The sequence below is a fragment of the Natrix helvetica genome (assembly GCF_964273705.1).
Source record: "Natrix helvetica genome assembly, chromosome: 5".
Taxonomy (NCBI): domain Eukaryota; kingdom Metazoa; phylum Chordata; class Lepidosauria; order Squamata; family Natricidae; genus Natrix; species Natrix helvetica.
Genome location: NC_138551.1, coordinates 125,351,618 through 125,423,227, shown reverse-complemented (window position 1 = coordinate 125,423,227; position 71,610 = coordinate 125,351,618). Strand labels below are relative to the sequence as shown.

Sequence of the window (71,610 nt, the reverse complement as noted above, 5' to 3'; positions counted from 1 at the left end):
TCATGGGACTGTGAGAACGTTGCGACGGCCGTAACTATGAGGACCTTTTTCAGTGCCACTTGTAATTGTGAAGGGTCGGCAAACGTCTGGTTTTCCATGGAGGGCTGCCTGCCCTTCGGCCTCCCTCAGCCTTCCTGCCCTTGCTCCAAGGGGTCTCTGCAGGAGAGCCAACCTTGATGTGCCTCCTCCACCAGCAGAGCTGGAGACAGGATCTCTGCTGCTCCTCTTGGCTTTGGGACCCAGGTTGCTCCTGCTGGTGGGTTTCAGTTCCCTGGAGCCCTTTGCCAGCTTTTTGGAAGCCAAGAGGAGCGTTGAGACAGCAGGCAAAGGCTGGGAAAACAGCTCCACCCAGGAGGTTCTCACCCCCATCGACCGAAGGGAGTCCAAGCTCCGTGTTAAGGGAGGGAGGGGTCACTGGGCAAGGTTGGGGGTCTCCATGAGTCCTGGGGACTTCCTTGACTCAAGATCTCCAAGGAAGAGTCAGCCAAGTGTGGGAGCTTCATCTCTGGAAGCTTTCAAGAAGAGACTGGACTGCCATCTGTCAGAAATGATGTAGGATCTCCTGCTGGGGGGGGGAGGGATGATGTACCAGATGACCTACAAGGTCCCTTCCAACTCTGTTTATCTTTTCTAGTTTCTAGAGAGATTAGGAAGGATTTCACACATGGATGTCCGAAACTGTGAATGCAGAAATGCTTCATTCCTTCTTTGAATCAAATTTAGGCAAAGAAAAAAATATATGAAAAGAATGACAAGACAGAGAGAATCCGTATTCAATTCCAAATAGGCACAAAATTCCTAAGGTGGCTGACTAATTCCACCCAGTGAGTTCTCCTTCATGGAGCTACATCTACTGTACATGGGCGAAATATTTAGAGGGGCACCTCAAGTTTCTGCCTTTAGCCCCGGACTCTTCCATATCTTCCCAAATGATCTATGTGAGGGGACAGAAAGGGAATTCATCAGATTTGCAGATGGCACCAAGCTTGTGGGAATTACGAGAATATTAGCTCAATATCCAGAAGACATAAACATTGGACACTATCTAATATGATGCAGTTCACTGGTGAGAAAAGAGGATCTGCACTTAGGAGACCCCAATGCCCAGGTACAGAACAAGAAGTACCTGGCTCAGCAGTGTTGCCTGTGGAAGGATCTCCTAGCAAAGCACTTAAGGTACCGCTTTCTGTCTCTCTGGTCAGACCATCCTTGGAATATTTTGTCCAATTCTGGTCACCCCGGGAAAGAAAAAGTTGTGGAAATTCTGGACAGTGTGGAGAGAATAGGAACAAAGATGATTTAAGGTCTAGAGGCCCAATTGTTTGATGAACGGTTGAGGGAATTCGCTATGTCTAGCCAAGACAAGGTGGGAAGGATTGGGCAGCCATGATAGAATCTTCCAGCACTTTTAGGGGCTCCGACAGAGAAGAGAGGAGTGACTTCGTCTTAAGAGCCCTGGAGGGAAGGAGAAGAGGAAATGGGTGGGAGTTTGTTAAAGAGAGACCCAATCTAGAAGTCAGGAGAAGTTTTCAGACAGAAGGAACAATTAAGCCATGGAATAAGTTGCCTCCCAAAGTAGTGAGTGCTCCATCTCTGGAAGTTTTCAAAGTGGACAAGAGAACCATTTGACTGGGATGGTATAAAGTTCCTGCCTTGAGCAGAGGGTTGGACTAGAAGACCCCTAAAGTCCCTGCCAGCCCTATAAATCTACCACCTATGTTCTACCATCCCTAAGGCTACTTCACCACCCACCACCCACCGGCCACTGACCAGCTCCAGTTGGCCTTGGTGGCCCCTGTCTTCCCCCTCCTGTTGCTTCTCTCTTGCAGCCTCTGGAACAGCAGGAGTTTCTGCCTGCCCCCGAGACCCTCAGCCCAGCCCTGACTTACAGCTCTGCCACCTGCTCCATCAGCCTTGTGACCTCTGGGGGTCTCTGCTGCCTTGAGGCGTCTCCTACAGACCCCTCAGCCCCCAGTTTGGCTTCTGGCTGTTCTCCTCTCTTCTCCCCTCCTGTGGGCTGCCCAGATCCCAGCTGCTCGGCTTGTTTGGCTGCTCGGTTCTGGCTCCCAGATCCGGCTCTGGCCAGACTCTCTGCCCTCCCACAGCAGAGCCCTCACCCTCCTCACTGCTGCCCCTCGGCCTCAGATGGCACTCCGAGACTTGGAGCTGATCCTGGGGATCCACCGCTACTAACATCACCACTGCCACGGCCATCACCTCCACCCTCCTTCTTGGCTTGGAGCCCTGGGATTCCTCAGTGCTCTCAGGCCCTGATGCTCGGTGGCTGGGAGGCTTTCAGCTCAGCTGACAGTCCTGCAGTGACTGGTAAGGTGGGGGTAAGGGAGGGGCTTAAGCTGGTAAGGGTGGGGCTCTCCTGACTCCCCTGGCACACTGGGTGGCAAGTCAAGAGAAGGGAGGGGGAAAATCTCTTTTCTTTCTCAAGTGGGTAAAAGGCAGCCATTCCTCCATTCCAGGTATGGGGAGAGAGAGTGTCAGCAAAGTTGTCCCATGTGCTGGTCACTCAGGAGTACCAACATCATTTCTGGAGAAGGCCAATTGGCTGGTGACCTCCCTGTGGAGATCTTCCCTGCCTTTCTCCAAACACCTTTTCTGCAGGTCTAATTCTTGAATGGCCATTCTGACATGGGTCAATCCTTCTCTGTTGTCCTCCAGAGTTTTCTGCAGGTCTTCCATTCTGGCCTGGTAAACACAGGTCTGCTGCTGCTGCAGATGGTTGAGGTGCTTCTTTTCATTTCCCCTCACATTCTGAAGAATGGTGACTTTCTGCTTCAGTTGGCTGGATTGGCTTTTCTCCACAAAGTGCAACTTTGGTCCATCTCAGCCAGTTCATGCTGCAGACTCTAGAGGTGCTTCTTGAGTTCTTAAGAAGGTTCCAGACCTCTTTGAGGAGCTTCTCAGAGGTTCTAAGGCAGCCTTCTCAAGTTTGAGGAAGGCCGCTTGGCTAGGAACCTCAGACATTTCCTTCCGGAGTTCTTCAGTGTGTTTCACCAAAGATTCTTCCTCTGGCTCTAACTGGTGGGTCATTGTGTTGGCATGGTCCAAGCTTCCTTTGTTGTCCAGCAGAGATTTCTGCAGGTCATCTGTTGTGGTCTGAAGTTGATCCACTGTCTGCTTGAGACAACTGTGCTGCTCTTTCATCTGTTGTTTGTCTTTCATGGATTCCTGGATCTGAAAGTCAAGGGAATCTGGTTAAACTGGAGATCATGGAGGCCATCACTGCTCATTCTGATATTCCCTAAAGGACCCTTTCTTCCCTGCTGCTGACCTGTTTGGAAAATGGAAAGACACAGTCACTTCTTCTCTCAGTTCAGGGGACATTTTTCTAACTGCCTAAAGTCCACAGACGCCTTCAGGTGGCCCAGTTTGTGAAACTCTGACTTAATCCATCACAACTGATCTCCCTTCAAACTATCCTGACTTCCCATTTGATTCTGACTCCAATTCGAGGCTTCTCTTCTCTCAAGAGTCTCCAAAGGAGTCAGAATCTGTGATAGGTCAATTCGGCCACCTCTGGCACTGCTAGGGGGTTTCTCATGAGAGGGAAAGCGGGGGGACCATTCGGATTAGGAAAAAGCCCCCCCGCTCCAAGTACTTACCAGTCTCATCCAAGGCAGGAAATCCTGGTGGATCCCCTTGAGCAAATCCCTCTCTCTCAGCCACAGCCTACGTCACAAGCATGTTGTTGTAAGGATGATGGAGTCTTCAGTATATTCACTGCCTTGAGCTATTTAGAGAAAAAATAAAGGTGGATAAAACTCTGAGTAATAAAAAATATAAATATATGAATAAGTCAACCAGCAGGATGAGTCTGTTTGGGAAATAATTACATCTGGCCAATGGAATCCCTTTTTAGGTTAATTTCCCCAGGTCAGTTTCTACCTTTGGGGTCTCAATGCCTCTCCCACTGGGACATCCTGAAGCCAATTTTTCCCTAGATCACATTGCTGACCCCCAGCTGGCTGCTCCCAGCCCCTTTCCAGAGACAGGAAGCTTTGACATGTTGGATGAGGAGTTTGGTGACCGATACAGAGACTGCAGACACGGCAGGTATCAAACATCTGTCATGTTCATTGAACTCTCCCTTATCTAATCTCTCCCCCTTAGTTCTGCCTTAATGGGAAGGGTCTCTCCCTCCTGAGGAGCCCAGGCGAGGGAGACCCTGCGATGCCCCCAGTGCCAGCCATCCAATCCAGCCACTTTCCAGGGATGTTGAGCAGAGCCTCCATTATGTGGTCCAGGAGGAGCCTCTGATGTCACAAGCCAAGATTTGAATAATAGCCAACTGGCTGCCTTTACGGGGGGGAGGGGGGTCTTATCCACTGATGAGCCAATCCTGAAGGGGCTTCGAGCCCCAAATTCTCTTCAGCCAGAGTGGCTCCCTCTGAAGGGGGAATCCTCGGTCGCCTGGAGAGGTCGGGGAGCCCCAGATTCTGCCCCTTCTCTGGGGGTGGAGTCCAGATTGGGAGTTTTGTCCCTTGGATCTGGAATCTGGTATTAGAGATCCAAAGAATCCAGGTTTTCCTGCACCTGCCCAGATGATGAAAGGGAAATATGCATAGAATATTAGATCTTCTTCTTCTTAAAAAGGCCTTGGGAGAAGGTGCCTGAAGAAACGATGGATCCAATGATGTACAGTCCCTAACCAAGTATCCTACACATCCTCTCATTTAGCAACAGTTCCAAGTTCCATGGTTATTGAATAAAGCGCTTTATGATGGGTCCTCACACTTATGACAACTGCAGCACATAGTCGCCACTTGGGTGCCTGGCAATCAACATGGATTTTTGACAAGGAAAATCAGTGGGCGAAATGGTGTTTGTTTCATCACTGCAGGATTCACTCAACAACCGCAGTGATTCACTTAACAACTGAGGCAATAAACATTTTAAAATTCAGCACAACTCACTTAATGACTGCCTAGCTTAGCAATGGCATTTTTGGTCCCAATTCTGGTCGTAGGTCGAGGACTACCCATAGGATGCAGTAGCAGGATGGTTTGGAGAAGCTTAAGCAGGTCTGGATTTAAGCAGGGATGGGAGACCACCAGGAAATGCCAGGGGTAGATTGAGAAGAAGGCAGTGGCCACCCTATCTTGCTATGAAGAAAATTAGGTGGGGGCCCTCTAATGACTCTGTGCCAATCAGTAAGTGATTCTGAGTTCTAGTCCCGCCTTAGGCATCAAAGGCAGCTGGGGACTTTGAGCCAATCACCAGAAGGCTCTGATTTCAATTCCCAGGGCCCAGCTAGGACTTCAGGGCCAGACTCTATGCTGCCCCCTACAGTCAGTAAGTTTCAGCTGAACCCTGGCAAGAGGGAGGGGCTGTGACTGGGGGAGGGGCTGTGACTGGGGGAGAGGCTCTCTGTGTCCAGGAGTTTATCTCCTTTGCTCTTGGATGGGGCTGCTCTACCCCAGAAGGACCCAGGGGGAAACTTGGGATCCTGCTGGACTCACGGCTCCTGCTGGAAGACAAGGCGGCAGTGGTGACCAGCAGGACCTTTGCCCAAAATCTGCTTTGCTTTAACATTGACAAGAGTTAAGGCAGCAGTCTAGGAAGCAGGAGATCCTGAGTTCGAGTCCTGCCTTAGCCCTGAAAGCCTGTTTGCTGACCTCGGGACAGATGCTCTCTTTCAAACAAGCCCACCTCACAGGGTGATTGTTGTGGGGAAAAGAGGAGGAAGAGGAAGACGAGTTGGACATGTTCACCTCCTTTAGTTAGTTGAAAAAATAATAAAACAGTGGGAAAAAGTCTAACAAAAATAAAAACGGACTTTCCTGCTTCCGTTTGCATGGAATCTGTCCTGGCCGTGTGCAGATCCAGGAATTTCTCTTCTCACCAGGGAGGTAGAGGGTTTTTTTTAAATCATCCCTTCCATTTTCACTTCCTGTGGAGGCCCCAGTGAGGACCCCAGACCCCCTCCCAGCCCTGGGACACAGCCGGTTTCTGGGGTTCTTTGGGAAAGGATCCTTCCCCAAGCAAAGTCTGCCTGAGCCCCATCATCCACGTCCCTCCCTGCCCAGGATCAGCTGAATTCCTCCATTCAGACAATAGGATAAAGGAGGTTAGGACAGAGTCTCTGGGTGAGTCTCCGTTCTTCCACATGGAAAGGTCACACTGATCCTGCCCCCAAAGCCAAATTCCCCCTCGGTTCCTGGACACCTCCAGACGTTGCTCAGCTGAGGTTGCAGCAGGGCCAGAGTGGCTGCGAATTGGGATGGAAGGGACCACAAACCCTCTTCAAGCCTCCCCAGCCACAATGGACTCTCAGACACAGACTGTGGCCTCCCAGAAGCTCCTCAATGGGGCCTTTAAGGGGCATCAGGAAGGGTCATATGGGATCAATCTCACCACAGTCCCCCTATAGGGGTTTCCCATCTGCTGTCCCTGGTGGCAGATCTAAGACTGTGAATCCCACTGCTGACACCAGTTTCTGTGCAATCAAACGCAGGACCCAAAAACCCAATAATCCAAGCTCAGTGGATTTATTTATTCAGTCTCCACTGGAGGAATTTCCCTCCATAAAATAGTGAGAGGAAATCTTACAGACAATAGCATGCACACATATTTATACATTCCTGGAAAGGAGGAGAAGAAAATGACAATCATACAGGTGCATAGTTTATTTAATAGATGTAAGCATGAATATTTATAATTAGTGAGAGTTCAAGTTACCTTCCCACCCTTGTATTGTTGCTACCCTCAAGAAAGAGTTATTGTGTAAATAAAAGCAGTTTGGGCAAAATGTCCTGAGAAATGAGGGCATCAACGTTGCTCCTTACATTCCTTCTATATTTCTATCTTGCCAACATGCCCCCATTTCTCCAAAAAAATTGTCTCCTCACAATCTTCCACGCACCCTTTCTTTATTTGAAGAAAAAGCGTTGGCCCACTCCTGCATGCAGAACAGCTTGGACCATTGTCTATGTTGAGACCAGTGGTTCCCAACGTGGGGCCCATGCTTCACAGGGGGGCAATTTGATTTTTAATGGGGGCAATTTGAACCTTGTTTAAACCAATTTAATGGCCTTTTAGGCTTCCTCCGCGTGAGTAGAGTTCACTCTTTGAGTAAAGTAAGAATTATATGTCACAGGAGGGGGGGGGCACCAGGATTTTAAAGATGCTTAGGTAGGGCATGGACAAAAAAAAAGATTGAGAATTACTGGTTTAGACTGTGGAACATGTTAAAAGTTGAAATTTCTCAGTCTCACATTTACACATTTGTTCTGGCTGTGAGATGCTCCTTTGTGTTCAGGTCTGGCCTCAGAAGGATAATGTAGCACTTGGGGATGAAGATGCAGCCCAGCAGACCAGCACTGGAGGCCAGGATGGAGAAGACCTGAACAGCCACCATGTATTTCCCTTTGGTGCTCAGGTAGGTGGGCACAAAAGTCACCCAGACACTGCAGAAGACCAGCATGCTGAAGGTGATCAGCTTGGCTTCGTTGAAGGCCCCAGGCAGATTCCTGGCCAGGAAAGCCACCGTGAAGCAGATGGCAGCCAGGAAGCCCATGTAGCTGAGGGTGACGTAGAACATGACAACAGCCCCTTCGTTGCATTGCAGGATGATCTCTCCAGGCTGGGAGTGGAGGTCAGAGTCAGGGAAGGGGGGAGAAACTCCCAGCCAGATGGAGCAGATGATAATTTGGACAGCAGAAGAAGAAAGGATGATGGAGTTGGCCAAGCTCTTCCCCAACCATCTCTTCACCCGGTTTCCTGGTTTTGTGGCCAGGAAAGCCAGCACCACCGTGATGGTTTTGGCCAAGAGAGAAGAAATGGCAACTGAGAAGATGATGCTGAAAACCGTTTGTCGGAGAAGGCAGGTGGTTTTCCTTGGTTGACCAATGAAGAGAGAAGGAGACAAGAAGCAAAGCAGGAGGGAGACCAGGAGGATGTAGGAGAGATCCCGGTTGTTGGCTTTGACAATGGGAGTTTCTCGGTATTTAGTGAAGATGATTAAAACAAGTCCTGTACTTAGGAACAAGAGTAGGGCAAAAGAGACCAGGATGATGCCCAGATGTTCTTCATAAGACAGGAAGGTTACAACTTTGGGGATACATTGGACTCTGTCCTCATTTGGATATTTATCATCTGGACAATTGGTGCATTTTTCTGCATCTGAGAAACCAAAAATTAATTTTCTTTAAAATTCTGTCCCTTTATTTTTTGTTAAAACTAGCATAAGAAGGATGTAATCTTTTTAAAAAGTAGCTAGGTATATGAAGTTGAGGAAAGTCCCAGGGTGTTAATTATTTCTGGTGTAATGTGTAATGTAACTCATAGGAAGCTACATTATTAAAGGTTAATAATGAATCATATAATCTTTTTAGGCAAACATGTTGTGTCCTGCCACATGGCAGTTAATATACTGGACTCAGAGGAAATCTACAGTATCTTGTAACATCTGGAAGTAAGCTGGAATTCAGGAGAAATTTCCTAACAGTGAGAACAAATAACCAGTGGAACAGCTGGCCTCCAGAAGCTGTGGGTGCCTCCAGAGCCTGGGGAGTGGTTGCATGCGCATGCAAGGGGGTCACCTGCAGATGCGCAGGGATGGGAAATTGAGTGGGCACGCGGGTCCATGCAATAGTGCACATGCGTGCAATTCTGGCATGCCGTTAAAAAAAGGTTCGCCATCACTGTCCTAGGGTGTGAATTATTTCTGGTGTAATGTGTAATGTAATTCATAGGAAGCTACATTATTACAGATTAATAATGAATCATATAATCTTTTCATACAAATATTTAGAGTCCTGCCACATGGCAATTAATATACTGGACTTAGAGGATACCTACAGTATCTTTTAACATCTGGAAGCTATATGGAATTCAGGAGAAATTTCCTAACAGTGACAACAATTAACCAGTGGAACAGCTGGCCTCCAGAAGTTGTGGGTGCTTCAACATTGGATGTTTTTAAGAAGAGACTGGACAGTCACTTGTCTGAAATGGTGTCAGGTCTCCTGCTTGAGCAGGGGGTAGCACTAGAAGACCTCCAAGGTCCTTTCCAGCTCTACTCTGATTGATTGATTGATTGATTGATCTACATGACTGGCAGAATATTTGTGTAATGAGTTCCCCCCATAACTATCCACAGCACCACATTATGGACCAGTGACACCTTCTCAGTGATCCTCAAGGGGAGAATCCAATATACACTGAATTGCAAGGTCTTTCAGAAGGTGGACCTAAAACAATTCATCAAGTTTCAAAGAATTCAGATCTTCCTAGAAAGGTGAACTTAGCAGCACGTATCCAGACTAAAAAGCAGGGTGTAGGAATGGAGGAAAGGTTACGTACAGACATGCGCAGCACACTGCCATGATATCAGTAGCTGGTTACCTCAGATTCCTATGAGCTCACCTAATTAGCAGTGCCAGACATCATCTAGATATGTAAGACTCTATCCGGGCTGGGATGTTCTTAGAGATTGACAAGGAGAATGCACCAATAAGATGCTGAGGCTATATGCTCTTTGCTTTGCTTGTGAAAACTGTATAAAAAGAATAAACTCTGTAAGAGGCAGACAGAGAACTTGGAATGAACCCTGTGATGTCTGGACTCTGAATCCATCAGCAGGGGAGATGTTTCCTCTGTTGTTAGTAAAGCTTGCTCAGTCTGACACCCCCTCCTCCCATCTCCTCCGAGCCCCTCCTTCAAAGACTTTTTGATTTACTTCCTTTTAGATAAGAAATTGTGCAGGTTAAAAATAATAAAAAAATCCAGGTGAGCTTCAATCTGTCCTTTAATTTGCACTTTCATGAAAATGTTCTGACCCACCTTCCTGAGTGGAGAAGGTCCCCTCCGGACAAGGAACGCAGTCATAGCAGCAAACTGGCTCTCCTTCTCGAGCCCTCTTGACAAATCCAGGATGACAATTTTTTGCACAGTTGGACTGAAGCAGGGACTGAGCAGAAAAACAAGGAACGCCAAAGAAAATGTGTTAGTAGTCAACATTTATGAAAATAGAGATAGACACTGACTTTAGCCAAATAGCCTCTGGTCTTCACGTAAGTAAATATGAAATATTTGACTTCTTCTAAGAAGATGCAGGAGGTATAACTAACTACTGGCAGATTCTTCATTTAGTTCCTCCCTTTTGCTTTTGGCATTTAACATTACAATAAAGTACTTTTCTACTAATAAAGTCTAGTAAAGTCAGGAGGGATGGAATTGAAAAATGATGTACATATGATGATATATTCATATTAAAACTGAGAATAAAATTTATTGTAAAAGATTTAGGAAACATTTATTCCATTAGATTTTTATTATGAAATTAATATGATGAAAAAAGAAACTTCTGACCAGTAAGATCTTGAAAGATTTCCATAAAACATGGCAAAGCCCCTCCACTTAGGTCCTGTCTGTTGAAGAACTTCCATTAGATGTCACCAACTGGCATGGGAGGCCAACCACCCTGGAGACTATAGGCTTTGCCCACTTGAAGTGGGACCTCAGGCTTTGGGAAACAGAGAAAGGACACCAATATTTCTCCCACCTTATTGAGCAACTTTAGCCGTGAAAGAGCATCTTGTCTGATAGAAAGTCTCTGTCTTATAAAATATGCCAAAATCTGTCTCCTGGGATCCTCCTTGGGGAGAACCAAGAAGCCAACAATATAAAGATCTGCTGTTTTCTCTCCATTTTGGTCCAAGTACAGTTTAAAGTGAGAAATATTCCAAAATTCATTCTTCTTCAGAAACGGATGAAACTAGATTAGGAAAATCCAGGAATTTGAAAAACAGAAAACTTTGTTTCTTATCCCACATTTAATCTTTCTTCTACAATTGTCTTATCTCCAAATATGGTTAAATAGGAAACAAATACTGCCATTATCTTAATTAGTTTGAAAAAGTTTGAGAAAAAAATGTCAATCACATACTGACAAAATATAGAGAAAATATAATTGACACAGTTGGTCAATTATAGGGAACATTCTAGAGCAGATGACAAATAAAATGAACATAGAAAAAAAGATGATCCATAAACCTTTTGAAAACAACAGGTAGATTCCCAGAAAGCATGGGTTGATCAAGAAGAAAGCTGTCAGGCTAATCTTCACCCTGGTCATCCTGATGGAAAACATCTCCAGATGTACTAATTCTAATTAATTGTGATGCGACATTAACAAAATTTTGACAATTTGAAAGAACAAATCTCCCACCAACACTTTTCTCAGCTTGAAAAGTTGGTGAGGATCCTTTCTGAGTTTCTTTCTCTCCCATTATGCAGCTGCAGGATTCTCCCCTCTTCTCTGATCCTTCCCTAGGCAGCCTCTCTTTCCCTCATCCCAAAAGTCATTCTCACATATCATCACACTTCCCACGTAGATTATGGGAACTCTGGTGATAGAACTGGATTTCAGTAAAGGACTCACAAACAATTTTTGATGTGATTGGAAACCTGAGGGGTGGTATGAAAGTGGATAAAAACTGTCTTCAAAATGAAACTCAAATAATGTTTAACCCTTTTTAATATTTCCATAAAACCTGAATGTGATGGATAACAATTTGCCATTGGTCATCAATTTTTCTATGTTGTCATTAATATGGTCATTATTACTATCTTAAAGTAACCAATTTGATGTGATTTAAAGAATATAAAGTCTTTCAACTTAGGAGCCTTATTTGAAACTTCATTTAAAAAGTTTTCCAAAACTTGTATTTTACCTTTTGGAATAAAATAAAATTTTATTAAGGAATATCAAGTTTCCCAAAACAATATTTATGATTAGCACACAGTAGAAAAATATCTGCTTTTTAGCTACTAGGACTTGACTAACAATAGAGTCTCATATAAGAAGATGAATGATGGACTAGAAGAAAGATGAGGGATACCAAACTTGATATGTATGTTTGTGAAAATGATCTCAAAATCGTAGTTAACTGGAAACAGAATCTGAGTCAGCCGGGAGATGTTCATGGAAAGAAGGCAAATGCAGCCATAAGAATCTCAGGAAGTGAATGTTCTGGTTTGGGGAGAGCCCAACTCAAGGACCAGGTCCCCTTGCAGGCATCACACGTGGAGGAGAATTTGCACACAATCTATGTGAACTTCAGGGAAGGACAAGGCAGCCAAGGAAGAGATCAAAGGAGCTGCTCTAAGCCTTGAGGAAAGACCACAAGGAGAAGAGCTGAAGATCAGGAGGAGTCTGGGAGCCCCTTTTCCAACTGACACAATCTCTTGGTTGGAGAAGGGAGGATACAGCCAGTGGTGGGATTCAGATGGTTTGGCACAGTTTGGGTGAACTGGTAGTAAAAATTCTGCTTGGCCACATCTCTCCCCACCACTACTTGCCTCACAGGCCTTGGCTGGGGCCTTAGAGTCATTGCTGCAGCTGCTGTTTGGCTCCCTTGCCTCGACCACATGGCCACGAAGCCCAGCCTGTTTGCTTGCCTTTGCCGAGGTCTCCTGCTCGTCTTGGCCTGCTCCTGAATGCCCACCTCAGGCTGCTCCCGACCACTCCAGCAGCGGCCATTCTTCACCTTTTCCCTCTTTCCTTTCCTTTCTCTTTTCCTTTTCCCTTCCTTTCCCATTCCCTCCATTTTTCATCCTTTCCTTCTTTCCCATTTCCTTTCCTTTCCCTCCCCCTCCCTTCCCTTCCCTTCCTTCCTCCCTCCCTCCCTCCCTTCCCTTTCCTTCCTTTGGGTCTGAGGGAGAGTCAGGGGACCCCTTTCCTCCTTGACCCCCTCCCCAACATCTGCTCTGATGGCAATTATGGCTAAAAGGCCTCTGGAAGCTGGGGCTACCCCCTCCCCCTCCCCATTGCAGAAACTCCTCTTGCTGCAGAATTGGGATCTTTCAAATCTTCTTCTCCTGCCCGCCCTCCTCCGCCCTGCACAGTCTCAGTTGCTGCTTGGAAAGTTCGGCCAGGTCCAACAGGGGGGGGGGGGGATTGACCAGCTCAGCCAACAGATTTCAATCGTCCCTCCTGACTCACCCAAGCCACTTGAATTTCCCCCCTGGCCAGAGGTGCCTCTGGCTAAAAGCCCCTCAGTGGACACCCCACGCACACGCCCCCCCAACACGGAGTTCAGAATGATGCTTCTCCAAAAGAAGTTCTGGGGAACCCAACCCTCCCCCCCCGCTCCCCCTTCCAGAGCCCAGAAAACTCCCAGGCAAAGCAGTGCCTCCTAGCTCTCAGGAGAGGGGAAGAGAATGGATGGGAGGAAAGAAAAACTTGAGGAAGAGGGAAGGAGATCCAGAGGAAACGGGGAGAGGCCCTCACCCCGTTTCCGCCTCCTCCCAGGTGGCTCACAAGGTTGAAAAGCTTCTGATTCCTCACTCTCACTCTCTTTTTCTTTTTTCTCCCCCCCTCTCTCTCACACACACTCACACTCACACACACATCCCTGCAAGTCCCCCTTTTCTGCCTGCTCCAGAGAGAGAAGCTTGCCTGCGCAGAAGAGGCACCGATTGAAGAGTGTCCCAGTAAGTTAATCAGCCGGACTTTCCTGGGATGTGAGCGATGCTGCCGGGCGCTTGGAAAGGACTTCGGCCACCGGCCCAACACTAAAAGCATACAATGAGGCAAGGCTCAGAGCTGGTTGGAAGAGAGAGAGAGAGAGAGTTTGTGTGTGTGTGTGTGTGTGTGTGTGTGTAAAATGGGCGGTTTCATCCAAAGGTGTTTTTGTTTTATTTATTTATTTATTTACTGCGCTTCTAGACCGCCCCCTCTCCCAAAAGGGACTCGGGACGGTGTACAGTCCATACAAAAATACAACATAATATAATTAAATAGCTGAACAATTAAAATTGTTAAATAGGTAGGGTTAAATATGGAGGAGGTTAAAAAGAAAGTTAAAAAGAACTGTACAGCTGAGTAAAGTGTATACAAATATAATTTTAAAACCCCTAAAAATATCACACAAATTAAATTTAAAAGCAATTCCCCTAAAATAACCAGTTAAAAATATGTCTACCAGGAGGTAACAGTTATAATTATGCCAGGCCTGCTAATCGGAACAGGTGAGTCTTCAATTTTTGTCGGAAGGAGCGGAAGTCAATGGTGGTTCTAATGTCGGGGGGGGAGGTCATTCCAGAGGGTTGGGCCCATCACAGAGAAGGCCCTACTCCTTGGTGTCGCCCGTTGGCATTGCCTAGTGGACGGCACCAGGAGAAGCCCCTCCCTGTGAGAGCGAATTGGCCGCAGGGATGTGTGTGGGAGGATGCGATCCCGCAAGTAACTAGGTCCTGTGCCATGGAGCGCTTTAAATATGGTAATCAAAACCTTGAAACGCACCCGAAAAACCACAGGCAGCCAGTGCAGCTCGAGCAGGAGAGGTGTTACGTGGGAGTACCTAGTACACCCCATCATAGCCCGCGCGGCTGCGTTCTGGACTAGCTGCAGTCTTCGGGCACGTCCCAAGGGCAGCCCCATGTAGAGAGCGTTGCAGTAGTCCAGGCGAGATGTCACCAGTGCATGAGTGACCGTGCGCAGGGCATCCCGGTCCAGTAGGGGGCGCAATTGGCACACCAGGCGAACCTGGTGGAACGCCCCCCTTGCCACGGCTGCCACATGGTCATCCATTGACAGCCGGGCATCTAGGAGGACGCCCAAATTGCGCGCCTGTTCCACAGGGGGCAATTGTTCGCCCCCTATGGCCAGCGATGGAATCAGCTGGCTGAACCGAGGTGCCGGAAGCCACAGCCACTCAGTCTTGGAGGGGTTGAGTTTGAGTCTGTTGTCCCCCATCCAGACCCCAACGGCTTCCAAACATCGGGACATCACTTCGACAGCCTCATTGGGGTGGTTTGGGGTTGAAATGTACAGCTGGGTATCATCAGCGTACAGATGATACTCAACCCCAAAACCACGGATGATCTCCCCCAGTGGCTTCACATATGCGTTGAACAAGAGAGGCGAGAGGACCGACCCTTGTGGCACCCCACAAGTGAGTCGACCTCTGCCCCCCTGTCAATACACATTGCGTCCGGTCGGAGAGGTAGGAGCCGAACCACCGCAAAACGGTGCCTCCGACTCCCATCCCCTCCAGCCGGCGCAATAGGATACCATGGTCGATGGTATCAAAAGCCGCTGAGAGGTCTAATAGGACCAGGATAGAGGAACAACCTCTATCTCTGGCCCTCCAGAGATCATCAACCAACGCGACCAAGGCTGTCTCAGTGCTGTGCCCGGGTCGGAAGCCGGACTGGCATGGGTCTAGATATTCGGATTCGTCAAGGTGTCATGGAAATTGCTGCGCCACCACATTCTCAACAACCTTCGCTAGGAAGGGAAGGTTGGAGACTGGACGATAATTAGCTAGCTCCGTTGGGTCGAGTGAAGGCCTCTTAAGTAAGGGCCTCACCACCGCCTCTTTCAAGGCAGTTGGTAAGGATCCCTCACCCAATGAGGCATTCACCAGGCCCAGGAGCCAGCCTCGTGTCACCTCCCAGGTTGCCAGTACCAGCCAGGAGGGGCACGGGTCCATTGAACATGTGGTGGGTCGCAGCCGTCCACGCAATCTGTCCAAATCCTCGGGGGCAACAGAATCAAACTCCTCCCAGAATGGTCTCACAAGACTCACTGTTGACGGCTCGTCCGGTCCACTGGAGGGGTTTCAGGTGGATCTCCTAGCTTTGGAAGGAGGAAAGGAAGGGGTAGAAAGAGAGAGAAAGAGAGAGATGAATGAAAAGGAAAAAGAAAGAAAAGGAAAAGAAAGGAAAGGAAAGAGAGAAAGAAAGAAAGAGGGAGTTATGGAAGGAAGGGAAAGAAAGAAAGAAAGAAAGAAAGAAAGAAAGAAAGAAAGAAAGAAAGAAAGAAAGAAAGAAAGAAAGAGGGGGGGAGGAGGAAGTGAATGAGATATAGTTGGATGGATGGGTCAATAGATACATGAAGGGAGGAAGGGAGGGAAAGAGAGAAAATGAGAGGAAGGAAGGACACAAACCATGGCTTCAGGAGACTCTTTCAAACAGCACAACAATCTTTGAAAGGGCTGGAAGGGATCTTGGAGGTCATTTTCTAGTCCAACCCCTGCTCTAGTAGGGTCAGAAGGGACCTTGGAAGCCATATAGTCCAACCCCCTGCTCCAGCTGGAGACCTTATATCCTCTGGATTATTTTGGTGCATCTAAGAGAGAGGAAAATTGCCAGAAAAGGGAAGGAGTTTACTAGGACAAGGCTGCCATGCAGAGGAAGGAAGAGACAGTCCTTGAGTTATGACAATTGAGCCCAACATTTTGGTTGCTAAGCAAGAGCGTTGTTAAGTGAGCCTTGCCACAATTTACTCAATCCATGACATCTCCTGGCTCTAACAGTCATGTGCAGGCTAGGGAAGAACATCTGAAGGCCCGTGTAATGTTCTAATGTGCAGAAGTGATAGTTAAATGTGTGGCAGAAAGTGGACTCTGGGTGTGTTTTTCCAAATGCAATAAGTGAGGTTGAATGTGTATAGTTTTAGAAGAACTGTGTGTGTGTGTGTGTGTGTGTACATACACATACAGTGTACAAAGTAGATAATGTATCTTTTGTGTGCCTATACACACACTATACCTTGTAATATGTATGTACACATATGGCATATATACATAGGATTAAATTGTATATTTTGGATGTTCATTAGTAGTAAATAAATAGACAGGGAAATTGTATCTTGTAGACGCAAGGAGAGGCCAGGCAAGGTATCCCTTGACGTGAGTGATGTCAAGTTGGCCACGCCCACCCAATCACATGACCACCAAGCCACACCCACCCAGTCACAAGACCACCAAGCCATGCCCACAGAACCAGTAGTAAAAAGATTTGAATCCTAACACTGGATACAACCCTCTTCCAATAACTGACTTCTGTTACACACTAGTGTAAGATCTGCTCACTATTATTCCAGACTGTCAGACATGGAAAAAGTGAATTCAGTTACAAGAGAGGAGATTTTAACTGAATGAGAGAAAAAATATGATAAAAGGATGAGCTGTTTTAGAGCTGAGCCAGTAAAGCAGAGATGTTCAGTCTCCTCTTCATGGATCATCTGAGAGCAAAGACTGAGCAGCCATCAGTCAGAAAAGCTTGAACTGGGATTCCTGCAGAGAGGAGGGGTTGGGCTAGATGGTCTCAGGGTCTCCTCCAAATTTATAAAGGTTGTCATGCCACAACATGTACCGTATTTTTCAGAGTATAAGATGCACCGGAGTATAAGATGCACCAAGCTTTTGAAGAGGCAATTTTTTAAAAAAGTAGGTAGGTAGGTAGAGGGAGAGAAAGAGAGAGAAATACAGTAGGTAGGGAGGGAGAGAGAGAGAGAGTAGTTAGATAGGGAGGTAGATAAAGGGATATATAGAGAGAGAAATAGAGAGATATACAGTAGGTAGGTAGGGATAGAGAGATAGAGAGTAGGTAGGTAGAGGGATAGAGAGAGAGAAATAAAAAGAGATAGAGAGAAATACAGTAGGTAGGTAGGGAGAGAGAGAGAGTAGGTAGGTAGGTAGATGTTTCCAGGTGTATTTATCCATGTGCTGGAGAAGGAAATCGCTGGCAATCTGCAGCACCTAAGACTTTGCTTCTGCTTAAAAAAAAGTCATTTATAACCTTGGGGGAGCTTGCAAAGTGCTGCCCGGGGTTGGGGGGGCAAACATGGTCCATTTTTGCTCATTACTGCCCTCCCCAGCCCCCAGGAGCTCTCTGAAAGCCTCCATAAGGGTATGCACAGCCAATTTGGTGAAGGGGGCGAGGCTTCAGGAGGCAAAAAATGCTGTATTCGATGTACAAGAAGCACCCAGATTTTCAGCCTCTTTTTTGAGGGAAAAAGGTGTTAAGTTGGCAAGAACGCAGACAGACGCCGTGAGGCAAAGTCAACAGGTTTATTCGGATAACAGCAAGAACACGCAATTACAGGAGAGAAGTGGGACCTTCCCCCCCAGCGAGGACGCATGCGCAGAAGTAGCTAGGAGGAGGAGCTTCCTGGAGGATGGCGGTCAGCCTCTGAGCTCCGTGCATTCACGGGGCTCCTTTTGACCGGGCTGGGTTGCTACTGGCCCTCTATTCGAACTGGAGGGCCAAGAATCTACTCAATGACCACCCTGGCTTATTTCAGGACCCTAGTGGTCCCCCTGGGTGGTCGGACGGCACAGGAGAGTGGAAGGAAAGAAATCTGCATTTGAAACCTGTGGCAAGCCGGGAAATGGCGGGAAATACTCGGGGGTTGCAGGCGTCGATGGCTGCTGGAGCTGGCGTTTTGGCTGTTACGAACTGTCCACGAACTGTTTTGCCGGCGTTGCGGGCGCTTTTGGAAGCCACGACAACTACGACAGCCCGAGGTGAGATCTGCGACGCCCTGAGCGGCTAGCGATGGGGGACGCGATGGCGTCCCATACGAGGGATGGTGGAGGGAGGCGGCGGCGGCGGCCTGGATGATTATCGGCGCCAAACATCAGATCCCCGACCCGCTGGGAGCCCCGAGCCTACCAGAAGCCCAGTGGAGGTTGTGTGAGGACTGAGCTGGGCTGGAAACATCGGAGGCACCGGAGGATGTTGGAGGGCGCCGGAGGCCGGCGGAAGGCCAGCGGAAGGCCGGAGAGAAGAACGGAGGCCGGCTGTAATGTAATGAAATGGCGCGGAAGCGGCGCTGGGGCGTGGAAGGATCGTGGGGAGCCGTTGACCCCCCCTCGCCCACTATGGATCATCTGCTTGCCCTCTCATGGATTTTAAGATCTGCTTAACCCCCTTCCATTGAGGACTATAGATCACTGGCTCTCCCTATTTCTTTAGTCACCTCTCTCGTTTTGAAATCTGGGCTGCCGTTCTGCTAAGATTCCTAACGGGTAGATTTATTTAACACGTCTAGCACCCAGAATTCGACTTTTAGCCCTGTGTATTATCATGTATTTGAGTTCTGACCTTATTTTACTGCGAGAGTCCCCCCTCTCGCAGGCATGGCCCTCCGCCCTTACAAGGGCCCACCTCGAGGATGGATGCATTAATCCAGAGAGGTGGAGGAAGAGGAGGTTAAGGGGGTTTCTGTGTAAATGTCTGTCAAGTGTTTTAGGGGGATCCAGGGTGGGGGGAGGGGTTAGCCAGACCAGGAATGGGGACAGAGCCAGGCGAACAGGTGGGACTGGGGAGGAAGAGAGCGGAGTGGGGGAGGGCAATGAGAACGTCGTTCCTTCAGAGGGTTCCCATATTCCAACGGTCATAGGAAGGGGTGGATGCGAGGACAGAAGAAGATTCTGCAGTCGGTTGGGAGACTGTGGGCGCTTGATACGCCCGGTCGTTTGTACCAACCCCCGCACTCTAGGTGGCCAGGGCTTACAGAACCAGGGCATGAGGCTGATGTTGTGTAACGCAAGGTCCGTTGTTAATAAGGCCCCCCTCATCCACGACCTGGTTTCGGAGGGGGAGCCGGACCTTGCAGGGATCACGGAAACCTGGTTGGGCCACGAGGAAATGTGCCCACCAGGATACCGTGTATTCCATCAGCCTCGTGCCCGGGGTAGGGGTGGTGGGGTAGCGGTCATTATACGGGAAGGCCTGGCACCGAGAGAATTCACTGTACCTCAGATATCCGGGTGTCTCAGCATCAGCGGCCCTGCCAGAGCTCCTCGAGATGATTGCGGAGGTGGCGGTTGAGACCCCCAGACTATTAGTTATGGGGGACTTCAACCTGCCATCGACGGGCGAATCATCTGAGGTAGCTCGGGAGTTCATGGCTTCCATGACAGCCTTGGACCTGACCCAAATAATTCAGGGCCCCACACACGAGGGAGGCCACACGCTGGACCTTGTTTTTATCTCTGGTCGGTGGAAGAGTGATCTGGGAATAGGGGATTTGGTTATCACTCCCCTGTCATGGTCAGATCACTCGCTTCTCCGACTCGACTTCCCTGCCGCTACCCCCCATCGCGGGGAGGCGGAACCAGAAGATCTTAGATGGTTCTGCCCCAGGCAACTGATGGAACCTGATAGGTTCCAGTCGGAGCTTGGGCCACTTCCTGTAGCCCTGACCCGCTCCCGGATGGAGGACCTGGTGGCCGCATGGAATAGTGCAGCGACCGGGGCCTTGGACCGGGTTGCGCCCTTGCGGCCTCTCCGGTGGCAGCGAACCACCCTGGCCCCTTGGTTTACCGAGGAGCTGAGGGTGATGAAGCACCACAAGAGACGCCTAGAGAGCAGATGGAGATCCTCTCGCGCCGAATCTGACCGAACACAGGTAAGAGCCCATTTACGGACCTACCTTGTGGCACTAAGGTTGGCTAAACGTCGATATTATGCCACTCTTATTGCGTCCGCAGAGAACCGCCCTGCCGCCCTGTTTCAGGTGACCCGCTCCCTCCTTTCACAGAGGCCGCGGGAAGCCCCTTTGCAGGGTAGGGCAGAGGAATTTGGGTCCGGAGTGAATGGGTCTCCTTTAGTGATCTCGGGGAGACACCGGAGCCGAGTCTTGAGATACCTCTCTGGGAGGAGTTTGACTCTGTTGCCGCCAAGGACATGGACAGGTTACGCGGGCGACTGAGGGCCACCACATGTTTATTGGACCCGTGTCCCTCCTGGCTGGTACTGGCAGCCTGGGAGGTTACACGAGACTGGCTCCTGGGACTGGTGAACGCCTCGCTGAGGGAGGGGTTCCTGCCAGCCGCCTTGAAAGAGGCGGTGGTGAGGCCCCTACTTAAGAAGCCTTCTCTGGACCCAGCAGAGCTAGTCAATTACCGTCCTGTCTCCAACCTTCCCTTTTTAGCGAAGGTTGTTGAGAGTGTGGTGGCACAACAGTTCCCTCGACACCTGGAGGAAATGGTTTATCTAGACCTGCGCCAGTCCGGTTTCCGGCCCGGTCACAGCACTGAGATGGCTTTGGTCGCGTTGGTGGATGATCTCTGGAGGGCGAAAGATGGGGGTTGTTCCTCCATCCTAGTCCTGTTAGATCTCTCAGCGGCTTTTGATACCATCGACCATGGTATCTTATTGCGTCGGCTGGAGGGGATGGGGGTGAGGGGCACCGTATTGCGGTGGTTCTCCTCCTTCCTCTCCGGTCGGTCGCAATGTGTGTTGACAGGGGAGCAGAGGTCGACCCTGTGGCCGCTCACGTGCAGAGTGCCGCAGGGGTCGGTCCTCTCGCCTCTCCTGTTCAACACATACATGAAACCGCTGGGCGAGATCATTCGAGGTTTCGGGGTTGAGTGTCATCTGTATGCAGATGACACTCAGCTATACATCTCTACCCCGAACCACCCCAACGAAGCCGTCGAGGTGATGTCCCGGTGTCTAGAAGCCGTCCGGGTCTGGGTGGGTGACAACAGACTCAAACTCAACCCTTTCAAGACGGAGTGGCTGTGGCTACCAGCGCCCCGCTTTAGCCAGTGTGTTCCATCTCTGGCCATTGGGGGTGAACAATTGCCCCCGGTGGATCGGGCGTGCAATTTGGGCGTCCTCCTAGATTCCCGGCTGGCACTGGATGATCATGTGACAGCCGTGGCTAGGGGGGCGTTCCACCAGGTCCGCCTGGTGCGCCAATTGCACCCCCTACTAGAGCGGGACGCCCTTCGCACAGTCACTCAGGCCCTGGTGAATTCCCGTCTTGATTACTGTAACGCTCTCTACATGGGGCTCCCCTTGAGATGCACCCGTAGGCTCCAGCTGGTTCAGAACGCAGCCGCACGGGCAATTATGGGGAGTACTAGGTACTCCTATGTTACACCGTTCCTGCGCAAGCTGCACTGGCTGCCTGTGGCTTTTCGGGTGCGTTTCAAGGTGGTGATCATCATCTTTAAAGCGCTCCATGGCTCGGGACCTAGTTATCTGCGGGATCGCATCCTACCCCATACATCCCTGCGACCAATCCGCTCTCACAGAGAGGGACTCCTCCGGGTACCTTCCGCTAAGCAATGCGGGTGGGCGGTGCCCAGGAGTAGGGCCTTCTCTGTGATGGGCCCAACCCTCTGGAACGACCTCCCCCCCCGATATTAGAACTACCGTTGACCTCCGCTCCTTCCGTAAGAAACTCAAGACCCACCTGTTTCGACTAGCTGGCCTGGCCCATTTGTAATCATAAGTAACATCTATTACTGACCTTCCTGGATGGCTTTTTAAATTTTAAATTTTTGGGGTTTTAAATTGGTTTTTAGATTGTTTTTAATTATTAATTAGTTTGGGTTAATATACAGACTGTATGTTTATGTTGTCTGTCTGGGTTTTCGTGTTGTGCTTTGTTGTTTTTATATATGCGATGTCTGTATACCGCCCCGAGTCCCTGCGGGGAGAGGGGGCGGTCTCTAAATGTAATAAACTCAAACTCAAACTCAAGTAAGCTGGGCAGCGCCGGATCCGCCCAGAACGCCTCAGAGCTGCTGGAGTCGACGGCGGGGAAGGAGGTGCCCGTGGTAGCTCCTCCCGCAAGGGAGTGGAGCTCCGGGAGCCATCTTGGTGGCCTGTTGCAGAAGGTGGAATCTCCGCAGCAGGTAGGCAGGGCTGAGGGAGCGCGGCCGAAGGCGGGCTTGAGATGGGGCATAGTGAACAACTCCCTGGGTAGGATTGGCCTGACTCAGGGAAGGCCAAAGGCAAAGGTAAACCAGGAGGAACCCGCCCACTGGGGTGGAAGTCCTGTAACACGGCTGGCCGGGAGGCGTCGTCCAGAGTAACTAAATCCCCGGGCAGCTGGAGATCATTGTATGGCCATGGTGGAAGGGCACCATGGGGCGGCTCGGCTGCAGGAGTAGACGGAGTGATGCCGGAGGTCGACCTCGCAGGGTTGTCGTTGGTCCCAGACAACTGGCGGCCCCTCAGTTGATCCACGTGGCGCTGCCATTCGGTCCCGTCAGGTAGGTGGACCCTGTAGGAACAGGGACCGGCTATGGAGGTGATGGTGGCAGGCACCCACCTGGAATGCGGTGGACGCAAACTGAAGACCATTGTCAGAGACGATGACGTCCGGCAAGCCATGGGTGGCGAAAAGACTAGTCAACTCTCTGATGGTGGCCTCGGCCGTGGTGGATCTCATGAGGATGATTTCCACCCAGCGGGAGTAGGCGTCCACCACAACCAGGAAAACCTGGCCCCGGAAAGGCCCCGCGAAGTCCAGATGTAGGCAAGACCATGGTCCCCGGGGAAGCTCCCATTCCCTGGGCGCGGCAGCCGGAGGTGCCGGCCGGGAACGTTGGCAGGGAGAGCAGCCGGCCACCCAGGATGCAATCTCGTCGTCCATCCGGGGCCACCAGACATAGCTGCGAGCAAGAGCTTTCATTCGCACTATGCCCGGGTGGCCCTCGTGGAGACAAGACAGCACCTGGTGGCGAAGGCTGGGTGGAATCACCACCCTGTCACCCCACAGGAGGCACCCACTGTGGAGTGACAGCTCCAGCTGCCTGGCCTTGAAGGGGCGGAGGTCTTCAGACACCGGCCCATCTGGCCAACCCCTCAGGACCCACATCATGACCTGCGATAGGGCGGGGTCAGCCCTGGACTTGGTGGCCACCTCCTCCGAGGAGAGGGGCAGGGCCAAGTCAGCTATGGCCAAAACCGACAGGCACGGCACTGTCGGAGGATCTGTGATAGGGAGGGGGCAACGGCTGAGGGCATCAGCGTGCCCTATGTGTTTCCCTGGCCGATATTCAAGGGAGTAGCTGTACGCAGCTAGAAATTCTGTCCACCTGGTCATTCGTGGTGACAGAATAGGGGGGGTCGGCCTGTTACCGGCCAGAAGCCCAAGGAGTGGCTTGTGGTCGGTGAACAGCGTAAAGTGCCGCCCATACAAGTAATCGTGGAACCTTTTGATCCCAGACACTGCAGCCAGAGCCTCCTTGTCTATCTGGCTGTAATTACGCTCCGCCGGAGTCAGTGTCTGGGAGTAAAAGGCGATGGGGGCCTCCGAGACATTGGGCGGGACGTGGCTCAGGACCGCCCCCAAACCCACGGGGGAGGTGTCACAAGCTAGAGTCAGAGGCAGCCTGTCACTATATTGAACTAGGACTCCCTCTGACGTCAGCATCTCTTTGACAGCCGCGAACGCATGCGCTTCCGGCTGCCCCAGCGCCAGGCCGTCGATTGGTCGAGCATCCGATGCAGCGGCTCGGCTAGTGATGCCTTATGGGGAAGAAATGGCGTGTAAAAGTTGAGCAAGCCGAGGAACGCCTGCAGCTCCGCTTTGGAGGCAGGCGTGGGGGCGTTCCGTATGGCTGCTACTTTGGAGGGGGTGGGGTGAATTCCCTGGGCGTCAATGGTGAAGCCCAGGAAATCCACTCTCGGCACAGCAAACGAGCATTTGCTGCGCTTTAATTTTAAGCCCGCGCCCCTGAAACGGTCGAGGACCTTCTGGAGTATTTCGATGAGGCCTGATCGGCTGCTAGCGGCGATCAAGACATCATCGAAATACGGAACCATGCCAGGGAGCCCATGGAGCAGGCGCTCCATGAGGCTCTGGAAGATCCCCGGGGCAACGGAAACGCCGAATTGTAAACGGCGGCAACGGAAGGCTCCACGGTGGGTGACGATGGTCTGCGCGGCTGCCGCCTTGTCATCCACTGGGAGCTGCTGGTAGGCCTGCACCATATCCAGTTTCGCAAAGATGCAGCCCTGCCCTAAAGAATTGAGCAGGTGCTGCACTACCGGAACTGTATAGGGGTTCGCTTGGAGGGCAAGATTAATGGTCGACTTAAAGTCCGCGCAGAGGCGTATGGAGCTGTCCGCTTTGACAGGGATCACTAATGGGGTCTCCCATCTAGAGTAATCGACCGGCTCCAATACTCCCTGCGCGATGAGCTTATCCAGCTCGGCATCAACCTTGGCCCTCAAAGCGAAAGGCACCCTACGGGCCTTCAGCCTAATCGGGGCAACCTGGGGGTCAAGATTAAGGCAGATGGGGGTGCCCTTGTAAGCCCCCAGCTGCCCATCAAAGACGTCGGCGTATTGCGCCAGGACGTCGGCCACGTCAGGAGGCGTGGCCACTACCTGCCATACCCCATGGACAGAAAGGCCCAAGGCAGGAAACCAATCTAGGCCCAAGAGGGCCGGCAAAGGCTTTTCAACAATTAGCAGAGGCAGACACCCTGAAAAGTCCCCATACTCCACCCGCACCAAGTAACAGCCCAGGGTAGGAATTAAAGTCCCCTGGTAGTCTCTTAGGGCAGAGTCCGGGGAGGAGAGCTGTGCCTTGGAAATACCCGGGCAGAGGCGAGAGAACTCTGCCCAGGAAAGGAGGGATTGGGAAGAGCCCGAGTCCACCTCCATAGTACATTGGGAGCCCTCGATCAGAAGTGACGCCTTGATGTGGCCTGCACCTGCGGCCGTGTGGAAGGCCGACTCTGCAGGGTTGGTTTGTTGGTCGGCGTCGACAGCAAAACACCCATCTCGCGACTTTGGCTGCCATTGACTCAGCTGGGCTGCTGGCCTCGCTGCGTTGGTTGCTGGTGACGGACCGTCGTCTTGGCGTTGGGGCAGCGGCAGAGACGCCCGGCAGACTTGGGCCAGGTGGCCCTTCTTCAGGCAGCGGCGGCATACGGCAGCCTTGAACGGGCAAACTGAGCGGTCATGATTACCGCCGCAGCCCAGGCAGGCAACAGGAGCTTGACGGGCTCGTTGAGGCGCTCGCCGCCTGGCAGTCTGGCTGAGGCGGGCCACTATGCGTTCTTCTGGGTAGTCGTCAGGCAGAGGTACCAGCTCGTCTACCAGGCAGGTGCGGCCTGGAGGCGGGGGTAGGTGGAACATTTCTGCCATTGACTCATCCGACAGCTCCGCGGCTCTGGCTTCTTCGATGGCCCCTTCGAAGGTGACATCAGCCCGGGATAGGAGGCGCCACCGGAGGCGCAGGTCCTTCACTCTGCACACAAACTGCTCCACTAGTGCTGAGTCGATGTTTGAGAACTTGCACTGCATGGCAGATGTGCGGAGCGATTGGAGGAACTGGCTCATTGTTTCCTCAGGTTTTTGGATGCAACGCCTGAAGGCGTAGCGCCTCGTGATCCAGGATGGCGTAGGGGCATAATGATGCTGCAGCCTCCCGGTCAGGTTTGCCCAGTCAAGCATGTGGACCGGCTGAGGAGCTGCCAGAGCTCGCGCAGCGCCAAACATCGGGGGACCGCAACAGCTGAGGAAAAAGCTGCATTTTTCATCTTCAGGAATGCTCCTCTTGCCATTTGCGATGAGGAAACATTCGAAGCGTTCTAGAAACGCTTCCCACGTCTCCCCGGCGGTCCCGGACGGTGCGAATGGTGGCAAGGACGCCATTCTCTTCGCCTCAGAGACTCGCGGAGAGGGGGAGAAAAATGCCTATGTCTGGTTCTGCCGAAGTGGGAACGCGTGGTGGGTCAGCGGCGGCTGGATCCCACCTTCGTTGCCAGTGTTAAGTTGGCAAGAACGCAGACAGACGCCGTGAGGCAAAGTCAACAGGTTTATTCGGATAACAGCAAGAACACGCAATTACAGGAGAGAAGCGGGAGCTGTCCCTGCCTGACAGCTATTTATATGGAGCTGTCAGGCAGGACAGCCAATCAAGCAACAGGGAACTGCCCGCGTTTAGCCAGGCCGCGTCTTAACCAATCAGACGCGACCTGGCTGTTGCTGGCTGACTCGGGGGAAACTCCCGACGTCATTGCCAGGACTCTACAAAAGGTGCGTCTTATATTCTGAAAAATACGGAAACTGTTGTGCTGTTGTTGATCTAGCCCCACCTAGTGGCCGGGGGCAGATAAGCCTCACTATAAGGTCTGAAGCCAGACTCCATTTTCTGTCAGCCTTTGGAGAAGATGGAAGCAGCCATCCCCTGGTCATCCGGAGACGGCCTCCGTCCCTCACACGGAGCATCGCTGTGGAGGTTCCAGCTGCTTCTTTGCTGGCTGGTAGTTAATGCTGCCTATCTCGTCTTTCTATCTGATTTCCACTCTTTGCATCTCCTCAGTTTCACCTGCCCTCTTCTCCCAATAAAGCATCCAGATCCACGCCAGGCTCCCTTTCATGGGAGGAGAATAGGGGGGCTTAGCTGCCTCTCCAGCTGCACACAGACCCACCTGCAATGGGGACGGAAGAAAGGTGGAATTCCACCAGGCTAATCACAAACCCACAAATACAGGAATTTATTTTGAAAAGAATACAGCATTTTCCAATTAGCAGTGCTAAACATAAAAATACCATGGTATCTACTCTTTGGAACCATTAATTCCCTGAGTAGTTAAATTGGCCAGATCTGTTGAGATGGTTCCCCTCCTTCTCCTCTGGATTCCTCCTCCAAAGGATCTAAGATTAATGGATCCATAGCGGGACCCCCATACCTGCCATGGCTGCAGCCTTGGAGACCCCAAGATCTTTTCATCCTCCTTCCTTCCCCTCCTCAATCTGGAGGAATAGGCAGCATTCATGGCCTGGGCCAGAGTCTTTATGAGATTGTAAAGGTGGTAGCGATTTTGGGCCCTTCCTCTGTCCCTTTTCCTCTGGGTCTCCAGTGGGGCTTTCTGGGTGCATCTTCTGCGGCCTTTGACAGAAAAGACATTCTTTGAAAGAGAACAATGAAAATAATGATGTTGAAACTTTACTTCCACAAAGAAATAGGGTTTAAAGGTAGAATCTTTTGGCCTTTCTTTTGTCAGATAATCAAAGTTCCAAATAATATGGATGTATTTGAGAAGTCTGCGCTTGTTTATTTCATATACTGCAAAAGTTGTGAGGATCCAGACTTTCCCCTCAATGGGTCCTGGGAGACGCATAAGTGTTAAATGGAAAGGAAGAATTCTGTCCCAAATGGAATCAAATTCTATGAAGTGAACAAAGACGTTGACTTGTCTCCACTTAGAGAGGGAATCCCTGAGGTATGCAGTATATCCAGTCTTTGAGAACAGTTGTGATATAACCACACAAATTCCATTCCTGACAAGCACAGGAGTAAAAGTCCTCATGAAATTCTCTCCCTTTTCTGTATCTGAAGCAAAGAGGCCAATCAGGGTCCATCTGAAGTGGAGGAGCAGCTGGACAATTGCTGGGTACTGGATCCCTTCTTTTTGGAGAATGTGGTGGAAAAAGGGGAATTTATTTTTATCACTCAGAGCCCTTGAAGCTCTTGCATGATTGATCTGAAAAAGCAATTGAAAGGATTAGAGCCGTGATGGGGAACCTGTGGCGTGCAGAGCGTCCTCTCCTGGCACGCCAGCTACCACAGCCCAGCTCCACTAGCATCCACATGCAGGCTCACCTCCTGCCGGCCAGCTGGTTTTCGGGCCTTTGTAGAGGGCCAGGGCGGGGGACGCGTGACTATGCAGTAGGGGTGGGCAGGAAACTCCGGCAGGCTGGAATTGAGTGTGGATGGCCTCCCCCCCCCAGTGCTTCCTGGCTGAGTTGGGGGCTTCCTTCAGCCTTCAAACAGTTGCAGGGGTTTTATTTTTTATTTTTTGCTTCCAGGTTGGTGCAGGAGGCTTTCCAGGGCCAAAATGGGATGCAGAAAGCACAGGGGTTTTTCCCCCCATGTTGGCCCTGGAAAGCCTCCTGCACCAACCTGGAAGCAAAAGCCTCCAAACAAGCCCTGCAACTGTTTGAAGGCTGAAGGAAGCCTCCAACTGACCCAGGAAGCCCTGGAGAGCCAGGCCATTCACACTCACTTCCAGCACACCAGAGGTTTCTGCCCCAGGGCAGAAATGAAAACCTGTCCTGTGGAGCCCACTGCCACTTGGGCGGAGGAGGAGGACGACACGAAGAAGAAGAGGAGGAGGAGAATGGCGAGGCTTTGCAGGAGCCGGCAGGGAGCAGGTCAGGTGGGGCTGGCTGGCTGGCTGGGGAGGGGGCAATCACGGTGCTTAGGTGGCAGCAGCCTGCATGCCCCAACTGTGCTGGGGGGGGGGGGGGGAATAAGAGGCCCTGCTTGAATGGGGATGAAAGTACCCAAGCATGCCCTGGCTGAAGCACGCTTTCACTGACACACACACACAGACACACACTTAGATTACTCTCTTGCCCTCCCTGTCTGTCTGGCCCCATTTGCATGCTCAGCTGTCGCCCACACCATTGGCAGCAGTTTGGGTGCCTTGGCTGAAGTATGCTTTCTCTGCCAAACACACTTGGATTGCCTGTCTCTGTCTGGCCCCATTTGCTGCTCCTTGAGACAAAGAAGCCTCATTAAGTAGCTAAGTGGAAAGTAGTTGGGGCGAGGGGAGGAGCAGGAGACCTGCAGGTAACCACTTTCCCCACCCACCCACCCCCGAGAATGAACGTTTCTGGATCCCTGACTCTGCAAAAGAAGATGGGTGCCTGAATCTGCACAATATTATAGCACCCAGGAGCGTCCATTCTCGGCACAAAAATCATTTCCCAGCCAACTCTCCTCTCCCTTCTTCAAAGGCAAAGAAGCCGAGAAACAAGAGAGGAGACAGAGGTTTGCAAAGTAAGTGAGTCCTTGTTGCAGGAAGGGAGGAAGAAGCAGGAGGTATCTTAGTGGGTTGGGGAGGCCTTGAGGGTCTCTTCTATCACTAGGACCCCCATGGCTTTCCCCACCCTGAGATACAATACAATAGCAGAGTTGGAAGGGACCTTGGAGGTCTTCTAGTCCAACCCCCTGCCCAGGCAGGAAACCCTATAGCATTTCAGACAAATGGCTATCCAACATCTTCTTAAAGATTTCCACAACTTCTGGAGGCAAGCTGTTCCACTGATTAATTGTTCTAACTGTCAGGAAGTTTCTCCTCAGTTCTGAGTTGCTTCTCTCCTTGATTAGTTTCCACCCATTGCTTCTTGTTCTACCCTCAGGTGCCTTGGAAAATAGTTTGACTCCCTCGTCTTTGTGGCAACCCCTGAGATATTGGAACACTGCTATCATGTCTCCCCTAGTCCTTCTTTCTATTAAACTAGACATACCCAGTTCCTGCAACCATTCTTCCTATGTTTTAGTCTCCAGTCCCCTAATCATCTTTGTTGCTCTCCTCTGCACTCTTTCTAGAGTCTCCACATCTTTTCTACATCGTGGCGACCAAAACTGAATGCAGTATTCCAAGTGTGGCCTTACCAAGGGATTATAAAGTGGTATAAACACTTCACGTGATCTTGATTCTATCCCTCTGTTGATGCAGCCTAGAACTGTGTTGGCTTTTTTGGCAGCTGCTGCACACTGCTGGCTCATATTTAAATGGTTGTCCACTAGGACTCCAAGATCCCTTTCACAGTTACTACTGTTGAGCAAGGTACCACCTATAATGTACCTGTGCATTTCATTTTTGTTGCCTAAATGTAGAACCGTACTCTTTTCACCATTGAATTTCATTTTATTAGTGCCCAATGTTCAAGTTTGTCAAGATCCTTCTGTATCTTTAGCCTATCTCCTGGAGTGTTGGCTATTCCTGCCAGCTTGGTGTCATCTGCAAATTTGATGAGTTCTCCATTTATTACCTCATCCAAATCATTGATGAAGATGTTGAAGAGTACTGGGCCCAAAACAGAGCTTTGAGGTACTCCACTGCATACCTCCCTCCATGTACATGCAGTTCCATTGAGGACTACACGTTGAGTACGGTGGGTCAGCCAGTTACGAATCCATCTGGTGGTGGTCATGGGCACATTGGTATCCTTGAATTCTGAGCTCTTAGGAAAGTATCCCCTCCTTGTGGGTTGCAAACAGCTGTTTCCAGTAGGGAAAAAAGGACAAAGCAATTGGGGAAATAGTTTCCTTTGCTATATTTCTAGTCTGAATTAGACCATGGCAGGGTCCCTACAGAAGAGATCTTTCAAGGATCATTATGTATTCATAGAAAAGCAACTGACTTAGCTCTGCTCTTAAATGCTGTTGTACATAAAAAACAGAGGAGCTCTGATCAACTACCAGAGCCATCATTTTGACAGTTTTGCTGTCCTGTAGTCTGTCCCCATGAAATGCAAGCATGGAATAAACTGAGCCTGGTTTGTCCTCAGTCTTTTCAGTGGCGACAAACTACTAGCAAAAGTGGCATTTGATCACAAGGCAAGGAATGTTTCCCCTTTTGCATTGGAGCATCCAAGAAGGGACAGGAAAGACAAAGAAAAAGATGGAAAGAGGAGAAGAGAGCAAGGAAGAAAAAGAAGGAAAGAGGGGAAGAAAGAATGAAGAGGGAAGGAAAAAGAAGGGAAGGAAGGAGATTATAATGAGAGAGGGTGAGGATGTGAGGTAAATCCTGCCTTAGCGCTTGATCACCAACAGCCCTGTTGCCTTTTACCATCTCCTTGTCTTCTCCTCCTGACCTATCCTGGTGGTCTCCCATCCTATCATTGAGGATGCTTTGGTTACAAAGCTAGGTCTCGTAAGAAGAGGGAGTGGGCCTCCCTCTGACCCACATACTTTGACCTCCTGCACACACCATGGGAAACCAAGGAGAGTGAGCACATCAGCAGTGGGAGCTGGCCGTGCCCACCATGGCCTCCAAAGTCAACCACAATGGGGCCCTCATTGAAATTGAGTTTGACACCCCTGGACTAACAGATGACCTGAGTGCTGCATGTGTTGCTCTCAAACTTACAAAGTCTGAGTCAAGGTTAGAAAAATTATCAGCTTGCATTCAACAGCAAAGGTCACATTAATCAAAAGCATGCCAAATGCAAACGTTTACCTTTCAATAAAAAGATGTTTGTATCATTGAAAGCGCTGTTATTGTGGGGTATTTTTCAGAGAAAAGACGTTAATCATGTATGAGTTGTTTTTCTAAACTTAAACCTCATTATTCAGGTTAAATTGCCATGTTGGCACACCGAGATAAATAAGTGGGTTTTGGGTTGCAGTTTGGGCATTCGGTCTCTAAAAGTTTTGCCATCACTGCATTAGAGCATACACAGAGTGTAACCTAATTCAGCTTTTGTTAAATTGCTGTTGAGAGAAGCTCCATTGTAACCTAACGTGCCAACTACATAGATAAAACTTCTAGGCGTATTGCCAAGCTTAGCCTAGCAAAGTAACGTCTTGTGAAAAGTAAAATGTGGAATCTGCCAAGTAGCCTTGCTTGTACCTTAAAATGTGTGTTCAGCATTCCCCAGCAAAGCTATGAGTTATACTCCAAAAAAAGGATTTCTTTTCCCTTCTACAGTCTATGGTTTTCAGTGCGCTGACAAAAATCATGACATTTGCGTGATATCAAATTATTTTTCTATAGCAATGACGTTCTGTGCAAGCTATAAGATGTTTGGAAAAGTTTTTGGCACATGCCTGTTTTTCTCTCTCTGCCTGCTCTGTTAAGGTGGGAGACAAAAAGGTCATCCAGTCTTTTGCTTTCTGCAGAAATAAAAGCTGATAATCCGTAGCTTCGTCTTCAGAGTTTCACTGGACTTATCAGATTCTGAGCTGCATTCAAAAACCTTACACAATGAAGAATGCTGTGTTATATTTGGCGTCAAATCAAGTGCAAAATATTAGATTTTAATAAATCCAATTTTGTTCTCATGAAGGCATTAGAATAATTTGTTAATTAGACATTGTTTAAAATATTAAAGATAGAATATTAGCAAGATTGTATTATAAAAGTGGAAAATAATAAATAAATTAAAAAACTATAAACAATGTAAGTCATATTACTGTATCTCACCACTAAAATTTATTGCAATTAGGTTAACATGTGCAAATGCCAACTCAAGTATTCTATTCCAATAAACGGTCTACTATAATTTTGAGGATTGCTGCATATTTTAATGTTTCTATGGCCCAGATTCTTTGTGGAAGAATCTTTTTAGCTTCTTCTCCAGTTGTACAAGAAACAGGGAGACCTCAGTTCCTCATACAATCTGTCAGTAGTAGAATCCAAGATTGGTCATTAATTGAAATTTTGTCTGTTCTAACAGCTACAATTTTTGGAGTCTGTCAGTTTCCATAGATTAAATTTAATGCCAATACCCATATTTTCAGATTTTGGACAAAGCAGAAATTGTGTAAATTCCCAAATCAGCTCTGAGGGGCAGCAGCTGGAGTCCTTTTGTCCACCCCAAGATACTCCTCGGAGGCTGTGATTGGGTTGGTTCTGCTGGTGGTTTCTCTCTGAAGCCCCAAACATCAGATTGATGTAAGAACATGGGGAAAACCTTGGCCTCATATACTTCAATAATTGGGGCTGAGGAAGCTGGAGAGCTATGAGGTTTTCTTTTAAGCATCACTTTCACTCATGTCTTTGATCTAACTGAGCTCCTTTGATGATGAGGGAGCAAAGATTCAGTCTCAGAGAAAACAACCCCAGGTAAGGAAAGGTCTTACTTGCTCTATTGGCTGACCATCTATGGCTAGGATGTCATTTCCCAAAGACCATGACTTTTGAACTTGATTCATTAATTATCAGATAATTATTATGATAAAAGAACCCAAGTCTTCCTCACAGGGTATATAATCCAATGTGTAAGTATGATAATATCACAGTGTAAATCAGCATGTTCCAATAGGTATTTAGCATGCTAAACATGTGTACCCATAACAGAACTTATAACAAAATTAAAGGTTTGGAAAGGACCTTTGAGGTCTTCTAGTCCAACCCCCTGCTCAAGAAGGAGACCCTATACCAGGGGTCCTCAAACTACTTCCCACGGGCTGGATACAGGCCACTGAAGCCATTACTCCAGCCCACGTGGGACCATGAGGCTGCCCCACCCAAATCACCCCGCCCACTTGCCAGTCCCCACCCACCGGCTGAGTGCAGGCCTTACCTTCGCAAGCCCCACGGACTGAAGCTGCAAAGTAAGACCAAAGCTTTTGGCCGGCAGAGTGCTTCTGGGGGCCTGGGAGGCCAAAAATGGGGTGCACGGAGGCCCCAGGAGGGGAAATGGTGCCCTCTGCTTCAGATTCTTAGCTTGGGCTAAGTCAGCGGTTCTCAAATAGTGGGGCGCGCCCCCCTGGGGGGGCGCGAGGCTCCGTAAAGGGGGGGCACGAAGGCTCCCTTTCCATCTGGGTGCAACGGCAGCAAAGGCGTGGGCGAGGCATAATATATCCCGCCTGGAAGTGGCAGCACTTCGGACTGTGGATTTTCATTGGAGCCGCGAGCTGGAGCTGTGCAAGAAGCCTGCTCGGGCGGGGGTGGGAGGGAGGGAAGCATGGGACCGCCCGTCTTCGCCACCGCGTAGCTCGCCTCCCCGCCAGCAGCTCCACTGCCAGCATTCCGTCTGGAAGCGGAAGCGCAACAGCCGCTGTTGGGGAAGGGACAAAGGGGCGGCGGTCGCCCGATCTTGCTACCGCCACCCCTTCGCCCCTGGTAACGGCGACTGTTGTGCTGCTGCTTCCAGCTGGGATGCTGGAGGAGCTGCTGGCAGGGAGGGAGGGCAGAAGGGGAGGAGGGAGTAAGGATAGACAAGCAAGAGGGAAGGAAAGAAAGCAGGAGGGCAGAAGGGAGGTGGAAGGAAGGAAAGAAAAGCAGACACGCCGGAGGGAAAGAGGAAAGAAGGCAAGCAGGCAGGAAGGAGGCAGGCAGGAAGGAGGGAAGAATGGAACTGGAAGGGAGGCAGGGAAGGAGGGAGGGAGAAAGGAAGGATAGGAGGATAGGGAAAGAGGAAAGAAGGCAGGCAGGCAGAAGGGAGGGAGGTGCAAGGAAGGAAGAAAGCATAGATAAGCAGGAGGGAAAGAAGGCAGGCAGGCAGGGGGAAAGAGGAAGGAGGGAACTGGAAGGGAGGCAGGAAGGAAGGGAAGGAGGAAGGGAGGGTGGAAGGAAGGATAGACAAGTAAGAGGGAAAGAGGAAAGAAAGCATGTGACTACGGTGGGAGACGAGGAAAGACCGGTGTGCTATGTTATGCAGAGGTGTACTTATAACAATTTTATAGACAAATGATACTATTTACAGTCGCGCGGGGGGGGGGGGCGAAATGTTTTCTTCTTCCTAGGGGGGGCATGACAGAAAATAATTGAGAAGCACTGGGCTAAGTGGAACGCAAAGCCATGTCGACTGTCACACGTGGCCTTGCCCGTTGCTCTTCCGGGTTTCTTGTGTGCATGTGAGCATGACGATCAGCTGGCCTTTACATGCGCGGCAGTGCCAGGAACTGGAAGAGGAGCTGCCTGGTGCACATGTATGGACCAACATGCACACTGGTCAACTCCTCTTCCAGATTGCATCCCTGACAAGAGCACTTGGTGCCAAAAGGGTTCGCCATCAATGCCCTATTCCAAGGGTGGTTTTACAAAGGCATTATAAAGTGGAACCAATACTTCTCGTGATTTGGATTCTATCCTTCTAGAATCCAAAGCCTAGGATTACAGTGGCTTTTTTTTGGCTGCTGCCACACATTGTTGGCTCACATTTGAGAGATTGTCCACTAAGATTCCAAGATCCCTTTCACAGTTCCTGCTATAGAGCCAGGTTTCCCCTAATCTGTACCTGTACATTTGGTTTTTCTAGCCTCAGTGTAAGACTCAGGGGTTGCCACAAGGAAGAGGGGGTCAAACTATTTTCCAAGGCACCTGAGGGTAGAACAAGAATCAATGGGTGGAAACTAATCAAGGAAAGAAGCAACTTGGAACTGAGGAGAAATTTCCTGACATGTAAGAACAATTAATCAGTGGGACAGCTAGCCTCTAGAAGTTGTGAATGCCCCAACTCTGGCAGTCTTTTCGAAGATGTTGGATAGCCATTTGTCTGAAACAGTATAGGGTTTCCTGCCTAGGCAGGGGGTTGGACAAGAAGACCTTCAAGGTCCCTTCCAACTCTGCTATTGTATTACTTTACTTTTCTCTTTACTGAATTTCCTTTTGTTAGATAGGCCCAGTGTCCAAGTCTATCTAGATCCATCTGGATCTTGAGCCTATCTTCTGGGCTGTTGGCTATTCCGGTCAGTTTGGTGTCATCTGTAAATTTGATGAGTTCCCCATCTATCCCTCATCCAAACCATTGATGAAGATGTTGAAGAGGACTGGGCCTAAAATGGAACCTTGGGGTCCCCCACTGCTTGTTTTCCTCATGTAGATGTAGTTCCATTGAGGACCACAGGCTGAGTCCATCTGGGGGTGATGCTGTCTATCCCACTTATTTTTAGCTTACCAAGAATTAGCTGGTGCTTTACTTTGTCAAAGCCTTTCTAAATCCAAGTACTGGAAACTATGTGCACTGCATTTCACTGGTCCACTAATTTAGTAATTTTTGGCAAAGAAAGAAATAACATTTATTTATGATGTGTTTTTTGATCCTTCATTAGTTGAAGTAAATTGTCAATATGAAGAGAGAATAACAAGGGTTCAAATATGCATCCTTCCCTTCCTCCTTGGTAAGTATCAATCCTTCTTCTCATTGTTCCATTGAGCCCCAACCTCCCTCTCAAACAAGGACCTGGAGAAAGAGCCTGGATCAGGGCCAACAGGTGGAGCTCCATTTTGAGGGCAATCAATTTACTATATAATATTTCTCTGTTAATTATGACAAATGCACTAACATCTAGAAAGCCAGCAAAACCGTGTTTTACTTCGCTGATATAGATTAGATATTTCAAGACAAATTTGTTACCAATATTAGATTATTGACATGCAATATTTCTTATAAAATCTATAAAGCTATTCACTACCTAAAACCTTCTGTTTCTTCTGCAAGGAATGCATTTTTCACAAGTTTAACTAAGAGGATCCAGGCATACATTTCAGCCACAATATCTGCTAATCTATTTGGCCTATAATTGCTAGAGTCCTTTTAATTCCACTTTTTAGATAGATAAAATGCTACTATTGCCAACTTCAATCTGACTGGATATTATTTATATGTGGAAATGAAGATGCCAATAGAGGCCCCAACAACCAGGGATATTTTTTGATCAGTTAAATAGTTGGTAGAATGTCTTCTCCAGGGAATGTATTGCTTGCATTTCAGGTCTTTTATGATTAATCTCAACATGAACGTAATGGGGTAAAATATTGTCATTTTTGCTAATATGGAGAAAAGCAGCTCTTGAATTCCATGGAAAAGACATGATTGCATCTACTGCTCACCCACCACCACCCACCCCTCACTTTTCCAGATGGAAAAAAACACACACAAACCTGTGGGATTTTGTTGGCTCCTCCTAATGTTGATATCTGGGTGGAGATGTCCCTTGTAGCTAAATCAAAAAGAGCCAGAAGGTTCTCCTTCCTTCCACAGCCGTAGTTGGGGACATTGGCTTCTCCAGTGGAGAGAATGTCCAGCAAGGCATCTGAAGTGCGGAAAGTGCTCCAATAGTTGTCATGGAGGTTGTAGCCAAGTGTGAGATTGTGCAGGAGCTGGGAATTCTTGTTGACCATTTGAATGGTGAAAATGAATCTTAAGGCAACTAGAAAACCATAAGCATCCCTATTGTAAAAAAAATGTTATTATCATGGGCAGCAACAAATACTTTAAAAAAATATATAAGCCTCCAATGCTTACTGAGCCTTAAGCCAACATTGATCCAAAAGCAATGAACAGTTATACAAATATGGAAATTGGCTGAGGTACAGCAACTACAGCTGATTCCACCACTACTTTAAATAAAATTCATTATTCAAGTGATAAATTAAGGATTGAACTGAGAGAGGAAAATAATCTGCAGCCCTTTCAGCTTTTTTTTCAGGCTTATTTTTCGATTTGAGTTTCTTTCACAAAATCAGACAAAAGAGAGAAGCCATGGAAATCAAAATCATTGAGGACATTAGACATAATCCCCAATATAGGAATAAATGAAAAATAAAAACAGAAAAGAAGGAGAGTGTTAGAATTTAGGGAGTGCAACTCTATCACCCTGAATGACTTACGGATCACGAAAAACAAACTGAAGAGAAGGAGCCACATTGAAAAGCAACTTTGTATGCAATATTTCCTTTCCAGTGGTGACTATACCAATGAGATGGTCTCCTGGACTGTAAAAGCTCTGTGGTTGTTTTCCATCCTGGTGCTCCAAACTCTGCGGGCATTTCATTCTCAGCTTCCCAGAGACTGGATGGGACACCAGCAGCATCAGAAGCAGAAGCAGGAGGTCCATCATTCATGGGGCGAATCAATGAGTCCCTTTTCTGTTTCTAAAGAAGAATTAGAAGAATTCAAAGGACTCTCACAAGGTGGAATATGATCCAGTGACTTTCCTGATTGAAACACAGAGAAACATTCAGCTTCATCTGGAAAGGAGAGAGACGGACATTCAAGAGCACAGACCCTGCCTGTCCCAAAACTCCATATTTCTCTGCCCAAAGTCTCCCCTGGAGGATTCGGCCAAAGAGCAAAGCTGAAACTTTTATCATAATTCTTCCTCTCAGGAGGGATACCTGGATAATTCAACCAGTTCTTGGACTCAAAGGTTGTTGGGAAATTCTCTGGAGGGAAATATTTAAGGGAAATAATCCCCATGTGATTCATAATAACAGGGGCAGATATAGAATTAAACCCATCATCCAGAATTGAGAGATTTGGGGTCTCCTTGCTTGAAACTGAGCCCAGAGGGAATACACAGCACCTGTGGCTGAAGAAAAAAATAAATCTGAGATTTGTTGGCATAGTGATAAAAGACAAAACTCCAGGGACCAGTTAATACCAGAGCATATCACAGAACTGAAATAGTTGGCAGCTGTACTTTATTTTGAAAGCTAATGCTCAAGGGCACCACACAAAAGGGCTGATGCTATAGTATGGCCTGTCTCCAAGAACAAAATCAATTTTATTGAAAAACTAGTTACCAGAATTTTGCAGAGTTAAAAAAAAATGAGAGAGAGGGAGGGAGGGAGGGTGGGAGGGGGGAGAGAGAGAGGTTAGAAAAAACGAAATCAGGGCTGCCTCTCACCCCATGGAATGAACATAGGAAGGAAGGAAGGAGAGGGGGAGAGGGGGAGAAAAGTTTTTAAAAATGAGTGAAAAGAGGTCAAAATCAAGGCTAATTATATTTTATATTAATAAATATAAAATTATTTATATTAATTTTTGGAATTACAGGTTGCCATCTGCCATACAGAAAATGGCCACGAGATGGCAGGATATTGTTGCTAATGCAATTTCCCGTAGACTTTGAAAACAGCTGTTTTCATTTAATTTGAGGTCTATTTAACCCCGTTTTCACCTTTAGGGAGATGCGGGACTCAAACTAAGATTCCTCGTCGGATTTAGCCCGATCCCCACCCAGAATATTTTTATTTATATTAACTTTTGCGATTTCTTGTCTTCACTTGCCATACATAAAATGGCCACGAGATGGCAGGTTATTATTGCTAATGTAGTTTCCCATAGGCGTTGAAAACCGCTGTTTTCATATAATTTGAGGTCTATTTCTCCCCGTTTTCACCTCTAGGGAGATGGGGAGGGTTCAGAGCACGATCCCACGTCAAATTTCGCCAGAATTGCACCCTTGTTTTTATTTATATTAATTTTTGGAATTACAGGTTGTCTTCTGCCATACACAAAATGGCCACGAGATGGCAGGCTATTATTGCTAATGCAATTTCCCATAGACTTTGAAACGCGCTGTTTTCATTTAATTTGAGGTCTGTTTCTCCTCGTTTTCACTTCTAGGGAAAGGGGGGTTCAGAGCACCATCCTTCATCAAATTTCGCCAGATTTCCACCATGATTGTTTTTTTTATTAATATTAACTTTTGTGACATCCTGTCTCCGCCTACTATACGCAAAATGATCACGAGATGGCAGGTTATTATTGTTAATGCAATTTCCCATAGACTTTGAAAACCGCTGTTTTCATTTAATTTGAGGTCTATTTCACCCCATTTTCACCTCTAGGGAGATGCGGGACTCAAACTAAGACCACTTGTCGGATTTAGCCCGATCCCCACCCTGATTATTTTTATTTATATTACCTTTTGCGATTTCTTGTCTCCACCTGCCATACATAAAGTGGCCACGAGATGGCAGGCTATTATTGCTAATGAAATTTCCCATAGACTTTGAAAACCGCTGTTTTCATTTAACTTGAGATCTATTTTACCCCGCTTTCACCTCAATAGAGCTGGGGGACTCAGGGTAAGATCTCACGTCGGATTTCGCCCGATTTGCATCCTTATTTTATTTATATTAATTTTTGGAATTACAGGTTGCTGTCTGTCATACGCAAAGTGGCCACGAGATGACATGCTACTATTGCTAGTGCAATTTCCTAAATGTTTGTTTTTTGGATCTATATACTTTGAAAAGAGATGTTTTCATTTAATTTGAGGACTATTTCACCCCGTTTTCATTTTAAGAGAGACCTGGGGCTTTAGAGAGTGATCACACTCGGGCATCACAAGATCTGTACCCTAATTATTTTTATTTCTATTAATTTTTGCGATTACCCATCCTCACCTGCCATACCATAAATGACCATGGGGTGGCAGTCTGTTATTGGTATGCAATTACCCGTTTGATGGCCTCTCTTTTCATTTAATTGGAAGGGACTTGGCACCTCATTTTGGCCACTAATGTAATCAGCTGTCTCAGAATGCAATCCCACGTAGGATTTTTCTTGCTCTGTTCCCTGATTATTTTTATTTATATTATTTATTGTGATTTTTCTTCCCAACCTGCAATGTAAGAAGTGGCCACCTTGCAATTTTCCAGAGCTTTACAAGGATGGTTTTAGCTTAATTTCAGGGGGGTTTGGACCTCTAAGACATATGGGGCCTCGGACAACTATCTGACATGTATTCTCCTGATTATGTTTATAAAAGGAGCAGAGGGATCCTGCCCCTCCCACCCATTCTTACTTCTTGTTTCCAAGCAAGCATTTTGGGGAGGCGGGAAAGAGGCTTGCCAATCTAAAGGCAGTCTCCGTGTCTACGTGTGCATGTCTACCACACTGCATGTCTACAAACCCCAATGCTGAAAACCAGAGGGGCAGCCCTAGGCTTTCTAATTCGATTCCCTTTTCCATGGAGCCACAATGGTTCAACAAACCCAAGGATGCTCATTATACTTTGGTTTTGATATTTTACAGAAGAATTTTTTCAGATGAGTCTTTGCAGACAAACAAGCGCAGAAAAGGGAAATCAAGGTCGGAGTTGACTTTAAAGTAGTATAACTACTTTACCGAAAGGGTGAAGTAAATTGAAGCCACCAATCCAAAATTTAGGTAAAAAAATCAAGGGGTCAATTTCTCTCTGGTCCTCGTATTTACAGCAACACAACACAGAGGAATGAGGAGCTCCTAAAAGAAAACTCCCAGCTTGCAAGTACCAACGCAGAACTCTGCAGGGAGCTGGAGAAGAAGGACAGGAGGTGAGACATTCTCTCAGCAACCCTGACTTGGGCAAAGGGTAAAACTAAACCACTTAGCAAGGAAGGGAGAGGAAGTGCTGGGTATTTTTAGGTAGTTTTCATTTTAAATAGGTTAGATGGTTCGAGGGAAAACCGGAGGGGGCTAATTTCGCTCTTGTCTTCCTCTTTTACAGAATCATGGAGTTGGAGATCCAGCTCCAGGTGGAGAAGGAGGAATACCGGAGCCTCCTCTGCAGAGTTCTGGAGCAAGCTGGGGAGAAACGGGAGCTCCTCATCCAAAACAAAAAACTGCAGGAAACAACTGGACAGGTGAGAAAGATATAGAAGAATCCATCCATCCATCCATCCATCCATCCATCCATCCATCTATCACAAGATGACTAATTTCTTCTCTTTCTCTTCATTATTTACAGGAATTCAATGATGTTCGAGACCATGGTGGAGGAACGTGTGGCCCTCAACGCCGAAATAGAGAAACTTAGGAAGGAAAATCTGAAGTTGAGCGGGGGAAGGCCTTCTTAACCAAGACCTTCAGGGAGAGGCTGAGGAGGTGAGAAGCACTTAGACAGGATGAAGGATGGAGGAATAACTGAAAATTAGACTGGAGAGGCCACATTTGAACACTTAGTACTAAATCTCCCCTTCTCCTTCTTCCAGAGCAAGAGAGTCCCTTACCCGACCGCCACTGGGAAGGGACAATACCCAGGAGAGGAGAGGACCAGGAGGAGGACTTAAAGAACGGACAAGCTCCTGAGGAATCTGAACATCGATTGAAATGTTTGCCGGGAGCTTCAAGTAGAGGGAGCCTCCTCCTCCCATGAAGCTTGCTGGAGGAATGTGTCGCACTCAAGGCCGAGATTAAGGAACTGCAAAAGGAACACCTGAAGTTGAGTGAGGAGAAAGCCACCATCCTGAAGAACTTCAGGGACAGGCTGAGGAGGTGAGAAAGAGTTAGGCAGAAGCCCTGACTAAGGGAGGTGGATGAAAATTATTTCTTGAAACAGCCTAGAAATACAGTGATATTTATATCGATGGTCACAGGACGAACTGAACTACAGGGAAAAATCGACAATCTCAGAATGAAGAAGGTCATCTTAACAGAAGAGAAAGAGGCCATGCTGAAGAACTTCAGAGAAAGGCTAAGCAGGGGAGAAAGCTTTAGACAGCAGCCCTGATTTTCTCTTCCAGAATTTCTCCCTAGCCTGAGATAAAAGTTCAGTGGATGTTACAGGATGATGTAACATTATTATCTGTGCCAGATAGGGCTCTTCAGTAATTGACCAAACACTGAAAGTAATATCTCCCTCCTATACAAAAAAAATTAAAGAGAGGAAGAAATTAATGAATTACGCCTTATTCACTTTTAATCCTACATCTGTAAATCTAGGACTAAATCTCATGGAAGTGAATGGGATTTTTCAAATCTATGTATAAGAGAAGCATTTTAACACAGAGACTTCCTGCAGCCCAAAATCATTGATCTGCTTCTGGAGTTGCCGTTGTGGTTAACTAAGAATAGTTGGTTCTTGGTCCAAATTTCTCTCTAACCTCCTGATTTTTCCAGAGAGAAAGAACCGAGGAAGAATTCCTGCGGGTGACTGATGTACAGAGACCAGCTGGTACCACCTAATAGTACAGAGTCCAAAAGAAACCCAAGGAAAAACATTACAAAGACAAGAGAGAACCTCTTGAAGACATGAAACCTCCGATGCTGCTGTATAAACCGGAGAAGGAATGGCTGGAAGCTTCTGTGGAGAACCTCAAAGCCAAGACGCCCACAGAATCCAGGCAAAATGTCCAGGGATGGTTTCTCTGTAAAGCCCGAGAGAGGCTTCTTCTGAGCCACCAAGAAACTGCCTAGCAGGATGGCTTCTGGCATCCCTGGTCAACCTTCAAAAGGAAGGTCCTGGAGCTTCCAGAGTGGTTGGCTGGATGCATCCAGAAGTCTTCTCCAAGAAAAAGGGACGGAAACTTCTGATTGAAATGTGCAGAAATGGCGGGAAGCGTCTCTTCAAGCCATTCAACCGAAGGCTATAGAAGAGCTCCACACTCCATGCCTTGAGGTGGTTTTCCCCCGAGGGGATCCTTTGATGGGAACTGAGGGATCTCCTCTTCCTTTTCCCACCCATCGAGCAGTGAAATGGCTTCTCCTCTTGCCCGCTTGGCTGCTGTTCCTCCTGCCTTTTGAGGTCCCAATGGAGCTGGATATGACTCTCCTTCCAGGTCACGTCCAGTTCCTTGCAAGGACATCAGATTTGGCTCGGAATGATTCTCATCAACTCCTTGATAAAAATAAAGAAAAGCCCATTAAAATGCAAGAATGAGAGATCCGTCTATGTGAATGGTGCATTTGTGGCCTTGAGTTCCTGCACGGGGGAGAGGGTTGGATTAGATGATCGTTTAGGGGCCTTTCACGGCTTACATTCTGTGATGCTCTGAATGTCTGCAATACAGATAGTCCTTGACTTATGACCATTCATTTAGCAACGGTGGGAAGGTATGGCAAAGCTGAAAAGAGCAACTTACAAGCAGGCCATGACAGTCTCCCTGCACTCACGTGATCGCAATCCAGGCACTTGGCAACTGGCTCACGCCGACAACAGTTGCAGCATCCCAGGGTTACGTGGTGACCAAATGCAAACTTCTCGGGGGCTTCCAACAGGCAAAGTCAATGGGGAAGCCAGTGGGGGAGGTTGCAAGGCATGGTCAGGTGACGTCTCACTGTTCCTTTTCTAATAAAAAATCAGAATTTGAGAAAACATTAAAATTAGCAAATTAGTAAAATTAGAAAAGGGAAATTAGAAAATTTATCCTTTTTAAATTCATCTGACGGTGTAATGAGGACTCCTAACCAACCTCTCCCTGGCCTCGTAAGAGCAGTGGGAAAAGTGAGCCACAGAGACGGTGAAATCGGAAAACCATCTTTGGATTCAAACATGACATTCCCAGTTTCCCACCAGCTGCAGAATGAGAGAAGCAGAGTCTCTCCTGGTCTCCTCCTCCATAATTGCCCTGGAGATGCTCTGAGGTGCTTCCTGCCCCCCTTTCTCTGGGATCCCTTCCTGGGGCTCCTGAGGAGCATCCGATCTTTCCTGGCCATCATTGCATCGAGTGGGAAAGAAGCCCCAAAGGAAAGAGATCCCTGCGCTGGCTGTGATGGGGACTCGGAGGGGACAGGAGACCCACATTTTGGACAAGGAGGATCGATGGCTGGAGAGAGAAGTGAAGGGGTCCATTTGTGCCAAAGCGGAGGCTCCTTCCCAGCTGCACTGGCTCCCTGTGGTCTATCGGGTGCGTTTCAAGGTGTTGATTACCATCTTCAAAGCGCTCCATGGCACAGGACCTAGTTACCTGCGGGATCGCATCCTGCCCCATACATCCCTACGACCAATTCGCTCGCACAGAGAGGGACTTCTCTGGGTGCCGTCCACTAAGCAGTGCCAGAGGGCGGCGCCCAGGAGTAGGGCCTTCTCTGTGATGGGCCCAGCCCTCTGGAATGACCTCCCCCCGGATATTAGGATTACCACCGACCTCCGCTCCTTCCGTTCAAAACTCAAGACCCACCTTTTTCAACTAGCAGGCCTGGCTCAACCGTAGTTCCATTTTACTCCTCCTGGCAATTTTTAAATTTGTAATCTCATGGGGTATTTAATTTTAACTTATTTTAATATTTCTATGTTATAATAATGATGTATTGTGTTTTTTATACCTCCTCCGCACAATGTGTAATTTTATATTATGTGTTTTATTTATTGTACGCCGCCCCGAGTCCCTTTGTGGAGAGGGAGCGGCTAACAAATTTAATAAATTAATAAATAAATAAATAAATAATAAATAAATAAATAAATAAATAAATAATAAATAAATAAATAAATAAATAAATAAATAAATAATAAATAAATAAATAAATAAATAAAAAATAAATAAATAAATAAATAAATAAATAAATAAATAAATAAATAAATAATAATAAATAAATAAATAGAATACTGGAATCCTGCGACCAATTTTGGCCCCCATAAGATGTTGACCCCCTGGAGAAAGTTCAGAGAAGAGCAGTTAAGATGCTCAAAGGCCTGGAGACTAAACCATAGGAAGAATGGCTGCAGGTTTTGGGTCTGCCTAGTCCAAAGCAAAGAAGAATTAGGGCTGACATGATAGCATCATTCCAGTATTTGAGAGGCTGCCACAAAGAAGAAGGGGACAAATTATTCTCCAAAGCACCAGAGGGCAAAACAAGGAACAACGGATGGAAACTAAAGAAAGAGAGAAGCAACTGGAACTAAGGAGAAACCTCCAACCAGTGAGGAGAATTCACCAGTGGAACAGAAGTTGCCTCCAGACGTTGTGGGCTCTCCTTCACTGGAGGTTTTTAAGAAGAGAGCAGACAGCCACTTGTCTGAGATAATGTAGGTTCTCCTGCTTGAGCAGAGGGGGCTGGACTAGAAGACCTCCAGGGCCCCTTCCAGCTCTATCCTATCCTATCCTATCCTATCCTATCCTATCTTATCCTATCCTACCCTATTCTATTCTATTCTATCCTATCCTATTTTATCCTATTCTATGCTATCCTATTCTATTCTATCCTAGATGAGGAGGCCTCAGACACAATCGGACCCCCATTTTCTGGGCTGCTTCCTCAGGAAGATCACGGCTGTTAACACACAAAGACCCCTAAGAATTGGTACATTCCAAGGACTCTCTGCCTGCCCAGAATCCCCCTGTCCAAGTGGATCAGACCAAAGAAGCTGCTGGGGGGAGCAGCAAAAACTCTCAGCTAATGAAAAATAAACCCCGTTGCCATGACTACATTTCTAGGCACCCATTTGAGGTTGTCAAAGAGAGAATAGAATAGAATAGAATTTAGGATAGGATATGATAGGATAGAATTTAGGATAGAATAGGGTAGAATAGAATAGAATAGAATAGAATAGAATTTATAATAGAATAGAACAGAAGAGAATAGAAGAGAATTTAGGATAGGATACAATAGGATAGAATAGAGAAAAATAGAATAGAATAGAATTTATAATAGAATGGAACAGAATAGAATAGAATTTAGGATAGGATACGATAGGATAGAATTTAGGATAGGATAGGGTAGAATAGAATAGAATTTCAAATAGGATAATATAGGATTGGAGAGGAGAGGATAGAATAGAAGAACAGAATGGAATAGAATAGAATAGAATTTAGAATAGGATAGGATACAATTGGATAGGATAGGATAGGATAGGATAGAACTTAGGATAGGATAGGATAGAGAAGAATGGAATAGAATTTATAATAGAATAGAACAGAATAGAATAGAACAGAATTTAGGATAGGATAGGTTAGGTTAGGATAGGATAGGATAGGATAGGGAAGAATAGAATAAAATAGAATAGAATTTATAATAGAATAAAACAGAACAAAGTAGAATAGAATAAAATTTAGGATAGGATAGAATAGGATAGGATATGATAGAAAGAAGAGAAGAGAACAAGAGAATGTAGGGTAGGATAGGATAACTTTATTGTCACTTTAAATGTAAACTGATCAGCATACATTCAAATAAAATTCTGTTGCATAGAGCTCTCAAAGGGTTTCCACCTCCAATATACACTACGTAAATGTGACTAAATGAATAAATAAATGAATGTTATGTGTATACCCACACAGACACCTAATTTATATGACCCAGAGAAAGAATCCAGTCCAGTTCGGATGTAAAGATGTATGTGGGGAAAAAAACAAACCCTGAGTGGGGTCTCCAACAATGCTTTGAGGTCTAGGTGCCTAGCGCTTATAACCTGTATACAATCTCTTTGGTCACTGTCATTAAGTGAGTCCGGCTTCTCCCATTGATTTGGATTGTGAGAGGCTGGCTGGGAAAGTTGGCTGGGAAACTTCTGGACCAAGAAGACTTTGCAATCCGATCTTTCCATAAATTATGGACCGGACAGCATCTCTCCTTCCCAGCTGCCCCGTATACCTCCAATCTCCCACTTGACAAAAGAAATCTCAAAGGAAATGAAGTGAAGCTGGTCTGTTTGATGAGAGGAGTGGGCTTGAGGATCCAGGATAGAAAAGAGATGGAGGGGAGATGGTGGATTGAGAGGGAGTTGAGTGACCCACTTCATCCCTTCAACCTTGGAGAAAGGTCCTCTCTAGGGTCTGCAATAAACCAGTGCAGCCTTCATAGTTCTTGGATAGGAAGCCAGTTAAACATTCCCTTCCTTCCATTTGTTTTTCCCCCTCCCTCCTTCCCTCCTTCTCTCCCCCCTTCCCTCCTTTTCTTCCCCCTCCCTCCTCCTTCCAACACTCCCCTCTCTTCCCCCCTCCCCAAGTCATTTAGGTCTCTGAGGAACATTATGTGGGCTCAGTTCTCCTGGGAGCCTTGGGGGGGGGGCTTTCCTCCACCCCCAGCCCCATTTCCCCCTTTTATTCCACAGACTTTGCCTGAGACCTCTCGGGGTCTCTCTTTTAGCCTTTGTGACCCTCCATATCGAAAGGTCCACAGTGGCTGGAGGGGGAACTCCTGGCATCCCCCCATAGCTGGATCAAAGGTTATGACGTCGCAGCACGTGTCATAAACCTTGACTGGGCTGTCCTGGATCATTTACCTGCCATTAGTTTTTTAAAATGGCAGGTAATTTTATGGGCCGAATGAAGAGGCAGATGAGGCGGAGTAATAGAGGTAGGAGACAATTAAATCCAATACAATTATTATCTCCTTAGGTTTGTAGCAATTGTGAAGAGTTTAGGTGCCAGAAGTATCAGCTGGCACCTAATATTTGACAGGAAAGACGATGGTCCGTAAGTTTGCGTTTCTAAAGAAGTCTGTTTTTTTTTTTTCAGTGGTTCCGGAGTCGCAGCCCTCCCTTGGGCCATGGGGTAGGTAACCTGTAGCTACAAGACTAGATAGGAGATGAGCCATGAAGGTAAACATGGCTCTTTGGGGTAAACTGGGCAGGAGGGATTTCCCTGTGCTCAGCCAAAATGTCCACATCATCTTCCTTTGTTTTCCAGCCAAAGACATCATGTGGGGGCCACTTGCCCCCCATAGACCCAGGGTGTCCTCCTCAGCGGTCCAACACCCCCTGCCCTCCCCAGGTAAGCAATCTAAATCTTCTGGGGAAGGTTTTGCGTGTCCATTGCTGAGTATGTCACACTAAGACATGCAGAAGCCCAGTGTGAGGGTGGGGATAGTGGAGGGTGAGTGAGAGGATATCTAAGTATATTCACACCTGCTTTTAAAAAAACGTTTCCAGACTTCCAGAACAGCAGGGGGGGAACCGCTGAGGAGCATGAAGGGGAAGGACGTCACGTAAGTCTACATTCTAACTGTTAGGAAATTTCTCCTCAGTTCTAAGTTGCTTCTCTCCTTGATTAGTTTCCACCCATTGCTTCTTGCTCTACCCTGAGTTGCTTTGGAGAATAGCTTGACTCCCTCTTCTTTGTGGCAACCCCTGAGATACTGCTATCATGTCTCCCCTTGTCCTTCTTTTCATTCAACTAGACTTGCCCAGTTCCTGCAACCGTTCTTCCTATGTTTTAGCCTCCAGTCCCCTCATCCTCTTGGTTGCTCTGCTCTTCACTCTTTCTAGAGTCTCAGCATTTTTTTTACATCATAGTGCCCAAAACTGGATGCCGTATTCCAAGTGTGGCCTTATCAAGGCCTTATAAAGTGGTATGAAGACTTCACGTAATCTTGATTCTTTCCCTCTGTTCATGCAGCCTAGAACTGGGTTGGCTTTTTGGCAGCTGCTGCACACGGCTGGCTCCTATTTAAATGGTTGTCCACTAGGACTCCAAGATCCCTCTCACAGTTACTACTATTGAGCCAGGTACCACCTACACTGTACCTGTGCATTTTGTTTTTCTTGCCTAAATGGAGAGCCTTATTTTTTTTCCACCATTTAATTTCATTTGGTTAGATTTTATTGATTGATTGATTGATTGATTGATTGATTCATTCATTCATTCATTCGTCAACAAGTACAAGGAAGCAAGTATGAAATCTGTTGATACAATCCAGAATCATCTTGTACTTGTTGACAAATGAACGCTCGCATGCAATCCGGCCTCTGCGATTTCCCACGGCCCCCGCCACGCCTGGGGGTGTTTTTTGGAGTTGCAGCCGGTTCCTTCCCCCCCCCTTGTCTCCAGCCAGGACTGGGTGAACTTTCCTCCCTCCCTCCCGCCCTGCTTGCACAGTCCAGCGCCTCCGCCTGCCTTTTTCCCAATCTCCCACTCTTTCCTTCCCGTTGTTCTCCTCCCCCTCCACTCACCTGCCCGATTTATAAACACCGGCATGGCCTCCGGAATGCAAAGTAGAATGCTTCAATTCCTTCAAGGAAACTTATGGCTTTTCCACCACCTAAATCCTCCGGTGGTCTATTTGGGGGAGTTTTTCCTCTCTCTTCCCTCCCTCCCTCTTCCCTCTGTCAGAGTCCCCAAATCTTTCACCATCGTTTTGGTAGGTGTGGTGGCTAGGTGGAGGGTCATGTGACTGGGTGCGCGTGAGTGACGTCAGGTTGGCCACGCCCACCCAGTCACATGCTCCCCCCACCTAGCCACACCCATGGAACCGCTTGTAAAAAAAATTGAAACCCACCCCTGGGCGGATGCAATGGCCTTAGGAGATTTTGCCATTGAGGGAGCTCTGCTGTTAGATGATCCTAGGATGCCCTGGAGGGTCCTGTCTTAATCCCACCACCCAGGAGCTGGAGGTCTTTTGCCTCGTGGATAGGATGGCCCAGTCTCTCTTAATGGGCACCAAATATCTGCTGGGGGCAGGGAACCTCCCTTAAGGTTTCTATTTCTCTTCTAGGGGAAATATAATATTCTGCCTTTTTAATATCTCCTAAAATATTTCTTTCTGCTGGGAGCGGGTGGCTTCCCACAATGGTTAAAGCCCTGTTCCCTGTAAGGAGAGCTTTCTGATTGTCCTGGTAGGAATAGCAACACTGAACTTGTACACACAGAGAGACATAAAGGTATTTTAAAGTATTTTTTAATTGAAGAAAACGTTTGATGCTTCAAGTGAGAGAATCAAGGGGCTAATTTCTCTCTGGTCTTTGTCTTTACAGCAGCAAAACAAGGAGGGATGAGGAGCTCCAGAAAAAAAATCCCCAGCTTGCAACTAAGAACCCAGAACTCTGCAGAGAGCTGGAGAAGAAGGACAGGAGGTGAGACATTCTCTCAGCAGCCCTGACTTGGGCAAAGGGTAAAACTAAACCACTTAGCAAGGAAGGGAGAGGAAGTGCTGGGTATTTTTAGGTTGTTTTCATTTTAAATAGGTTAGATGGTTCGAGGGAAAACCGGAGGGGGCTAATTTCGCTCTTGTCTTCCTCTTTTACAGAATCATGGAGTTGGAGATCCAGCTCCAGGTGGAGAAGGAGGAATATCGCAGCCCCCTCTGCAGAGTTCTGGAGCAAGCTGGGGAGAAACGGAAGCTCCTCATTCAAAACAAAAAACTGCAGGAACAACTGGACAGGTGAGAAAGATATAGAAGAATCCATCCATCCATCCATCCATCCATCCATCCATCCATCCATCCATCCATCCATCCATCCATCTATCACAAGATGACTAATTTCTTCTCTTTCTCTTCATTATTTACAGAAATGCCAAGCTCTTTGAGACCATGGTGGAGGAACGTGTGGCCCTCAAGGCCGAAGTGGAAACACTTCGGCAGGAAAACCAGAGGTTGAGCGGGGAGAAGGCCTTCTTAACCAAGACCTTCAGGGACCGGCTGAGGAGGTGAGGAGCCCTTAGGCAGGAGGGAGGAAAAGCGGACAGTTAGACTGGGGAGGCCACATTTGAAGAGCGGCTATTAATTCTCCTCTTCGGCTTCTTCCAGAGCAAGAGAGTCCCTCACCCGACCACCTTGGTGAGGGACATCACGCGGGAAAGGAGAGGACCAGGAGGAGGACTTGGAGAAGCTCCCGAGGAAACCATCAAAGGAAACATCTGCCGGGAGCTTCGGGTAGCCTCCTCCTCCCCTCCTCCTCTTCCTCCCCTCCCCCACTTCCTCCCCTCCCTCTTCCTCCTCCTCCTCCCCCTTCCTCCCCTCCCTTCCCCTCCCCTTCCTCTCCCCCTCCCCTTCCCCACCCCTCCCTCTCCCCTTCCCTCCACCACTCCCCCTTCTCCCTCCCCACCCCTGCCCCTCCCCTCCCTCTCCCCTGCCCCTCCCCCTTCCGCACCTCACCTCACCCCAACCCCTCCCTTCCCCTTCCCTTCCCACCCCTCCCTCTCCCTCTTTCCCTCCTCCCCTTTCCTTCCCCTCTCCTTCCCTCTCCCCCTCCTCCCCACCCCATTCTCCTCCCCCTCCTCCCCTTACCCTCCTTTTCCCCTTCCCTCCTCCCCTCCTTTCCTCACCCCCTTCTCTTCCCCCTCTTCACCATTCTTCTTCTTCTCCTTCCTCCTCCTCCTCCTCATTCTTCTTCTCCTCTTTCCTCCTGCTCCTTCCTCCTCCTCCTCTTTCCTCCTCATTTTTCTTCTCCTCCTTCACCTTCCTCCTCCTTCTCCTTTCTGTTTTTTCTTCCTCCTTCTCCATTTTCTCCCTCCTCCTCCTTCTCCCTCCAGCTCCCCCTCCCCTTCTTCTCTTTCCTTCTCTTCCTCATTCTCCTTTTTCCTTTTTCCTTCCCCTCTTCTCCCCCCTCTTCCACCACCTCCTCCTTGTCCTCCTTATCATCACATCCCCATCTTCTTCACCATTACAGCCTCTTCTTCCTTCTCCCTCTCCTTCCCCCTCCTCCCACACCCCTCCCACTCCCTCTCCTTTATCTCTTTCTGTCCTTCCTACTTCTTCTCTTTCCTCTCTTCCTCCTTCTCCTCCTCCTTCCATCAGCTTCTTCTTCTTCTCCTTCCTCCTCCTCCTCCTTTCTCCTCCTGCTCATTCTTCTCCTCCTCCTTCCTCCTCCTCATTCTTCTTCTCCTTCCTCCCCCTCCCCCTCCCACCTTTCTTTCCTCTCCTCCATCCCTCACCTTCCTCTCCTCCTCCTTCCTACTGCTCATTCTTCTCCTTCTCCTTCCTCCTCCTTCTCCTTTCTCCTCCTCCTCCTCCTCCTTCTTTTCTTTCTACTTCCCCTCTTCCTTTCTCCTTTACCACCACCTCATCATCATCTTCCTTATCATCCTCATCACATCCTCTTCTTCATCATCACTTCCTCTTCTTCCTTCTCCCTCTCCTTCTGCTTTCCCTGCTCCCTACTCCCCACCACCTATTCCTCCCCCTCCTTTCCCTACTCCTCATTCCTTTCCCTCCTCCCCTCCCCTCTCTCCCTAATCCCCCTCCCCTCCCCCTCCCCCTCCCCCTCCCCTCCCCCTCCCCCTCCCCCTCCCCTCTCCCCCTCTCCCCCTCTCCCCCTCCCCCCTCCCCTCCCCCTCCCCTCCCCTCCCCCTCACCCTCCCTCCCCTTCCTGCCCCCTCCCATCCCCTCCTCTTCCTCCTCCTCTCTCTTCCCTCCCCTTCTTGCCCCTCTTCCTCCCCATTTCCCATCCTCCCCTCCCCCTCTCCCCTCCTTTCCCTCCCTCTCCCCTCCCCTCTCCTTTCCCTCCTCATCTCTGCCTCCATCACATCCAGCCGTCCCTGGAAAGGCCCCCTCGCTCAACTTCCAGAGGGCCACGCAAGACTCCACCATGGTTTCCAGATATTCCAGTTGTTCCTGGTTTTTGTTGTTGTTGTATTGTTTGTTTGTTTGTTTTTGGATTGTTGTATCGTTAAATCATTATTAATAAATATTTATTATCAGTCCCATCTTTGGCTTTGTGTTACTTGGGATATGTAGTTGGCTGTCAGGATATTCATGTAATGGGGTTTCCCCATTACTGTCCCCATATCCTCATTGTGGACCAGAAACACCTTCTCAGAGTTCCTGAAGGGGAGGCCCCTGTAGAATGTATCACCATAATCTTCCACGTGATGGACCTAACAGAGAAACAGAGTTGGAAGGGACCTTTGAGGTCTTCTAGTCCAACCTCCTGCTCAGGCAGGAAGCCCTACACCATTACAGACCTAAGAAAATCCCTCAAATTCCAAAGAACGTAGATATTGCTAGAGAGGTAAATGTGGCCGGACACGTCCAAAGAGAGATTTTCTCCTGAAGTGGTAAAGCTTGTGCAATCTTCCACCCTCTTATCTCTTCCTTTGACTAAAACACGGGTGACTGAATAATATCTCTCGATCCAGGAAATGGCTGCTCACATTGCATTGGATGTTGAAAAGATCTTTGATGTGGTTCAGGTGGAATTTCTGAAGAATTCCTCATAGAATTTCTAAGAAGATATGGTTTCTACTCTTCTGCCCTTTGGATTGCACAGAGGGTTCTCTTAGGTGAAGTTAAATATGTTAAATGTATGGATACCATTTCAGGAGATCAAGTCTGCGCTGTAAAAGCTACAATGAGTCTGTGAGGTAGAATTCATGAAATTAGAATTTAAGTTATGATCTATTTCTTAAAAGATAAAAAAGAAATAGCAGGAAACATCAAAACTGAAAACCAGAAGAGATATTGGGTAGGTAAATTTATTAGAGATAAATAATAATGGCAAAGTTTGCCCAATCTACCACAGCCTCCCATCTCTTCCCAGCCTTTCCTTTGTGGTCTTTTTGCTCTTTTCCCCTTTAGATGGAACATTTTGAAAATAAACAAGAAAAGAATTGAGCTTCAAAGCGTATTTTAATTGGTACTTTCATGAAAAATGCTCTGGATTTCTGCAGTGCCTCCCATTTTCTTCAATGTCACCCACCTTCCTGAGTGGAGAAGGTCCCCTCCGGACAAGGAACGCAGTCATAACAGCAAACTGGCTCTCCTTCTCGAGCCCTCTTGACAAATCCAGGATGACAATTTTCCACTCATCTGGGCTGAGGCAGAGGGTAAGCAGAGAAACAAGGAATGCCAAAGAAAATGTGTTAGGACTCTCCGTCCATGGAAAATGGGGGGAGAAATGGACATTTGACATTGACCATGAAGTCCTAGCCGGGCCCTGGGAATTGAAATCAGAGCCTCCTGGTGATTGGCTCAAAGTCCCCAGCAGCCTTTGATGTCTAAGGTAGGACTAGAACTCAGAGTCACTTACTGATTGGCTCAAAGTCACTAAAGGGCCCCACCTAATTTTCTTCATAGCAAGATAGGTTGGCCACTGCCTTCTTTTCAATCTAACCCTGGCATTTCCTGGTGGTCTCCCATCCCTGCTTAAATCCATCCCTGCTTATGTTTTTCCAAACCAGCCTGCTGCTGCACCCTACAGCTACCTCTCGACTTACGACCAGAATTGGGACCAGAAATGCCATTGCTAAGCTAGGTGCTCGTTAAGTGAGTTGTGCTGAATTTTACAGTGTTTATTGCCTCAGTTGTTAAGTGAATCACTGCGGTTGTTGAGTGAATCGTGCAGTCATGAAACAAACACCGTTTTGCCCACTGATTTTACTTGTCATAAATCCATGTTGATTGCCAGGCACCCAAGTGGCGACTATGTGCTGCACTAGTCATAAGTGTGAGGACCCATCATAAAGCGCTTTATTCAATAACCGTGGAACTTGGAACTGTCTCTAAATGAATGGATATAAATTGAGGACTATGTGTAGGATACTTGGTTAGGGACGGTACATCAATGGATCCATCGTTTCTTCAGGCACATTCTCACAAGTCCTTTTAAAGAGGAATCTCTAATATTCTATGCATATTTCCCTTTCATCATCTGGGCAGGTGCAGGAAAACCTGGATTCTCTGGATCTCTAATACCAGATTCCAGATCCAAGGGACAAGATTTCAATCTGGGCTCCACCCCCAGAGAAGGGGCGGAATCTGGGGCTCCCCAACCTCTCCAGGCAACCAAGGCCCTTCAGAGGGAGCCACTCTGGCTGAAGCCAATTCAGGGCTTAAAACCCCTTCAGGATTGGCTCATCTATGGATAAGCCACGCCTCCCAGGTGAAGGCAGCCGGTTGGTGGATATTATTCAAATCCCAGGTCCAGGCCAATCAAAGCCTTGGCTTGTGACATCAGAGGCTCCTCCTAAGCTCATAGGCTGGAGTTTGCCAGAATAGTGGGACAAACGTGCTGATACCTGCCATGTCTGCAGCCTCCATACCTGTCACCAAACTCCTCATCCAACACGTCAAAGGTTCCTGTCTCTGGAAAGGGGCTGGGAGCAGCCAGCTGGGGGTCGGCAATGTGATCTAGGGAAAAAAATTGGCTTCAGGATGTCCCAGTTGGAGAGGCATTGAGACCCCAAAGGTAGAAACTGACCTGGGGAGATTAACCTAAAAAGGCATTCCATTGGCCAAATGTAGTTATTTCCCAAATAGACTCATCCTGCTGATTTATTTATTCATATATTTTTATTTTTTATTACTCAGATTTTTATCCACCTTTATTATTTCTCTAAATAGATGAAGGCAGTGAACACACTGAAGACTCCATCATCCTCACAACAACATGCTTGCGAGGTAGGCTGTGGCTGAGAGGCTCAAGGGGACCCACCAGGATTTCCTGCCTTGGATGGGACTGGTGAGTATTTGGAGGGGGGGGCTCTTTCCTAGTCCTCGTCCGAATGGTACCCCCCCTTTCCCTCTCATGTGAAACCTCCTAGCAGTGCCGAATTGACCGATAGCAGATTCTGACTCCTTTGGAGAGTCTTGACAGAAGATGGGCCTCAAATTGGAGTCAGAATCAAATGGGAAGTCAGGATAGTTTGAAGGGAGATCAGTTGTGATGGATTAAGTCAGAGTTTCTCAAACTGGGCCACTTGAAGGCATCTGTGGACTTCAAGCAGTTAGCAAACTTATCCCTGAACTGAGAGAAGAAGTGACTGTGTCTCTCCATTTTCCAAACAGGTCACCAGAAGGGAAGAAATGGTCCTTTAGGGAATATCCTTGGGCTGTTTTCTCAATGAGCAGTGATGGCCTCCATGATCTCCAGATTAACCAGATTCCCTTGACTTTCAGATCCAGGAATCCATGAAAGACAAACAAGGGAAGAAAGAGCAGCACAGTTGCCTCAAGCAGACAGTGGATCAACTTCAGACCACAACAGAAGACCTGCAGAAAACTCTGCTGGACAACAAAGGAAGCTTGGACCATGCCAACACGATGATCCACCAGTTAGAGCTAGAGAAAGAATCTTTGGTGAAACACACTGAAGAACTCCAGAAAGAAATGTCTGAGCTTCCTAGCCAATTGGCTTTCCTCAAACTTGAGAAGGCTGCCTTAGAACCTCTGAGAAGCTCCTCAAAGAGGTCTGGAACCTTCTTAAGAACTCAAGAAGCACCTCTAGAGTCTGCAGCATGAACTGGCTGAGATGGACCAAAGTTCCACTTTGTGGAGAAAAGCCACTGAAGCAGAAAGTCACCATTCTTCAGAATGTGAGGGGAAATGAGAAGAAGCACCTCAACCATCTGCAGCAGCAGCAGACCTGTGTTTACCAGGCCAGAATGGAAGACCCGCAGAAAACTCTGGAGGACAACAGAGAAGGATGGACCCATGTCAGAATGGTGATCCAGGAATTAGAGCTGCAGAACTGGTGTTTGGAGAAAGGCAGGGAAGATCTCCACAGGGAGGTCACCAGCCAAGTGGCCTCCTTCAGAAATGACGTTGGCACTCCTGAGTGACCAGCACATGGGACAGCTTTGCTGACACTCTTTCTCCCCATACCTGGAATGGAGGAATGGTGGCCTTCTACCCATTTGAAAGATAAAAGAGATTCTTCCCCTCCCTTCCTTTGACTTGCCACCCAGTGTGCCAGGGGAGACAGGAGAGCCCCACCCTTACCAGCTGAAGCCTCCACCTTACCAGTCACTGCAGGACTGTCAGCTGAGCTGAAAGCCTCCTAGCCACCAAGCATCAGGGCCTGAGAGCACCGAAGAATTCCAGAGCTCCGAGCCAAGAAGGAGAGTGGAGGGGATGGCCGTGGCAGTAGTGGGGTGATGTTGGTAGCGGTAGATCCCCAAGCTCAGCTCCACGCCTCGGAGTGCTATCTGAGGCTGAGGGGCAGCAGTGAGGAGGGTGAGGGCTCTGCTTGGAGGGGGGGCAGAGAGTCTGGCCAGAGCCGCATCTGGGAGCCAGAACCAAGCAGCCAAACGAGCTGAGCAGCTGGGATCTGGGCAGCCCACAGGAGAGGAGAAGAGAGGAGACAGCTAGAAGCCGAACTGGGAGCAGAGGGGTCTGCAGGAGACGCTTCGAGGCAGCAGAGACCCCCGGAGGCCGCAAGGCTGACAGAGCTGGTGGCAGAGGTGGAGGACAGGGCTGGGTTGAGGGTCTCAGGGGCAGCCAGAAACTCCTGCTGCTCCAGAGGCTGCAAGAGAGAAGCAACATGAGGGGGAAGCCAGGGGGCACCAAGGCCAATTGGAGCTGGTCAGTGGCCGGTGGGTGTTGGGTTGGGAAGTAGGGGTGGTAGATTTATAGGGCTGGCAGGGACTTTGGAGGTCTTCTAGTCCAACCCGCTGCTAAAGGCAGGAACTTTATACCATCTCAGTCAAATGGTTCTCTTGTCTACTTTGAAAACTTCCAGAGATGGAGCACTCACTACTTTGTGAGGCAACTTATTCCATGGCTTAATTGTTCCTTCTGTCTGAAAACTTCTTCTGACTTCTAGATTGGGTCTCTCTTTAACAAACTCCCACCCATTTCCTCTTCTCCTTTCCTCCAGGGCTCTGGGGACAAAGTCACCCCCCTCTTATCTGTGGGAGCCCCTAAAAGTGCTGGAAGATTCTATCATGGCTGCCCAATCCTTCCCACCTTGTCTCGGCTAGACATAACGAACTCCCTCAACCGTTCATCAAGTGATTTGGCCTCTAGACTTTAAATCATCTTTGTTCTCTTCACACTGTCCAGAATCTCCTCAAATTTTCTTTTCCGGGGTGACCAGAATTGGACAAAGTATTCCAAGGATGGTCTGACCAGAGAGACAGAAAGCGGTACCAGCCCTTCTCTCCCTCTTGAATCTGCCCCTCTTTTATGGCTGCCTAAGACTGCCTGGGCCTATTTTGTCAGCTGCAGCAGAGTTCTGGCTGATCCTTAAGTGCTTTGCCAGGAGATCCTTCCACAGGTACCACTGTTGAGCCAGGTACCCCACTGTTCTGTACCTGGGCATTGGGGGCTCCTAAGTGCAGATCCTGGCTTTTCTCACCAGTGAACTGCATCTCTTTTGGTAGCGTCCAATGTTTATGTCTTCTGGATATTGAGCTAATATTCTCGTAATTCCCACAAGCTTGGTCCCATCTGCGAACCTGATGAGTTCCCTTTCTGTCCCCTCACATAGATCATTAGGGAAGATATGGAAGAGTCCGGGGCTCAAGGCAGAAACTTGAGGTTCCCCTCTGAATATTTCACCCCATGTAGATGTAGCTCCATGAAGGACTCCTCACTGGGTGCAATTGGTCAGCCACTCTATGAATTTTGTGCCTATTTGGAATTGTATACTGATTCTCTCTCTTGTTGTTCTTTTCATATTTTGGGGTTTTTTTTGTGCCTAAAAAGAAATTCAAAGAAGGAATTAAGTATTTCTGCATTCACAGTTTCGGACATCCACATGTGGAATCCTTCCCGGTCTCTCCTGACACTAGAGAAGATTAACAGAGTTGGAAGGGAGCTTGTAGGCCATCTGGTCCAATGCCCCCCACCCAAGCAGGAGACCTTACACCATTTCTGACAAATGGCTGTCCAGTCTCTTCTTGAAAGCTTCCAGGGATGAAGCTCCCAGACCTTCTGAAGGCAATTTCTGTTCCATAGGTTGATTGATCTCACTATCAAGAAATTTCTCCTTAGTTCTAAGTTGAATCTCTCCTTGTTCAGTTTCCCTCCATTATTCCTTGTCTGGACTTCAGGCGCCTTGGAAAATAGCTTGTCCCTTTCCTTTCTGTGACAGCCCCTCAAATATTGGAAGACTGCTATCATGTCTCCCCTGGTCCTTCTCTTCACTACACCAGCCATGCCCAGTTCCTGCAACCGTTCTTTGTATGTTTTAGCCTTCAGTCCCCTAATAGCAATAGCACTTAGACTTATATATAGCTTCATAGTGCTTTTACATATTGCCTCCAACAGTCTGGGTTCTCATTTTACCCAACTCAGAAGGATAGAAGGCTGAGTCAACTTTGAGCCTCGTGGGATTTGAACTGCCGAACTGCAGCTAGCAGTCAGCTGAAGTAGCCTGCAGTTCTGCACTCTCACCCATGTGCCACCTCTGCTCATAATCATCTTGGTTTCTGTTCTCTGCATTCTTTCTAGAGTCTCAACATCTTTTTATAGTGTGATGACCAAAACTGTATGCCGTACTCTAGGAGTGGTCTTACTACGGATTTACAGAGTGGTATTAGTACATCACTTGATCTTGATTATATCACTCTGTTAATGCAATTTAGGATTGCACTGTTTTTTTTTCTACCGCTGCACACTGCTAGCTCATATTTAATTGTTTCTCCACTAAGACTCCAGGATCCCTCTCACAGTTACTGCTATTAAGCCTGATTTCACCCAGTCTATATTTGTCCTTTTGGCTTTTCTTACCTAAATTTAAGACTTTACTTTTCTCTACTTTGAATTTCATTTTGTTAGATCTCTCTTAGCTTGTTGAAGGTAGAACTCTCTTAAAGACTCCACTGTTAGCTTGCTTGAGCAGTGCTTGGACTAGAAGACCTCCAAGGTCCCTTCCAGCTCTCTTAGTCTGTTATGGTGATTACGTTCCTTGTGCTTGATGAGGAATGTTTGGGGGGCTCCCCATAGGCTTAGAGCCAGAGGGGTTGAATGGGATCTTTGCCAGTTTCTTTGTGGGGTGAGAGTCGGGTCTGGTGTGGTGTGGATGTGCTTGTCTGACCGGGGGGAGAGGCCATCTATGGGGTGGCATGGGGTAAATGCATGAGGGCAGCGGGAGGGAGCAAAAGTACAGGTAGATGTTAGGCATGGCCTCCTCCTTCTCTTGCTTCCCCCTGAGAGGCTCTGGAGCAGCAGGAGCTTCTGCCTGACCCCGAGACCCTCCACCCAGCCCTGTCCTCCCGTTCTGCCCCCCTGCTCCCTCAGCCTTGCTGCCTTGGGGCTCTCTGCTCCCCCGAGGCCTCTCCTGGGGACCCCCGGGCTCCCCTTCAGCTTCTGGCTGCTCTCCTCTCCCCTCCTCTCCTTCAGGCTGTTCTGCCCCCGACTGCTCAGTCCATTTGGCTGCTTGGTTCCGGCTCCCAGATCCGGCTCTGGCCAAACTCACCTGGCACACGAGGTAGCAAGTCAGTCCCCCCACCTCCCTCCCTCCCTCCCTCTCTCCCCCAATCCTCCCTCCTCTCCTGGATAGACAGTTGGACACAGACTCCTTCGATGCTCTTTCTATGGAGATATTAGAAAGAAACATGTCCTCCCAATAACCGATAGGCATCCTGGCCATTCCGACACTGCTTAGCTCCAGAGGCTGCTTAAGGCCGAACAAACTGTGGTTACAGCAAAGGTGGCTTGATTCTCCACAGCAGCACTAAGGATCCGTGGGAAACGTGATTAACCCACCATGGCTCTTTTACACCACTGATGTAGGAAACCCTTTTGCATTACTACTCCTTTGCCCTTTAGTATTTAATGGCTATGGGCCTCACAGGTTAAGGACTGATATTATAGTATCGTTAGGCCATGTGTAACTGACAGATGCCCAATTGTGCTTTTAATATAGATTTTATCTGTGGTTTATTATTTCATTCTAGAATTTTTAACTGGATATTCCTTGAGTGTTTTTATTTGTTCTGGTCTTTGATTGTAATAAACTTGATTTGATTTGATGCAATTCCATTTACGAAGAAGGGAACCTAAAAAGACATATGACAGACTTGACTGTTCCCCATGTAGTGAATACTTTCCTCAGATAAAGGAACAATTCATGTGTCTTCAAGGAATTCACCAACACACTGAGGTTGCAGTTATCATATCTAAAAGATAGAACAGAACCGACCATTAATTACTGGACACGGACCTTCCACCTGTTGATTCATGGCTGTTAAGACTCTTATCAGTTGTGGATAAGGAATGAGAACAGCTTGCCCCAATCTGGTGGCCTCCAGATGTTAATTCATGCATCCTTGTGGTTCATACTTGGCAACAAATAAGGCCACCTTCCTCCGAGAAGGGAGACCCAGGTGTCTTTGCCAACACTGGTGTGGCTCCATTTGTAGACCGGAGACTGAACCTTTGATGTTGTGTCTGTTGCTGCTGCAGCCCTGGGAGACCTAAAATGAAAGGGGACCTCAACATTGTGACCAGATCCTGGGACTTTCACTTGGACCGGTAGCTCCCAATTGTTGGGGGGGGGGGGGGAGGCAAGACGGGCTGAGCTTTCCCCATCACCTCCTGCAACTTCCCCACACACAGAAGATCCAGGTATTTGGGGTGGGGGAGTCTGGGAGCGACCGGGGCCTCAGCGCAGTCGTTGACAGAGGCAGAAAGGAGGCTTTTTAGTCCTGGGGGGGGGGGGGTCAGTGCCATCGGCTGCCCCTCCCTTCAGGTTTCTTGGCAAACAGCTGCCAGGCAGAAGGACCAGGCAGAACAGCTGCCAGGCAGAAGGAACAGCTGCCAGGCAGAAGAGCGGGAGTGCTGGGTCGGAGGAAGAGCGGGAAGAGACTAAGGGGGGAGAGAGGGACAAACAAGGCCCCCTTCGCCTGGATGCAGGTAAAGAAGGGGGGATTTTGATACCTCTCCCCCCCAGGACCAAAATAAGAGTCGGTTCCCTCCCGTCCGTCCCCCTCTCCAAGAGCCTCCAACTTTGCTGCTGCTCCTCCCCTCTTCTGTCCTGGAGTGGAGCCAAGCGCCGTTTCTTCCCCGCCCGACGGCTGCAACCTCGGAAGGAGAGAAGCCATCCCTGGATCCCGGCGACGGCCGATCCGCTCCTCCCAAAACTGGCTTTCCCGCCTCCCCCTCCGCAGCGTCCCCTCCCCACCCCCGCCTCACTGCCCGCCTTGCAGAGTCTGCAGCGGTTCTGAGAGAGACTCCACCTGTAGCCCCCGCCACTTCCCGCGTGGGCTCAGAGCGCCCCCCCCGCCTGCCTCCCCCCAGCTTTTCGTCTCTCTCCGATCCGGGGACCACGCTCACCCCCCGCGGGTCCTCCTCAGCGGGTGCGCCGCAGCCTCTGGAGATTCAGCCCCGACGTGGCCCGGGAGGGAAGAAGTGGAGGAAGCCCCCGACCGCCATCCCTGCTGCCCGGTTAGGGAGAAGCCCCCCGGGTCACTCGCCTGCCTGCCTCTTCTCCTGCCCGCTGCACTCCGACCGGCTTCCCGGCGAGGCTCCCGGCCAGCCCACGGGAGGCTTCTGCGGGGACGAGGTGGTGGGAGGGGAGGGGGCTCAGGCAGACCATCTGACGGGGGTGGCCCTGCCCGACCTGGGCACAAGGGGGAAGGGCAGGACAGGGGCTGGAGTGACAGCTGTCTGTTGGGCGAGGGGGAGGAGAGAAGGGAGGCGCAGTGGCAGAAGGACCCTTTTCTGCTGGGTGTGTGTGTGTGAAGGGGGCAAGGAGTGCCCGGGGAGGGTGCAGAGAACCAAAGCCAGCCGAGGGACTTTACTCCACTCACTAAAGTTTTAAATCCAGCTTTAAAATAAAAGCCAAATGGGCGACTTTGAGACAATCATCGGGAGATTGTGAGTTCTAGTCTTGCCTTAGGCATGAAAGCCAGCTGGGTGAGTTTCAGCTAATGTATAGGAGGCTCTGAGTTCTAATCCTCCCATAGGCATGAAATCTTCCAGAGGGACTTTGAGCCAATCACCAGAAGACTATTGAGTTCCAGTCCAGCCTTAGTACTTACTGGAAGTGTGAAACTAGGAAAATTTTTCTCAGATTAATGTGGGATAGCAGAATTGGGGATTCCTAGAGTGTGAGAGTGTCCAATATTGTGTGGTGTGAAAGTGAAATTGTGGGAAAACACCTCTTCCATGTTGGGCAAAGTTAGTCTCTGCCTTCTGCTTGTGGGAGAACCAGAGGCCTCTGTGGTCACTGGGAATCTCTGACTGACCTTAATCTGATCCATCAGAGCTTTTCTTATCTCCTTAAAATGGGATTTGCAAATAGGAGCCAATCTGAAACATAAAATTTAATTACCAATTGATCCGCAGTCCATGTGGTTGGAGAGCAGAACAGCCTCCATGGGTACTTCTTCCTAGAAACCTCAAAGCCTCCCCCCCTTATTCTCCCCCTTCTTGGACCTGGATGGATATTATGCAGCATTGAAGGTTTGTGACCTGGTCAATGATGCGGCTGCCTTGAGACAGGATCCCTCCAACCTCCTCCTGGGGAGAGTCTCAAGGTCCCCTTTCTCTGGATATCTTCTCCAGCCCTTCACAGACAAGACAAGCTTGGAAGAGGAGCAGAGAAAATGCTTTAGGTACAAATTACAGAGTTGAAAATTAAAGGGTCTCAAAACTGCTATTTTATTTTTCTGGTTGATGAAAGAAAAAAATATAGTGGAAATTACTTTGCACATTTTTTAAATTTACTTTTTAAATTATTTTTTGGGTGTGAGGTACATACCAAAATAAAAACAATCCCAAACTGAAATGCTAGACAGCTGTTCTGCTGAACACTTTCTGCAAAGGAGGTTTTATCAGGAAATCAAGAATGAACTATATAAAATTGCCTCCCCAGCAGAGAGCCAGTCAAACATGGCATTTCACATTTCACATCACTCAGCATTCGGGGGGGGGGGGGGGGAGGATCAGGCAACCAGGCTGGTGCTTAGTTGCCACAGCTTCCTCCTGACCTCTTTTTCCTGCTCTCTCTCTCTCTCTCTCTCTCTCTCTCTCTCTCTCTGTCTCTCTCTGTCTCTCTCTCTCTCTCTCTCTCTCTCTCTCTCTCACACACACACACACACACACACACAAACACACTTTTAGCTGTAGGAACAAGTGCCCGAATTATTTTTTAAAGGTGTCACATTCAGTAGCTGTTACTGAACAGCAAATTCCTCTGAATGACTTTCAGAGAGTTCTCTTAAGCAAGATTTATTGAGCTGAAAAGAAAGGTAGCTACAGAAATTCCAGTCATTCAGCAATTTCCCATTTTGAAACAAATAGATATGATTTTCTTTGACTCCTGCATACTATCTAAAAGGAAAGAATATCTCCTTTCAAATAAAAGAAACTTTAACAATTCTTCCAATATCGTAATGATATTATTTTTCATGTTTTTACATTTGTTCTGGCCGTAAGATGCTCCTTTGTGTTCAGGTCTGGCCTCAGAAGGATAATGTAGCACTTGGGGATGAAGATGCAGCCCAGCAGACCAGCACTGGAGGCCAGGATGGAGAAGACCTGCACAGCCACCATGTATTTCCCTTTGGTGCTCAGGTAGGTGGGCACAAAAGTCACCCAGACACTGCAGAAGACCAACATGCTGAAGGTGATCAGCTTGGCTTCATTGAAGGCCCCAGGCAGATTCCTGGCCAGGAAAGCCACCGTGAAGCAGATGGCAGCCAGGAAGCCCATGTAGCTGAGGGTGACGTAGAACATGACAACAGCCCCTTCGTTGCATTGCAGGATGATCTCTCCAGGCTGGGAGTGGAGGTCAGAGTCAGGGAATGGGGGAGAAACTCCCAGCCAGATGGAGCAGATGATAATTTGGACAGCAGAAGAAGGAAGGATGATGGAGTTGGCCAAGCTCTTCCCCAGCCATCTCTTCAACTGATTTCCTGGTTTTGTGGCCAGGAAAGCCAGCACCACCATGATGGTTTTGGCCAAAAGAGAAGAAACGGCAACTGAGAAGATGATGCTGAAAACTGTCTGTCGGAGAAGGCAGGTGGCTTTCCTTGGTTGACCAATGAAGAGAGAAGGAGACAAGAAGCAAAACAGGAGGGAGACCAGGAGGATGTAGGAGAGGTCCCGGTTGTTGGCTTTGACAATGGGAGTTTCTAGGTTCTGAATGAATATGGTTAAAATACAGCTTGTGGTTAGGAACAAGAGTAGGGCAAAAGAGACCAGGATGACGCCCAGAAGTTCTTCATAAGAAAGGTAGGTTATAATTTTGGGGATACATTGGACTCTGTCCTCATTTGGATATTTATCATCTGGACATTTGGTGCATTTTTCGGTATCTGAGAAAGCAAAAAAGCAATATTTCTTTAATATTCTGTCCTTTTATCTTACAGAAATACTTTTTTGGATAACAGCTGATACCAAGGGCATTTTCCACGAAGTATTTCTTAACAATTTTATTAAACAATCACCTCTTTGAAATGGTATAGGGCCATGGCGGCAAACCTTTGGCACGCGTGTCACAGGTGGTACATGGAGCCCTCTCTGTGGGCATGTGAACCGTCACCCAGCTCAGCCCACTGTGCATGTGCATGCGCCTCCTGCCAGCCAGCTGATTTTTGGGTCTCAACCATGCATGCGGGAGATGCATACGCATGCATGCAGGGTGGCAGTGCCCCCCATTCCCTCTTTTTGATTCCAGTAGGCTTCAGGGAGGCCTGCTAGGCCCCAAATGGGCCGTTGGGGGTGCTGAGCCCCCACCCCTTCTTTTAGTGCTAATAGGCCTCCCTAAAATCTCCTGGGACCAAAAAGGGGCCCGGGGATGCATACATGCCTGGAGGAGTGGAGGGGGGTGTCACATGCACATATGTGGGGGGACAGGGCATGCAGGGGGCATTGCATTATCTGCATCGGCACATCCATGCGCTCTCTCTCTCGCGCACGTGCGTGTGGGCTTTCGGCACCCGAGGAAAAAAAGGTTAGTCATCACTCCTGGCAGAATATTTGTGCAATGAGTTCCCTCCATAACTATCCACAGCACCAAATTATGGACCAGTGACACCTTCTCAGTGATCCTCAAGGGGAGGATCCAATATACAGCGAATTGCAAGGCCTTTCAGAAGGTGGACCTCAAACAATTCATCAAGTTTCAAAGAATTCAGATCTGCCTAGAAAGGTGAACTTAGCAGCACATAAGAAAACTAAAAACAGGAGAGATACTTCCTCTGCTGTTAGTAAAGCTTGCCCAGTCTGCCACCCCCTCCTCCCATCTCCTCCCAGCCCCTCCTTCAAAGACTTTTTGGTTTACTTCCTTTTAGATAAGAAATTGTGCATGTTAAAAATTAAAAAAAAGCTGAGCTTGTGTCTTTTAACTTGCACTTTCATGAAAATGTTCTGGATGGATCCAGTTCCACAAAGCCTCCCATTTTCCTCAGTGTGACCCACCTTCCTCAGTGGAGAAGGTCCCTTCTGGACATGGAATGCAGTCATAGCAGCAAACTGGCTCTCCTTCTCGAGCCCTCTTGACAAATCCAGGATGACAACTTTCCACACATTTGGACTGAGGCAGGGACTGAGCAGAAAAATGAAGAATGCCAAAGAAAAGATGTTAGGACTCTCCATCCATGGAAAATGGAGATAGAAATGGATGGAGACAAGTAGCCTTTGGTCTTCACTGAGGTAAATATGAAACCTCTGACTACTTCTAAACAGATGCAGGAGGGATAACAACTGGCAGATTCTTCATTTACTTCCTCCCTTTTGATTTTGGTATTTAATATTACAATAAATTGCTTTTCTACTTAATAGAGGAATGGAATTGAAAAAAGATATGATGATATATTCATATTAAATTTGAGAATAAAATTTACTGTAAAAAAATTAGGAAACTTTTATTCCATTAGATTTTTTAATGTGGAATAAAACTGTGATGAAGAAACAAACCTCTGACCAGTAAGATCTTGAAAGGTTTGCATAAAACATGGCAAAGCCCCTTCACTTAGGTCCCGTCTGTTGTAGAACTTCCATTAGATGACACCAACTGGCATGGAAAGTCAACCACCCTGGAGACTATAGGCTTTGCCCACTTGAAATGGGACCTCAGGCTTTGGGAAACAGAGAAAAGACACCAAAATTTATCTCACCTTATTGAGCAAGTTTAGCTGTGAAAGAGCATCTTGGTCAATAATAAGTCTCTGTCTTACAAAATATGCCAGAGGCTCTCTCCTGGCATCCTTCTTGGGGAGAACCAAGAAGCCATGAATGTACAGATCTGTTCTTATCTCTCCATTTTGGTCCAAGTACAGTTTTCTATCAGAAATATTCCAAAATTCATTCTTCTTCAGAAAGGGATGAAACTAGAATGGGAACATCCAGGGATTTTAAAAATAGAAAACTTTGTTTTTTATCCCACATTGAATCTTTCTTCTACAATTGTCTCATCGCCAAATATGGTTAAATAGGATACAAATACTGCCATTATCTCATAAGTGAATGAAAAAGTTTGAGAAAAAATTCTCAAACTATAGAGAAAATATAATCGACACAGTTGGTCAATTATAGGGAATATTTTAGAGCAGATAACAAATAAAATGAACAGAGAAAAAAAGATTATTCATAAAGTCTTTGAAAACAACAGGTTGATTCCCAGAAAGCATGGGTTGATCAAGAAGAAATCTGTCAGGCTAATCTTCTCCCATGTAATCCTGATGGAAAATATCTCCAGATGTGCTAATTCTACTTGATTGTAATGCAACATTAACAAAATTTCGAAAATCTGAAAGAACAAATCTCCCACCAACTCTTTTCTCAGCCTGAAAAGTTAGTGATGATCCTTTCTGAGTGTCTTTCTCTCCCATTAAGCAGCTGCAGGATTCTCCCCTCTTATCTGATCTTTTCCTAGGCAGCCTCTCTTCCCCTCATCCCAAAAGTCATTCTTACATATCATTGCACTTCCTAAATAGATTATGGGGACTCTGGTGATAGAACTGGATTTCAGTAAAGGACCACAAACAATTGTGTGATGTGATTGGAAACTTGAGGGGTGATATGATAAATAAGTGGGTAAAAACAATCTTCAAAATGATACTCAAATAATTTTTAACCCTTTTAATTCTTTCCCATGAAACTTAAAGGTGAGGGATAATAACTTGCCATTGATCATCAATTTTTCTGTGCTGTCATTAATACAGTAATTAATATAATCTTAGAGTAAGCTAATTTGCTATGATTTAAAGAATATAAAATCTTTCAACTTAGAAGCCTTATTTAAAACTTTATTTAAAAATTTGGATAAAATATAATGGTTTTAAATCAACTTAAAGATGATAATCAGAAACAAGTAACAATTGTTGAATAGGATGGACTGGAACTTAATTTGCTGCTGGCATCCCTGAAGGTGGAGTCTGGTTTGAAGGCAGGCTGCTTGGAGATGGCTGAAGAGGCCTTGGACCCTGAAGACTCAAAGTGGACAGAACGGATGACTGATGAAATGGATTCTTTCAAGAAGCTTGAGGGAGATTGGGGAATGGACTTGTCATACTTAACTGGAAAACAAGAGTCATTTTTTAAAATTATTTACAGGAGGTCCTATGACTTTGGGGAATGGAAAGTACTTGTTGGGAAAGATCCAAATTAAATTTTTCAGGAAATTTTAATTAAGAATCAAACAAAAATGTTTAACCCTAGACTGATTCTGGATGAATCAGAGGTAATGATTGTGGTGGTCTGTGGTAGATAAGAAGTCCTTGTAAATTTTCTGTGACTTAAATACAATAGCAGATAATGAATTTTTTGAATTTTTGAAATTTAATCTTATTGTTGGATTGTCTGTTAACTACATTTTTTATATACAGCAAATGTAGATGCCAAGTCAAGTAGTTGCCAATAGATGTGTAGTTTATAACTGTGGGCCTATTTTGCAAGGGGGAGAAATTATTATTGCTGTATTGTATTCCACTGGGGGATAATACACATGTTTTTGTCTGTTTTAATGCACAATTTGTTTAAAAAATGTTTTGTCTAGTTTTGTTTTTTCTTTCTAATAGTTTTATTTTCCAAAATTTGTATTTTACCTTTTTGAATAAAATAAAATTTTATAAGAGGAAAATCAAGTTTCCAGAAACAATATTTATGATCAGCACACAGAGAAGGGTGCATAAGTAAAAAGCAGTAGAAAAATATCTGATTTTTATCTACGAGGACTTGACTAACAATAGAGTCTCATATAAGAACATAAATGCTGGACTGGAAGAAAGATGAGGGATACCAAACTTGATATGTATGTTTGTGAAAATGATCTCAAAATCGTAGTTAACTGGAAACAGAATCTGAGTCAGGAGGGAGATGTTCATGGAAAGAAGGCAAATGCAGCCGTAAGAATCTCAGGAAGTGAATGTTCTGGTTTGGGGAGACCCCAACTCAAGGACCAGGTCCCCTTGCAGGAATCACACGAGGAGGAGAATTTGAACAAAATCTATGTGAACTTCAGGGAAGGACAAGGAAGAGAACAAAGGAGTTGCTCTTAGCCTTGAGGAAAGACCACAAGGAGGAGAGCTGAAGATCAGGAGGAGTCTGGGAGCCCCTTTTCCAATTGAAACAATCTCTCAGTTGGAGAAGGGAGGATACAGCCAGTGGTGGGATTCAGCCAGTCCAGCCTGGTTTGGGTGAACCGGTAGTAAAAATTCTGCCTGGCCACGCCCTGCCACTATTTGCCCTGCATGCCTTGACTGGTGCCTTAGAGTCAAAGCTGCAGCTGCTCTTTGGCTCCCTTTCCTCGATCAATTGGCCATGCAGCGCAGCCTGTTTGCCTGCCTTTGCCGTGGCCTCCTGCTCGTCTTGGTCTCCTCCCAAATGCCCACCTCAGGCTGCTCCCGACCACTCTAGCAGCAGAATAGTAATGTGTTGTGGCCACTCTTTGCCTTTTTCCTCTTTCCTTTCCTTTTCCCTTCCCCTTCTCTCCCTTCTTCATCCTTTCCTTCTTTCCCATTTCCTTTCCTTTCTCATTTCCTTTCTTTCCTTCCCTTTCCCCTTTCTTTTTCCTTCCTTCCCCTCCCTTCTTCATCCTTTCCTTTCCTTCCTTTCCATTTGCTTTCTTTTCTCCGTTCCTTTCCTTTCCTCTCCTTTCCTTCTTTCCCATTTCCTTTCCTTTCCCTCTCCCTACCCTTTTCCTTCTCCTCCCTTCTTTTTTCCTTCCTTCCCCTTCTTTCTTCATCCTTTTCTTTCCTTCTTTCCCATTCCCTTTCCTTCCTGGGGGTCTGAGGGAGAGTCAGGGGACCCCTTTCCTCCTTGACCCCCTCCTCAACATCTGCTCTGATGGCAATTATGGCTAAAAGGCCTTTGGAAGCTGGGGCTACCCCCTCCCCCTCCCCTTTGCAGAAGCTCCTCTTGCTGCAGAATTGGGATCCCTCCATCTTTCCTGGCTTTCAGATCATCTTCTCTTGTCCGATTATCTCCTGCCCCCCCCTCCCCCCTGCACAGTCTCAGTTGCTGCTTGGAGAGGGGGGGGATTTCTGGTTTTGCAGGGCTGAGAAGAAAAGGGGAAGGTTGAACAGGCCCTCTAAGGCTGCCCACCCCTTTGCGTTTCTGCAACCAAATTCTGCCCCCAAACAGAGAAGCCCCCCACCTGAATGCTGCAGGGCAGAGTAGGCTGAGCCCATAACTGGGCAGCATGTGTGGGGGGAGGCTGCAGGAGCTTTGCTGTGAATGGAGGGAGAAAAAAAAGTGGGGATTCTCTCTGCTGCAGCCCTTAACCTTGAATGCTTGAATGGCAGAGAGAAGCTGAACTTTTCCTCCTCTATTCACAGCAGACCTGCTGCTCCCTTTATGCCCCCCCTGGCCCCCTCCCTCCCAGTGGTCGAAGGACCTGGAAGGGACAGGCAGGCAGCCGCAGCTCCCTTCCAAGCAGGCTCCCAGTCCCTTCCCTTCACTTCGGAGGGAGGGAGGAAAGTTCAGCCAAGTCCAACCAGGGAGGGCTTTGACCAGCTGGGTGAAGGGATTTCAATCGTCCTTCCTGGATCGCCCAAGCTGCTCCAATTACCCCCATGGCCAGAGGTGCCTCCAGCTAAACACCTGTCAGCAGACACCCCAACCACACGCCCCCCCTCCAGCACAGTCTGTCGGGGCAACGGGGCCATTGGGAAAGCAGCACTGGGTTCAGAGTGACGCCTCTCCGAAAGAAGTTCTGGGGAGCCCCAAACCCCCAACACCACCCCCACCCCCTGCCCCTTCCAGAGCCCAGAAAACTCCCAGGCAAAGCAGCACTGCCCCGCTCTCAGGAGGGGGGGGAGAAAAAGAGAATGATGGGAGAAAGGAAAAGGTTGGGGGGGAAAGAAGGGAGATCCAGAGGAAACGGGAGAGGGTCTCTATCCCCTCCCCCTGGGCGCCCCACAATGTTGAACATTCCAGCTCCCTGCAAGTCCCTCTTCTTTGGCTGCTCCATAGAGAGAAGCTTGCTTGCGCGGTAAAGGCACTTATCCAAGGGCGCCATCACCACGGTCCCTGCGCCTCAGTAAGTTTATCAGCTGGGCTTTCCTGGGATGCGAGTGATGCTGCTGGGCGTTTGGAAAGTACTACGCGACCTTCTCACTGCTCAAAGCAAACAATGAGGCAAGATGGGAGAGCTGGTTGGGAGAGAGAGAGAGAAAGAGAGAAGGAGGGAGGGAGGGAAAGAGAGCGAGGGGGAAGGGAGGGAAAAAGAGAGAGAGAGGAAGGGAGGGAGGGAGAGGGAGGGAGGGAGAGAGGGAGGGAAAGAGAGAGAGGTGGGGGAGAGAGGGAGGGAGGGAGGGAGGGAGTAAGTAATTGCTGGTTTCAGCCAAAGGAGTTTTTGTTTCAGCTTTTTGTTTTCCTAGCTTTGGAAGGAGGAAGGAAAGGGAGAGAAAGAGAGAGAGACAAGAAATA

At 47.9% G+C, this 71,610-nt stretch overlaps 1 long non-coding RNA gene across 1 annotated transcript; it reads right to left on the bottom strand.

Moving 5' to 3' along the window:
- Positions 1 to 42,747: 42,747 nt before the first annotated feature.
- LOC309393538 lies at positions 42,748 to 49,484 on the bottom strand. The gene is made up of 3 exons (XR_014175603.1): positions 49,304 to 49,484; positions 43,584 to 43,762; positions 42,748 to 43,309 (listed from the first exon to the last, which is right to left on the bottom strand). It is a non-coding gene; the product is annotated as an uncharacterized lncRNA (long non-coding RNA).
- Positions 49,485 to 71,610: the final 22,126 nt, after the last annotated feature.